Genomic DNA, 52,095 nt, shown 5'->3' with positions numbered 1-52,095 from the left:
GTGCCCTCAGCAAGTGGGAAAAAGCAGTGCGCTGGGTATCGTAATTAAAGACAGGCTCCTGAGGTACCAGGTGGGACTTTAGCGACAAAGCTGCATAATGGATCCTGCCTCATTCTACCTTGTTAACACTGTAACGGCAGAAGAAAGATTAAAAAACCCACAAGAAGAATCCAGGGAGGCATACAGGAATCATTCCCAAGGCAGGGAAGCCTCCCCAGCCGATGGAAGGGAGGAGGAAGAGAGGCTGGAAGAGTTCAAGGGGAGGCAAAGCTTTTACCTGCCCTTTTCTTACTCTCACCTAAGCACCTGCTGTCAGAAGTGGATGTTTGAGCACCACAGACCTTTGTTCTGATCCAGTATCGGCTCCTGTTCTCTCAGGGGATGGTTCTGGCCCTGGGGTACTCCAGGGAACTTCCAGAAAATGCCAAGATGCTTCTGATAGTGGTTTTGTAAAGAAAACAATTATACCCAGGACACAGGACGGAACCAGTCCTGTGGAAAGGTGCTGGGACAAAATCAGTGACCCTTGAGCAGCTTAGATCCACCCTGACTCATGCTGCAGCTGAACAGTGGGCAGGCCCCCACTACAGAAACAGAAACCGGGTGAAAATCTGGGTTGAATTCTTCCCTTTTGGCCAGGGAGAAATAGAAGAGCTTGTAGACATCTCAACTGACTCCAGGTTTGCAGAGGAGTTTAAGCAGCTGGACAGGATGGGAACATCGAGGAAGAAAGAGGGCTTCTGAAGTTCATGGCCTGCTGTGATGAGGCACCTTCCCACGTACTGGATAGTACCGAGGACCGCGCGTAACTCATGTCTCAGTGACAGCGTTTAGTCTGCTAATTAAATTCTCCTTCCCATGACGTTTCCTTCCATGGCAAAATTTAATCTGTGGGCAGTACGGCTACAGAGGAGAGGGTTTTTTTTTGTTGTTGTTGTTATTTTAAATAACTGCATCTTTTTTCCTCTCCACAGAAAGGGCAGTCAGGCTCCCGGAGCAGCTCTGCAGGGGCTGCCAGGATCCGCTGTTGCCCCAGTGCAGCCAGCCCAGCGGGGAAGCGGGACACAGGGGCCACCACCCTTGCTCACAGTCGCCCATCCTTTCCTCTGTCAGTCCCTCTGGGTCTCCAGCATCCATGGGACTCGGATCTGCAGAGCTTCCAAAGGCACTTCCAAAAGCTGCACAACCAGCCGGCCCAGCCTCTTCTCTGAGCAACCTGGTCTAGAGGGACGTGTCCCTGCCCAGGGCAGGGGGTTGGAACTGGATGATGTTTAAGGTCCCTTCCAACCCAAACCATTCTATGATTCTGTGATTCTCAGCAGGGACCTCTGTGATATTATCTTACACGTAATCACTCTGAGGTTTACTCTAAGAGGATAACCATTATGCTTAAGATAAAACTTGATCAAACTTATTTCGGTTGAACGCTACCACACAGGCAAATACCTATCAAGCAAACAGCGTGGCATTTTCCAGCCCCCACGTCCCAAAGTCACATAAGGGGCTGTTTTGGGGCTCTGCTTCCACCCCTTGCATTACACTCAGCGTAGCCAGTGGAAACCAGCTTCTAGCATCTCATTTAGACTGGCTGGTGGAAAGCAGGGGCCAGAAAGGAAGGGCCAGGTCTCCAGACAGCGCCTCTGAGCTGAAGGAGCGCTGCACCCACACATCTTCGTCTCAAAATAGACCCGACTGCAGCGCTGCAGCAAGTGCCAGAGACCACACAATGACACCGTGCAGCGTGGGTACGGCGGGGAGGAAAATAGGAAAAGTATATTTAGAAAACTATTTCCTGATACTCTTCCTCTCCTGTGAGAGCCAAGTATTTAAAACAAACACTGTGGGCAAATAAACTCTGCCCTTCAAAGCAGACAAGACATTTCACAGAAGCACAGAAACACGTAACTAGGAAGGACCAGTTGGAGGTCTACGATCCAGCCGCCTCCTCTCAAGCGCTTCCACTCACAGCAGGATGCTCTGTGGAATTTGGAGATCTGGCCTCTCTGCGCCCTCCTGCCTTTGACCACCCTCTTGGTAGAAATTTCTTTATCGTGAGTGAGAAGTTGCCATGTTCCAACATTGCCTCTCATCCCACCCCTGTGCACCTCTGAAGAGCCTGGCTCCACGTTCTCCACCCCATCCCGTTAGGCAGCAGCAGGACCTCTCCTTCACCTCTTCTCGAGCCTTAACAATCCCCCTTCTCCCAGCCTCCCCCTCCTAAACGCTCTGCTCCAGTTCCCAAAACCCACCAGCAGCAGGAGGTACAGAAACATCACCAAAAAAGTGAAACGAGCAAGAAGAGAGTTAGAAAAGTGAGTGAGGAAAGTGAACCATCCTGACACGGACTGTGTGACAGTCTTCCAGGGGTGACAGTGTAAGATTGGGTGTTGTCAAAGCCCTGTCCAACCTGGTCTTGAGAGGAAGGAAGAGCACCTTGAGGCCAAGCGATGGGCTGGAACTCGGAGGGGTTGCAGGCAGGCATCAGGATCAGGCCAGTCAGACCTGTAACGCTGGGCTGACAGCTCCAGCAGTCAGAAACAACTGCCGTTTCCCAGATGGCAAGGCAGGGGACTCCACAGCCAGAGTTTCGGCACCCAGGACTGACTGAACCCATGCTCTGCTCTGCACCACCCCCAGAGAAACAGCCTGGAAAGGCAGCATTTTGCATCTTCAGAGAACTTAGCAGCTCATCACACAATTTTACCAGGGAAAGCTCAGCTCGGGTGGCCTACATGGAGCAGGAAGAAAGCATGGGAGAGCAGAGCAACCTCCTTTACCAACATTGCACAACTGTCATTTTGTCCCTGGATTTGGTGCTCCCATGCTGCCTTCAGGACTCCTACTTGGGACACCAGAGAGGAGAAGCCCAGGGGACAACAGAAATTGTCCCAGTCACACCAGACTTTCTTGCTACCCAACCACACCAACTCCCTCCTGCCGGTGAGCCACAGAAAACATAACAACTGCCCCACAGAACTGAGCTCAGGGAATGGGCAGGCTGGGAAGCAGCTGACAGGGGAGTGCACAGAAGTACCCTGCAGCACCCAGTCCAGAGCTGGTGCCAGAAAACCAGCCCACGGAGCATCACAGGTCTCCTGTGTGACCCTGGGCATGTCACTTCACCGAGGCCTTAATCTCCCTCACTGGACACAGAAGCTGTCACCTTTAACTGTCACAAGGATTGATGTCTAAGGCACTTGGAGATCGTTGGATATGGAGAAAAAACATGGAAAGAACATATACTGTGGAAGGAATACCAACCAGAGAGAAGATCCAACACACACACATGCTCCCACACAGCACAGGAGGTCCGTGGTGTTTATAACACGTGTAGTACAGACAAGGTGATCTTTCTACTGATAGAGACAGAGAGGAGAAAGATACCAGAGATAAGTCTAATGGGGTATTTCTGAACAGTGTTCCCAAAGGATCTCAGGATGAACTTGCTTCCACTAGGAAGGATCAATTGTTTGCTCTCGGAAAGGCCACCCAAATACTGGGCAATACAGCTTTTAGGCCAGAAAAACCACAGATGGGACAGGCTGTGATTTGCAAAGCCACCTGATTTCAGCAGCTCTGTTTGTTGCAAGTTTGCATGCTCCTTTTTCTTACCCTGATTCAGGGATCTTAGTCCTTCTTGCCCAAGGCTGACCAGTGATGCAGAGGGACAAGAAATAACGGAGCCATTCTCTTCAGTGCCTTGTAGCCATTGGTGGCTTCCAAGCAATCAGTCCTCTGCCCAAGGACGGGAAGAAGTGGAGATGAAAGCCATTCTCTTCCATATCCATCCACCTTCCCACAAGAGCTTTGGTCTTTTTTACTGGGATAAATTTCAGCACCGAGTCTGACAGCCCCAGCAGCAGCCCTCAGCCACACGGTGGCTCTATGCCTTATCACTCCGTGGTTTGGATGTAAACAGGGACAGCCAACATGGTGCAGGGACCGTCCGAGGCACCCTGCAATTCTGCCAGCGCCAAATTGGACGCGATGCTGTTGGGCTGTCCGGGAACGACAAGGTCCGAGTCAGCACCTCCTGACCCACCAACCACGATGGATAGGACCGCATCCGACTCCTGGAACGGTTCTTTGTTAGGGCCACCTTCGGGTGGGCTTTCCCCAGCGGCACCGTCCTTCAGCTCTGCCAGAGCCAGCTGGTTGGGGAGGGAAAGGCCCGCTTTGCGACCCCGCGCCACCCGCTTCTTCTGAGGCTTCCTGAGCTGCAGGTCTTTGTCCTTGGGAGAGCCCAACCGGCATTTGTGGTCCTTCATGTACTTGTGGCGCGTGAAGCCTTTGCTGCAGGTGGGACAGCGGTATTTGTAGTTGCCGGTGTGCGAGCGCTGATGCTCTATCATGTGGGCTCGTCGGCTGAAGGACTTGTTACAGTACTGGCACTTGTGGATCTTCATCCCTGCAGAGCATTGGAGGAGAGAGAGCTCAGTTAGAGACCCTGCACCCTAACGAAGATCTTCAGGAAGATCTGCACCACACCAAGGGAGCGAATGATCCCTTCATCTCCTCTTCCAAGGAGATGTTCCCTGATAAAAGGGAGGAGACATCGTGGCAGGCAAATCATAGAATCATCTGGGCCGGAAGGGAACTTCAAAGGTCATCTAGTCTGACCCCCCCGCAGTCAGCAGGGACACCCCCAACTAGACCAGGCTGCCCAGGGCCTCATCGAGCCTTACCCTGAATGTCTCCAGGGAAGGGGCCTCAACCACCTCCCTTGGCAACCTATTCCAGTGCTCCACCACCCTCATGGTAAAGAACTTATTCCTAATGTCTAATCTAAATCTGCTTTTTTCCAGTTTAAAGCCATTACCCCTTGTTTTTGATCTGCAGTCAGAAAAGGGTGAGTGGCTACACCTCGAACGTCTGTGTTTACAAAGGGCTAAACCGATAGTTCTTGCCTCAAATAAAAGCATTAAAATATCACCAGAAAAAAATGTCAGGTAATTGTGATGAAAACGCAAAACAATCTTAAACTCTGATTTTTTTCAAGCATATTTGGTAAGTGAAAAATTGTCACTCTTCTTTTCCTCCCAAGTATGGGAATTTACAGTCTGACACAAACCATCCATTGTGCTGTCAGCACCATCTGATCGTGCTCTGCAGGGCTTTGGACATGACAGGCACCAGAAAAGCCTTTCACTCTTACCCCAAGAGACAAAAGTCAGAACGTTCCCTGGGGCATAAGAATAAATTATTTGTCTTTATTAGGAGTGGGAGCATCATTTTTGAACACAGAGAGAAGGGAATCAAATCCCAAGAGATCTCCTTTTGAGTGCAAGAGGGTAGCGAGGTGGGGTGGGCAGAGCACTCCGCAGAAGCACTTTCAGAGTTTGCTCCCTCTTGTTTCCCAGTCTCACTCCTTCTGTAACACGCTCCTGCAGCACCACCAGCAAATCCCAGCCTCTTCACTCCCAACCCCTAGCAGCGAAGGGCAGAGTCGCACTCACCCGAATGGGACAGTATGTGAGCCTTCAGCTTGTCAGGCCTGTTGAACTCTTTATTGCAGCCCGTGTGGTTTCTGTAACAACAACAAACGCTCGTGAGAGGCATGAATCAACTGAGGATCGATGTATAAACAGATCCTGGACCATAAATTGATCCACAACCCTTCGCAGCACCCAGATGGGTTCCTCGGTGCAGTCTCAGCCGGAGCTCGACTGTTTCGGCCCTTCTGGAGAGGGGCAAGAAATAAAGAGGTTGCTACAGGGACACAGGGCTTCTGCTGGACTACACGTGGTCTGTCTCTCGCTATGAATGCTCCTAAAAGCAACAGCATCAAGATCCCACCTGGGGACAGAAATACTTCAGAAAGAGCTACAAGGTGGCTGGAGCAGGGAGAAGCCAGTCGGCTTTGGCTACTTCAGAAGGCCCGTGGCTGTGCCATGGCTTTGGGAATGCACCTGATAAACCCGCATTTCTCTGGCTCGTACATTAGCTCCTGTGTTGCCAAGCACTTTTCGAGACGTGGCAGTCAGGGAGAGGCCATCATTTGGGCAACCCTGTGCTTTGTGGTCAAATAATACTCCTCTTCCCCAGTGCTCCCCAGGTGCAATCCCTCAAGCCTCCCACGAAGGCAGGCATTATTTTACGGGGCTTGATGAATTGAGGTAAAATGATGTGTCCCCACGGGACAAAGAACTGGGACTTCTGGGCTCCCAGTTCAACAGCACACAGCATTGTAGGCGGGTATCTACCTGCATCCCAGGCAGCAGTGGATTGGTAGATACCACACACGTACCCTAGGGGACCTGCAGGAGACATTCCTTCCATCCCAAACCCCATCCCAACCCCATGAAGACATGCCCCCACGATGGAGACGTGCTACGTACGAGAAGGGACATTTATATTTCTTAAAAGGCTCGTGGATTAGCATGTGTCGCTTGAGTTTGTCTTTCCGATTGAAAGCTGCATCGCACACTGAGCACTTAAAGGGCTTTTCACCTGGATAAAAAAAGACATCAAGAGTCAGGGTCAGCCCAGTCACACAGGGCTGTTCCAGTCACATACAGGATTCACTTTGGCAGCAGGGCCACTTTCGGCTTTTCTAGAAACTTCTGAAGCTTCCCTACCCTTCCTGATGGGTAAACCATAGAGTCATAGAATTGCCTGGGTTGGAAGGGACATTTCAGATCATCTAGTCCAACCACCAACCTAACTCCGACACAAACCACCACTAACCCATGTCCCTCAGCACCACGACTGCCTGGCTTTTAAGTACCTCCAGGGACGGTGACTCCACCACTTCCCTGGGCAGCCTGTTCCAATGCTTCATAACCTTTTTCACTGTAAAAATTTTTTCTAATATCCATCCTAAACCTCCCCTGGCACAACTTGAGGCTGTTTCTACTTGTCCTACCACTTGTTCCTTGAAAGAGACCAACCCCCCCCCCCCCAGCTACACCCTCCTTTCAGGGAGTTGTAGAGAGCGAGACGGTCTCCCCTCAGCCTCCTTTTCTCCAGGTTGAACACCCCCAGCTCCCTCAGCCGCTCCTCACAAGACTTGTGCTCCAGACCCCTTACCAGCTCCGTTGCCCTTCTCTGGACATGTTCCAGTACCTCAAGGTCTTTCCTGTCATGAGGGGCCCAAAACTGGACCCAGCCCTTGAGGTGGGGCCTCACCAGTGTCCAGTGCAGGGGGATGGTCACTGCCCCGGTCCTGCTGGCCACACTGTTTCTGATACAGGCCAGGATGCTGTTGGCCTTCTTGGTCACCTGGGCACTCTGCTGGCTCATATTCAGCCACTGTCGACCAACACCCCCAGGTCCTTTTCCACAGGGCAGCTCCAGCCACTCTGCCCGCAGCCTTGACCGTCCATGGGGTTGGTGTGACCCAAGTGCAAGTAAATGGGTGGATACAATCCACACTGCGCTGCTCCTAGTCTCCAGGGCCAGCTTCCCTACCTTCTGCAACCACGGGCAGTGGGGAAGCCACTTCTGTGTTCCACTTCTAACTGGTGCTGTACTGGGCACGAGGCTGAACCAAAACCATACACTTCCCCAAATCCACATTACTACAAATGACTCACAGTCCCCTCTGTTATTCTGGTTATCAGAAAAACAGCCAGGGTGCTACAGAGCGTGGTGGGGACTGTGACACGGAGCCAGCGAGTGCCGTGGTGCTGGGAGAGCCCATACCCGAGTGGATGTGGGCGTGCAGCTTGAGGTAGTGCTCCCGGCGAAAGAACTTCTTGCAGATCTGGCACTTGAACTTGCTGCCCCCACCGTGCGTGGGGATGTGGCGGCGCAGGTACCTCTCGCAGGGGAACACCTAGTGACACGCAAAAACAAGGCTAAGAGCCAGCAGCACACAAGGGACGTCACCGAGCCAGCACGGGACGTGTGGCCTGGACAGAAAGCACGAGAAGCTCACGGTGACTGCTGTCTTGGAAAGGATGCACCGAGGAAACCTTTAGTATGTGTAAGGAAAATACAGATAGAGCTTTAAAAAAACCCAAACAAACAAAAAAAACCCCCACAAATCGTTTTATCCTTAAGAAACACATAAGCTGAAATCTTGCTGCCAAATTTTGTAACACCCTATTGCTGAGGACCAGCACCCCAGAAGGACGCCCAGTAGTTACTACCTTCCAACAGCGTTAACTTCAGTTTGTGCTTCCTGATCATCTATTACCGAAGGGGCCCGTTCAAGCTCTTTATAAAGCCAGTATGAATGGCTCCTTTGGCTAATGGGGATACTGGAAATATCCAAGCTAAGTGAATTCCTAACGAGGATGCTGCCAGCACACAGCTGCTGGGAGCACTGGACATCCAGGAGTTCTGGTAACCAGGACTGTGCTCTCGCATCTCCAGAAAACAGCAATATTAGTAAGAATACAAACAAAAGTTAAAAATACTGCCGCAGATAACGGGCTTCCAGCCCCCTATGCTGCATGCTGAAAGTCCCAGCCAGGCTTAGAAAGGCATCTGTCACCTGGTGGGGGAAGGGGGGAGAAGACAGGTAGAGAAGGATGGGTTACTAACCATGGCAGGAGAACGTTTCCCCTTCCTGAGCTACCTCAGTACAAAGTGGTGACTCCTTTGAGATTGTCCCTGCCCCCACTGAGGGATTTTCATTTCCTTTGCTATAAACAGAGGAGCAAGGGTCAAAATTTTAGTCCGGATTTCAAAAAATAACTTATTAGAATTCAAATCCCACAAAATTCTGTTCCTCAAACCCCCTCAGGGTTTGTGCTGAAGAGAGTATTTCCAGCCAAAACCTACCCAGGCATCGTTCCAGTGCCAGTCACAACTCTGACTGGTGTTTCTCTTTGCCAAGGACACAGAGCACTCATGCAAAAGAGGGGAACGAGGGGAAACCCAGAGGCTTCTGTTGCGACAAGAGATGAGGATGGCAATGGAGGTGAAGGAGTTCCCTCAGAACCTTGGGTTTTTCCTGCCCAACGTTCCAGCCATAGGCATGGTGGGACAAAGGGACTGCCACCACTCTAAGACTTCCCAATACTAGCCTTGCTCCTCCTGATATGCTTGTTTTTAAGAAATAAGGACAGAAGCCCAGAGCGTAAGGGAGCTCTCCTGACAAATTCTGTTCAACAAACAGGGAGGAGGAACACACTCTGCATGAGGTCAGAGAGCTGGAGGCCAGCAGTGAGGTCACCTCTACCTCTCTGAAAAGCACCTCGTGAGCTGCCAGTCCATACTGAGGTAGGAAGGGAGAGGAAAGGGAGCCAAGGGTTCCTGTCCCCCTCAGAGCCACAGCTACGTGTCCAGGATGGCTCGGGCAGCGGTCACCAACCCACCTTCTGGCAGTGAGGACAGGGGAAGTTGTGCGTTGCCGTCTGCAGATGGTGCTCCAGGGCTTCTGGGGTGGAGTACTTATTTACACACTTCACACATCTGAATAAGGAGAGAAAAGGACAGAGCCTGTGAACGAGACCACGGCCAGCAAACCCCACAGGGCAGCAGGGCTGCCCAGTCCATCACCAGCCACCTTCCAGGTGGATTTCTGACAGGGTCAGTTTGGTACAGATGATAACGCCACTACCCAGGTGTTCTGAAACCTTAGAAACCCACATGGCCAGATCACACTCACACTGAGCATCCTTCACGAGCGGGAGATGCTGGAAAACCAGGTGGAAAAGCCTTTAAGTTCCTAGTGTTTTTCCACACAGACACCCATGGGAGCACCCAGGGACCTGAGCACATATTCCACATTGCTTCCTCGTGGAGACAAGCCCTAAGTAACGACTTCACCTTACTTAAAACACCTCCTTCCACCTTCATGGCACAAAGAGCAGCTCCCAGTGAGGGAGCCGAGAGTGGGGTGACAGCACAGGAGCAGCGTTACCCATGGCTGGGGTAGCCACAAGACGACATGCTCCCGTGTGGGGTCTCTGGCATCTAACAAAGCTTTGGCTCATGCCACCACCTCTCCCACACCTCCTGGGCCCTCTCCATCTGACTCTCCTGCTCTCACACAGCCTGGCAGTATTTTTGTCAGAGCCCTCTGCCAAAGCTGACTGATAATGGGCAACAGAGACATGCACCATCGACAATAAATACAGAGACACATCACGCATCTCCTGGGAAACCCCTTTTCCAGACTAAAACCTCCTCAAACATAAGCAGGGCTCTCATCTCAAGGATTCCCACCAGCAAGCTGTAGGACGACACTCCACAGTGCAAGGATAACTAGAAATTATGGTCTATGCAAGAAGTAGCAGCTTATTTATTCCATGAAGCTCCCAGGTGACTTCAGCATCCTCTGTGGGCTTCCTACTCTTCCTGAATGTTTCTACAGGCATTTCGAAAGCTCCAGAGAGCTCTTTGTGGAATCCCTCACTCTTTCCCTCTACACCAATAGAAAGGTTTTCCAGGTAATAAAGCCCTTCGCAGCAAAGGGATAGAAGAAATTCGTCACTTCACCCAGGCACAGCTTCTACAACCCACACTCCCTTTGCTGCAGGTGTTTAAGAATCACAGAAAACAGGCTGGGAAGGGGCTTCCGTGGGTCTCTTCCCCAGCCCAGTGCACGTTCAGCTGTGCCCATCTCATTCTGGAGTGGTGATAAGAGGATTTGAAGTGATGGGATCTTCCCACATAACTGATCCCAGCCTTTCACTGCCTTTCTGGAAGGTTCTTTGCATTCAAAGTGCTTTGCCCCAGCAGCCCGGTGGAAGGGCCCCCATTTACCACCTGGGTGCCCAAAAGCACCGTGGCTGCTGAAGATGCGTCCCCCTCTCCCCTCTAATGTCCCCACCACTCTCAGCCAAACACGCTCTGCACCCACTCACTCCTACAAGCCTTGTGAGCATCGATTGCTACTGTACTTGTACACGGCCACATCCTTCTTGGGGCTGTGCTGGGGCAGCAGGCTGTGGGAGTACTGGTGGACGCCCAGCTCGTACAGGGAAGGGAAGTCCTTGCTGCAGAGGTGGCAGCGATAACTCAGCTCCTCCTGGTGGCTCTTGATGTGCTCGAGGAAAGACTCCAGCTTCTGGAAGGTCTGAGCACAGGTCTTTACCACACACTTGTACACCTGGGTGAAGAAGGGAGAGTGACTGGGGTGGCACATCATGGAAACAAACAGGGAAAATCCTCTGCCAACAGACAGCGTGGCCTTTCTTTTTGGAAATAGTTGCCACTGGGTCATTTCCAGAAAGGGACCACTGCCCCTTGACACACTGTGCTGGAGAACAGCTGATGTTATAGAATCATAGAATGGTTTGGGTTGGAAGGGACCTCAAAGACCATCCAGTTCCAACCCCCCTTCCCTGGGCAGGGACACCTCCCACCAGACCAAGTCCCTCAAAGCCCCGTCCAAACTGGCCTTGAACCCCTCCAGGGATGGGGCAGCCACAGCTTCTCTGGGCAACCTGGGCCAGGGTCTCACCACCCTCACAGCAAAGAATTTCCTCCAGAGATCTCATCTCAATCTCCCCTCTTTCAGTTTAAAACTGTTCCCCTTTGTCCTATGACTCCCCTCCCTGATCAAGAGTCCCTCCCCAGCTTTCCTGGAGCCCCTTTAGGGACTGGAAGGGGCTCTAAGGTCTCCCCAGAGCCCTCTCTTCTCCAGGCTGAACCCCCCCAGCTCTCTCAGCCCGTCCTCATAGGAGAGGGGCTCCAGCCACCACAGTGTCTCCGTGGCCTCCTTTGGACCCGTTCCAACAGGTCCATGTCCTTATGAACACAGCAGCTCTGCAGTTCCCAGAGCATCCCATCATGCCCAGGGCCACGGGGCCAATAGCACTTAGCCAGGGCACAGCAGTGAAATCCTGCCCTGCGCTGCAGCATGACACAATGTGGTGATCAAACATCCCCTTCCTCCGCTGTCTTCCTCAGAGGAAGGGTCCTTAACAGTGAAGAGCAGCTCAGCATCAAAATGTAGCTGACAGCTCCAGGCGAAGACAATGGCAGAACCTGCTGGGATTTGAACATTCTGCAAATGCAGACTTGTCAGGGAAAAGTGTGAGAAAGGGGTGCTGGTGTCAGCCCCCGAAACCACTCGAGTGGATGAGACCACAACATCCCGACTGTCCCACGACCTGAGAGCTGCCACCTACAGTGAAAAACTGAAAAACTTTGGCCTTCACTTCTTTGTTTCTTCTCCAGCCACCCAAACCTGCTCAGCTGATTTCTCACTCAGCAGGGGGAGCTTTTCAAAGCCCCCCAGACCACCCAGCTGCAACCCAGCCTCACAGAGAGACAAGCTGCATGTGAAGCGCTGGCAACTTTACAGATCAAGACACCCAGGACAGACCCTGGGACCTATATGAAGCCCGTCCCTCCCTCACCACCGACCCAGGGCACCTTCTGTCCCCTACCTGCTCATTCTTGTGCTGCGTCATGTGCGATTTGAGCTGGAAATAAGTGTTGAATTTGCTGGGGCAGAACTGGCACTGGTAAGAGCTATCAATCAAGACAACCTGCTTGGCTTCCAGTTTGCCTGTCTCGCTCTCGTCCAAGGGGCTCATCTCTTGGGGCGGTTCTGCAGGATTCCTCGAGGGCTGAGTCAAACCTGGAGACAGGGAGAGGGAAAGTCACAGTCTGCCATGAGAGAGTTCTCAAAGCTGCTACGCAAGTGACACGCTGCCGAGACACACCAGGCCTGGCTCTCGGACCAGGCTCTTCCTTTCAAAGACAGATTCTTTAGATCAGATGAATCTCAGTCTCTAACAGGGTAGTTTTAAGTTTGTCTACAGATTATCAAGGGCTCTGACTACTCCATCTTCCTCTCCTTGACCCATTCTCTTTTTCCAGGGACCTAATTGTGCCCCGTAGAGCAGTCAGCATGGCAGGGAACCCTGCTGTCAGCAGTTCCCACCAGGGAACCAGAGCCAGATTTATTCCCATCTGTGGCAGGAGACGGGAGGTAAGATCCAGCCAGTAGCACACAGTCCATGACGTCTACATGGAGCAGCTCCAGTGGGGTCTTGTCCTAGCCATGACATTGTCACAGCGTTCCCTCCCCTCCCACCGGGACCGAAGCCACCAGCTGAAAGAGTATCCAGACACAGTGCCAGCACGGAGCTCTTCTCTGCATCAAGTATTTTCAGCTGGCCATCGGGGCCAGAGCGAGCCCAGGCACGACTTGCACGTTGCAAACAAGACAGAGCACTGGGCTATGTGAAACCACCAGCTCATCCAGCCACAAGCCCAGAGCTGCCAAGTGTGGCTCATGCGCTGCCAAAGCTTCACCTGCCAGAGAGGGAGAAGGGGGAAGACACCTCGCTCTGTCCCCGGGCACATGCTGACACAGCGTTTGGAGCCACTGTCTACTGAATCCACCATGGCTGGAGGTACCCAAGGATGGGCCCGCTGGCAGGAATCTAGCAAATGTGACTCACTTCTCTTGTGTGTGCTGCTAAACCCCACGGGAGGAACGCAAACAACACACACAGCTCCTGTCCCCCCCTCCCTCCCCGTGTGGAGGTGCAGGGACGCGCAGACTCCTCACACCACTGCTCTGCCCCCAGCACGTGCCATCCTTAGGCAGCAAACCTGTGTTCTCCTCCTCCTCCGCCTGGTTGGGGTTCAAGGCCATGACCTGCACCGTGATGGAGTTGCGGGAGATGGTGCACCCCAGCCCTGGAGGCCACACTTTGTGGGTTTGCATGTGCTTCTTCACATTGGACTTCTGGGCAAAGGCTCGGCCACAGACGATGCACTGGAAGGGCTTCTCGCCTGTGTGGCTGAAGGCAGAAGGCACCGTATCAGCAGCTGGCAGAGAGAGGAGGCAGCCCCCAGGCATGGGCCCTGGTGGGGTGGCTGCTGCAGGACTGCACTAGGCACCCTGCTTGGCAGATCAGCACCTGGACCAGCCAAAGAAGGACTTTGAGACCTGATTAACTAGAGAAAATGGATTGTGAGAGGTCTGGGGAAACAGGGCTGGTGCACAGACAAAGCACTCGGGGTCTGGGGATAACAAGGGATCAAAGGAAGAAGTGGGAGAGGAAAAGAGCTCTGCAGCAACATCAGGGCATTCATTGTCGGGGTTTCTACATAGACCTCGGGAACACCATCACTTTCCAAGGTGTACAACCCTTCTCTTCCCTGTCACCCCTCCCTCCCCTGCACACACAGCTCTTCTAGCTTGCAGCCCCATGATCCCCCTGAATTTGCTCTCCCCTGTTCACAGCAGAAAGGTCTTTCTACCCTGCCCTTCTGCTTCAGGAGAAAGGGCAGACTCTTAACATATGGAGGATGGGAAAGGGAGCAAAACCACCACTTGTTCCTTCTCATCTGTCCTGAATCCGGCAGATTCCACTGGGGGAATCTGAAGATTTCAACTGCTTCCTGCCAAAGAAGAGCTCTCTGTACAGACACTGAGCTTGGCTTACAGTTTGCTACCACCAGCAAACACAAAGGCTGCAGGTTCCTAAGGAGGGAGAGAAGAGGAAAGGGCAGAGGCAAGCAGTAGAGATGCTGCTGCTCCAGTGACAAGGTGACAAAAGGTTTGGCTTTCAAGGTCTCATCAGCAAGGAAAACAAGTCTCCAGTCCCAGCCCATAATCAGAAAGAAGATTACATCTATGATGCAACCTTCACCCCAGCCATGGGGGAGAAAAAGTCCCGGAGGAAGGGGGATGAAGGATCACCTCCCAGATTCTGGGACAGGACAAACACAACGTCTACTGGACTGCGCAGATGCCCTCAGCGGGGCTGTGGCCACCTCCCTGCCAGCCACATTGCCATGTTGGGACTAGCGGCACCATTACCTTCTGATGTGCTGCTGTAGGTCGAAGTTCTTGGTGAAGGCCTTGTCGCAGTAAGTGCATTTCAGCTTGGGGGACTTGGGTTTGCCTGAAAGAGTAAGAGCGCACACAGGAATGAGATCACGTGGCACAGCCCTGTGTCCCCCCCCTGAGCCACAGGGCCCTCACCCCAAGACATGTCTGCTCAGGACCAAGAATAAAGGGCTTATGAAAGGGTAAGATCTGCCTGGCCAGACTGGGGAGAGGTTACGGGCACAAATTTATTTAAGATAGCCTGAGCTAACTCTAGAAGTACTGAGGAGTAGTGGAGGCAGCAAGACATCCCCTCCAGGCATTAACCTCTCCAGAGACCCTTCCAGCTGGGCTATAAAGCACCTACAGAATCACAGAATGATATGGGGTTTGAAGGCACCTCTGGAGATCACCCAGTCCAACCCCCTGCCAGAGCAGGTCCACCCAGAGCAGGCTGCACAGGAACGTGTCCAGGCGGGGTTTGAATGTCTCCAGAGATGGAGACTCCACCACCTCTCTGGGCAGCCTCTTCCAGGGCTCTGACACCCTCACAGGAAAGAAATTCCTCCTCATGTTTAGATCGAACTTCTTATGTTCAAGTCTATGCCCGTTCCCTCTTGTCCTGTCACTGGGCACCACTGAAAAAAAACCAGCCCCATCCTCCTGACACCCACCCTTTCTGTATTGATAGGCATTGATCAGATCCCCCCTCAGTCTTCTCTTCTCCAGACTAAAAAGACCCAAGCTCCTCAGCCCTTCCATGTAGGAGAGATGCTCCAGGCCACTCATCTTTGTGGTCCTCTGCTGTACCCTCTCCAGCAGTTCCCTGTCCTTCTTGGAACTGGGGAGCCCAGAACTGGACACAGTGCTCCAGATGCAGCCTCACCAAGGCAGAGTAGAGGGGGAGGGTGACCTCCCTTGACCTGCTGGCCACACTACTTTAAAGGCATGTTGGGCACTGGGGAAATACACAGGATTAGTGAGAGGAAGGGCCCCAGTTCTGTCTGTCTCCTATGAACTCACCAAGGTCAGCCATCAGCCAGAGCACACGCATATTTCTCCCATCCAGAAGATCAGTCAGTCACATCTTCTATCTATTACGATGGGGCACAAACCAGTGGAAAACAGCAGAACCATGGGCTGCTCCAGGGAATTTTGGACTGAGAGCTGCAGCCTGCACGATCACTCACACCTCTGCAAATACCATTAAACCCTAGCATCTGTGTGGCTCTAATTCCAGAGCCCACGCCTTTCTGGGGAGGAAGGCCACATGGCTCTCCTCCACCTCACTCCTGGGACCTCCCTTATCACTCTTCTGGTGTGCTTGAATTACACCAGCGATGGGCAGGCTCGCCAGTGGGGGATCTGATGCTCCTCCAGCCTGTCATGGGGCACGTCCCTGTCCTGTGTCACCTGGGGACAGGCATGATTTCTTCATAGGCATTGAAAGACACAGCAGGGACAGGGCAGCTGCGCCCTCAAGAAGAGAGTCTTCGGCGCCAGGCCACATCAGGGCAGTCTTCCTTGGGTGAAAATGGACCAAGCTCTAACATCTTACTTTGTAGGATCTCCCTATTTCAGGTGTGATCCAAAAAGCACGTAGCTGCAGTAGATTTAGCTCGCCCACGCAACAGCACAGTGACAGTCCTTTCACATGCACTCAGAGGTGACAGACAAGAAGCACATCCACACTTCAACCTGCTCTTGGCAGCTTCGTGCAGGGCCTCGTGTTCCTCCTCGGGAGCTGCCTGCACAGCCAGAGCCACCCCACAGGGCTGGAGAGCCCATGGCTTGACCACTATGGGATAAGAACGCTGGCCCACAGGCTAGTGCAGGGCCCATGCTCTAAGGACACTTACCTTCCTGCAGCCCGCTCTCGTTTTTGCAGCGCCGATTTTTGGCAGTGGAGGTGGAATCAAAACCAACCACACCACCTCCTCCCACACTGGTCAAAGGGGTGGGAGTGCTGGTGCTCTTGGACTTGAAGCCCTGCTTGCCAGGGCTGTACACAGGAGGAGAAGGGTACACAGGACTTTCCACGCATTGGCTCGGTACCTGCAAGAGGGCAATTTATCAGAGGAAATAGGTTCACTGCGGTCATGCTGTGCCCTAACCTCCATCTCCAGGAACGCCCGCTGTACCAGGCTACTAATCTGGCTGAGTTTTCTGCCTCTGGCCAAACTAGATCAAATTTTTGGTTCTCCAGTCTGACAACGTGTCTCTAACTAAAACTAACACCCTGCACAGTGTGAAAGTCCCTCACTGAACATCACAAAGTATCCAGGAGTTATTGCAGCAGGAACAGGACAGCAAAGAAACACTATGAAAGAGCCATCTAATCCCTCATCCATGTCTTATACCTAGAAGAGTTTCTCACCCCTCTGCACAGGCTACCAGAATGATCACCGCTGACCTTGTGGGTTCACACCACCCCTGAAGGCAGGGATCTCCAGACCTTTCCTGCCCCAACAGGATTGCAGAAGGGAAGGAAAGCACAAGAAAATTCCAGGTGGCAAACACAGCTGTTTTAAGTATTAGAATATTCGAAAAGAATATTCTAATATTAGAATATTCTGGTGAATGAGAAGCTCAACATGAGCCGGCAACGTGCGCTGGCAGCCCAGAAAGCCAACCATATCCTGGGCTGCATCAAAAGAAGTGTGGCAGCAGGGTGAGGGGGGGGGATTCTGCCCCTCTACTCTGCTCTCATGAGACCCCACCTGGAGCACCGTGTCCGGCTCTGGAGTCCTCAGCACAGGAAGGACATGGACCTGTTGGAGCAGGGCCAGAGGAGGCCACAAAAATGCTGGGAGGGCTGGAACCCCTCTGCTGTGAGGACAGGCTGAGAGAGTTGGGGGGGTTCAGCCTGGAGAAGAGAAGGCTCCGGGGAGACCCTAGAGCCCCTTCCAGTCCCTAAAGGGACTCCAGGAAAGCTGGGGAGGGACTCTTGATCAGGGAGGGGAGCCATAGGACGAGGGGAGATTTAGATGAGATCTGGGGAAGAAATTCTTTGCTGTGAGGGTGGTGAGACCCTGGCCCAGGTTGCCCAGAGAAGCTGTGGCTGCCCCATCCCTGGAGGGGTTTAAGGCCAGGTTGGAGGGGGCTTTGAGAAACCTGGTCTGGTGGGCAGTGTCCCTGCCCATGGCAGGGGGTTGGAACTGGATGATCTTTAAGGTCCCTTCCAACTCTAACCATTCCATGATTCTATGAAAAGTACGCTTAGAGAAGACAGAGGCATCAGTCTGGGGTGACATGGTTTGAGGGCATTTCTGTTGCCCACCCTGATAAATTAACACAGAGCACTAAGTATCCAACATCCCCATCCATTTCTGACCACTGACACTTCCAGATGAGATGCCAGCTACAAAGATAAGACCAACAAACCTCTGTTACACCCAGTAGTTTCCATTGTCAATGGCAATGCTAACGTGGAGGCTGTGAACAGCTGACCCATGGGTACATCCACCCCTGCCTGTGCCTCTCTGGAGGAGAAGCTGCCATGTCAAGTTTGCTTATTGATACTCAGATTAAATTTTTCTCTCCACTTCAGCCTGCAGAGCACAGGCTGCTGCTCTGCACCCCTTTGGGACATAACCCCCTCCCCTCAGGCCCCTCTCACTCCCAACACCTGCAGGTACCCCTCAACCACAGCAGATATTCAGGTCTCCTAAACCTGTGCCAGCTACACCCTCCAATCCTCTTAACTGTTTTTCTTGTTCTCAGAATCCCTGTCATCTTTCCAACATCCTTCTGTTCAGTACCTTCTCCTATAGGAAATAATCATAATCAAATAACCTAACACATCTTCCCAGGCTCTTAATTCTGCATTTCTAATTTCAAATTTCGTGTTTCACTCCAAGCCTGGCTTGTTAGAGGAGGACAGAGCCCCCGCGGACAGCCCCTGGCCTTACCTCCATGGGGGGATAGGGCTGCATCCCCAGCGTCTGGATCTCCACTGTGCTGTTTGGTGCCATCGGAGCAGGAGCACTGTACACTTCCACCACCCCGCTGCCGCCGGCGCTGGGCTGCCCCGGAGCCCCCAGACTCCCAGGGGGAGGCGGGGGAGGCTGAGGAGGAGGTGGTGGAGGGGGAGGCGGAGGTGGGGGGGGCTGGGAGAGGTAGCCAGCCCCAGCGTGCATACTCAAGCTGCTCTAAAACCAGAACAGGGAGAGACAGACAGAGAAGAGGTTGAAAATGCAGCACTGCTCTAGCAGCTATGAGTTGGAGAGGCTGCTCCCTCAAACACGTTCCCAATCCCGATTCAACCTGTTCAATTGTCAGGTTGGACCAGACTGTGCTGGCTTGCAGAGGGTTGGCATGACCTGTCCGTAGACATCGTCTCCTCCAAAACCCCACTGCTTTTTTTACTTCATTTTTAAAGCTTTTAATCCTTCTGTTACAAAGAATATTTTCAGAGCATGGAGAACATATCCAGCTTGGCCGGCCCTGGGGACAGCCCAAAACAACCAGCCCAGGAGGAGAGGGATCCAGGGGACAAACTGACAAGGGCTCTGGAAGCCAACCATTATATGGGAGCTCAACAAAAAGCTGGAGAGACCACGTTACAAATATTTGGGCATCCAGCAACGAGGACACCAGGAGAGAGCAAGCCCTGGAGCTATCCCGTCATTTATCCATCCCTCCTTCCCGAGACTGGCTGTCACTTGGGGAAGGTGCCCAGGATTCAAAGGAGATCTCCAGAGTCTGATGGACCAACAGGACTCTCCTGCTGTGCAGGAGGCACAGCCCCATGCAGCGGGACCCCCCCAGGCCCACACATGCCCCTTACCTGCACCGGGGGCTGCACCGTGGGCATGGGCTGGTCCAAAGATGTAAAAGCAGACATGGCCGACATCAGCACCTCGTCACTCACTAAGATGTTGCCCTGCACCAGCGTCTGAATCAAAGGCGATGGGGGAACAGTGATGTACGTAGAAATTTGCTGAAAGGGAAAAAAGAAAAAAGGATGCATTGTTGACCAGCAACAGGACAAAAAATGATGACACTGCTTTTTACTGAACCTCAGAGTCTCTGCTTTCACATCCTCTGGTCAGCAGATGAGCCACAGTAATTATCTACAGCTTCCTGCTGAGTCCATGGTAGTTTCTAGCTGTAACATTAAGGCAGCTCCAGAAACCTTCTTCAGAAAAGGAGGTAAAAAATCCCACAGTGCCACGGAAAGTGGCCACTGCCTACAATTCAAATCAGGGGTTATTAAACGAGTTCCGCAGGACAAACTGGTCGCAGACAAGTTCGGGCCTTTCCTGGGTGCTTCCCCCAGCTAGGAAAGGTGAAGAACTCAGGGAGGCTGCTCTGGCTGCAGACTATGAACATCAGGCTCATCTCTTCAGACTGGAGTTGGATTCTAGGAGGGGAGGGACACTGTCCCATTTTCCGGGTGGAAACAACCAATGTTTGCAGCCCTGGGCAGCACCATCCACTGGCACTGTGTTAACTTGAAAAAAGCGGTTGGTTTGAAAGCACTTCAGAAACCACCATGAGTGCAGTCATGGTACGTCACACACAAGGGACTTGCTCCCAAGAAGTCTGTTGGGAAGGAGAGTTACTCCAGAGAGAATATTCCCTTAACGCTCATCACACCACATTACATGGGCTCATCTGCAGGAGACCGAGAGGAGGGATGCAGGGATGAAGCTGCCAGACACTGCCCTCCTTTTCGGCCCACATCGGACCACAGCCCGTGGAACAGCAAGAGCCATTCAACCCCAAGCACCGCACAGTGCGCACCCAGGCTGTGAGACCAGGGCTCTTCAGTAGAACCGTAAATATGATATGAAACCCCTCCTGTCCTGAAATAATAGCTCTCAGACACTCGTGCTGGAGGACACCTCACTGCAGGGGACCGGGCAGCTTTAACCATGAGGTCAAAACCCAACAGGACCACAACCGAGCCTCCTAGAAGAGAGGTCAGTCATGAGGCACCCCTGGATCTAAAAACATCATCTAGAGGTCCCCCCACTCCCAAAACCACAGTGACAGGGCAGTAGAGCCTGTGCCCGCAGCCCAGTACCTGCCGGCTGGCGCTTGGAGCCTGCTGCACTGACATGATGGAGGGGGTGTACACACTGTTGGTGGCCAGCGAGACCGTGGAGAGAGAAGGGGTGCTCCCCTGGCACTGTTCTCTCTTGTGGGTCATGAAGGCAGGCAGTGAGTTGAACTGCTTCTTACACTTCCCGCAGAGGAACACATCTTCATCATCTGCAAATAAAAGGACCAGATCACTGCTCCAGGCTTTCTTCTGCATCCCCCAGTGCTACTCCTAACAACCACAGCCACAGGGAAACAGCCACCTTTTGGATCTCAACACCTCAAGGACATCATCATCAGGAGAGGCTGCAAGAGCCAAACTGTCCCTCTTCCCCAATCCCATGCCCTCCTTAAAGCCAGCTGATGGGATTGAGCCCATCTCAGCCCTGCTCCCATATACAAAACCCCTTTCCCTGTGACAAACTGAATCCCGTTGTCACATCCGCATCCCAAAGACATGAACAATCAACCCAGCTTTGCTCCTGTAGCACCCTCTGCTTTTAGTCAGAACAGCCTCTTCCAAAGGACCTGCGTTATGCTGGCTGGGGCAGATTTTATTACTCAGGTTGCACAAAGGGAGAGAAGTAACTTGGATCAGGGCACAGACACAATGACAGCTTGTGTCCAAAAGCCACCCACCCACAAGACCGCTGGTTTCTGGCGCCTCCGCTTGGTGTTAGAAGCAGAAAGAAGACAACCCAGTTACCACGTCCTAAATTTGCAGCGTGAGCAAACCACACAAGTACACATCATTTTGCCCTCGATCCAGTTAGACTCAAAGGCTGCACCTCCTGTCTGACTCACAGCCTGAAGTAGAATGTTTTTGGGGACACAAAGACTATAACTTCTCCAGGGAATAACTCGGTGTCCACCCAGCGAGTCCCAGTCAAGCACTGTGAGTGTTCATGAATGACCAGTTCCCATATTCATCCCGTATACATCCCCAGAGGATGAGGAATGGCTCATTAAATTAAAAAGGTGAACTGTAACAAGCACTAGAGCCTGCTCCCTGCCTCCGTGCCTTTATTGGCAATGCACAGTTGAGTCTATTCTCATGACTATCTCCAAAAGCATCTCTGCTCGCTTGGGCACTTGTCTCACAGAATCCCAGAATCTCAGAATGCTATGGGGCTAGAAGGGACCTCTGGAGATCATCCAGTCCAACCCCCCCTTCCAGGCCAGGGCCACCCAGAGCAGGCTGCACAGGAACTTGTCCAGGCGGGGTTTGAATGTTCCAGAGACGGAGACTCCACCACCTCTCTGGGCAGCCTCTTCCAGGGCTCTGACACCCTCAAGGGAAAGAAGTTCCTCCTCATGTTTAGATCGAATTTCTTATGTTCAAGTCTGTGCCTGTTCCCTCTTGTCCTGTCACTGGGCACCACTGAAAAAAGACTGGCCCCATCCTCCTGACACCCACCCTTTCTGTATTGATAGGCATTGATCAGATCCCCCCTCAGTCTTCTCTTCTCCAGACTAAAAAGACGCAAGCCCCTCAGCCTTTCCTCATCAGAGAGATGCTCCAGGCCCCTCATCATCTTTGTAGTCCTCTGCTGTACCCTCTCCAGCAGTTCCCTGTCATTCTTGAACTGGGGAGCCCAGAAGTGGTCCCAGTGCTCCAGATGGGGCCTCACCAGGGCAGAGTAGAGGGGGAGCATGACCTCCTTCGACCTGCTGGCCACACTCTTCTTGATGCACTCCTCCTTCCTGCTCCTGCTGAGGGCTCACAACACCCACAGCAGTACCCTACACGTACAGCCCTACACGTACAGCTGCTCTGCCGGCTGTTCCAACAGTCACAAGTACACGCTGTAGGAAGAAATTCACAGTCCCTGCCACTCTTCCCTCTCTCCCGGTGCTACCAGGACTCACCCATCGGCTGGATGGCAGTGGAAGAGTTGACATTTTGAGCAGACGGATCCGTCACCCCTCCTTGACCATCCAGTAAGGACTGCACAGCCAGCACCGTCTGATTGTCCATTCCTGAAAGGAGACACAAGCTTGGGTAGGAAATCAAGCACAGCCTGAACAGACATGGGACTACAAACTACAGGTGGATTTAGATACAGCTTTAAGAAGGAAATATTAAGCGTGAGTTCCTGGCAGAGATGCTCTGGGGTGACCTGCTCAGCCACCAGCTGTCATCCCGGTACTGGGACATGTGGGAGAGCAGGACCATGGTCTCCCTCACTCCCAGAACTCTGCTCCTCCACGGACTCCTCTCAAGGAAGAGCTGCCAGTCACTCGCTCTCAGTTCTGTTTCCCTCAGGACTCCATGAGAGCACACACACCCAGCAGATCTGTTCTCAGAATCAGCTCACCTGCTATGGCACAAATATTTTTTGCTACAGCTAAAATGTTCTAAAATATTCCAGATAAATACAGGAGATGGGGACTGCTCCTCTAGGGAAACAACCTGGCCAGCAGCACACAACCGGCGGATCAAGCCCAACACACTCTTTCTTGTTAGAAACCAGATGTAAAGACACATAGAAGAATCAGATTATGGAAAAAAAATAACAAGAAGGGGTGATTTTTATGCACCACTCCTCCCCACCGTTCCTTTACGACAAGGAACCCTCGAATAAAACAAATGACATGCCAGGGTTGGATGTTTTACTTTGTGCATTAAGGGAGGAAAGAAAGTTGGGGGGTTCCTGGGTTGCTTTTCACTTTTTTTCAAGATCTGTGCAAAACAAAAGCATAAAAGTCTGAACTCAGAATTATGTGCCACAACAGAAAGAAAATCTATTGGTCTGATCATTTCCAAGCAGTGAGATCATAGAATCATAGAATGGTCTGGGTTGGAAGGGACCTTAAAGACCACCCAGTCCCACCCCCTGCCCTGGGCAGGGACACCTCCCACCAGACCAGATTGCTCAAAGCCCCGTCCAACCTGGCCTTGAACCCCTCCAGGGATGAGGACACTTCCTGAGGAGAGGTCGCTCAGCAAATGGCACCGGGAAGGACAGTGAAACGCTGTAACAGGAACAGCGCAGCAGAAACAACCACCTCATCTTCCCATTCCAAGCTCCTCTTGTCCTTTTAAAATTTCTCCTGGACAACCAGGACACTGCATTCCCAACAGGGAGAACCCATGTAACCTACAACACTTCAAAGATATTCTAAATATTCATTTCTCCTGCATCTCTAGCGTGAAGCAAACAACGCGATGACTCCATGAACCCAAGAAGAGGTTGCAAACGTGCCCCCAGGAGAGCTGGAGAGTGGAGGGCACAAGGAGCTACTGGAAAGCAGCAGATCACACCAATTCACACACTACCATGAAATTACCACCGTGCCTATGGGAAGCCTTTCACATAAATCACACGGAGGCACAGCAAAGCTGCAGGTCCTGTTCCACAAGCCTTCGATCGCATGGAGAGCTGCAACCAGCCCCGCAGGACGGCCCCGCCAGCAGAAACACTGCTCCTGGGTGGATCTGCTCCCACCAACCGAAGCCCCTGCTTTAAAATACACTTCCTCTTCTACAAACAACCTCCTGGTCAAGCGCAAAGGCAGCGCTGCAGGCTCTCGTTGGCTCATCTAAACCAGAGAGTGAAACAGAGCAGCTATTCTCCAGCAGAAGAAAGCCAGCAGGACACACACACACAAAGAAAGGAGATCAAAAATTCAGGTTTAGTATAGTATGGGGATAATTAAGAGCAGCTTGCATCAGGAATGCCACGCTCTGTGTGCCCAGCACTGGACAACTAGGTTTCCCACATCCAGATCTTCCAAGTAAAACAGCCAGATGATTGCCTTGATCCCAGCAGCAGGAAGAAGCTTGAGGAGAGGCCAGGACCCGGGGACAGGCGTCAACGATGAAGCAGCGATGTCGGTATGACATTCAGCCTTCTGCCAGAGAACAGCGGCCCGGGACAACAGAAACATGTGGCTCTTCATTCATTTGGTAAGCCCCTGCAGTTTCAGAAGGAAAATGTGTGACGCCACCCAGGGAAATGACCAAGTTCAAGGTTCAGTAAGCCATGGAGACAAGCAGTCAGAGTCACTTGGTTACACAGATGCCGTTCCTGACCATCCACAGGCTCCAGGAGAAAGCTTTGGATTGATCCTGCACAGATTACAGCCAGCAGGATGTCCTTCACAGTCATGAAACCTAAAAAAACCACCTCATCTCTTCTCTCCTGGTGGCAGGAGTTTTTCCCAGAACGTAACAAAAACAAGGCAATTTGGGGAAGCCAGGAAGAAAGTGCAAGACAACTGATTTGTGCTTTTTTTCCCCCCTTTCAAATTTCTCTCAGTTTAGAGAAAGAAACAAAACTGTCCCTTTCACCCAGGTGCTACTTTTCCCTGGTGCCCTGATTTTCACGCACTGAGTCTTTTTTCTGCCGACACAAGGTGCTTTAATGATGGGCAAAAATACACCTCTGCCCCACGGCACCCACTGAGGACACGGCTGTTCTCAGCACCACACACAAACCCCGAGTCCCCATCGACTTGTAATCAAATCAACAAGGCAAAACAAACAAACTTGGCTACCGAAAGCTGCCAATTATCGTGGGCTTAAAAAAACAAAAACAAACACCACGGGTTTTTTTTTCTTAATTTGCTAAAATGGTTTTGCTCTCCTGAATTCTGCGAGGAAACCCACACAATAGGAGCTGATTGCAAAGAGGAAACAGGGAACCTGATTATACACAGAGTGCTGTCAAATGCACCGAGTAACCTGACAAAATAGAGAGAAACATTTCTTCTTTGCTCTTCTTTCCGCCGCTGCAATCGCAGGTGCTGTTTGCGAAGCGACGAGCCTGATGCAAGTCCTTCCCCAGTCAGTGGTGTTCCCCCACAGAAAGGAAAATAGGTGTGTGATCCAACTGAGGAAAGAACTGCCTTGTGAAATTGTTTTTTCTCCAAAGGGGGTGACCCTGAGCTCAGTGTCAGACGTCCTAGAGTCTCCCTCACTGCCCTGGCTGTCCCAGAACACCCTGCTGGAGTCCCAAGGGACGTGCCACACAGAGCCCCCCCCACTAACAACATGCATACAGGGGCCAGCACCCACCCGGGGACCATTCCAGGTGGGGAGAGTGGCACATCGGTGGGGCCAGGGCTGGCAGCATGAACCCTGGGGTGTAGGGAGTATGGGGGGCACCCCAGCACACAAGGCATGAGGGTGTCCTGCTGAACGGTGGTGTCCCAGCGCGTTGGGCACAGGGACGGGGAGCGATGGGGCTGTCCTGGGGATCGGGGATCCCGTTTACTGAGCACAGAGATGATGGGAAGTCCCAATGTGCAGGGCACAATGGCAGGGAGACAATGGGATGCCCCAGGATGGGGGGCACAGGGGCAAGGAGGTGATGGGGTGCCACAGGGTAGGGAGCAAGGGTGCAGGGAGGCGATGAGGTGCCCCAGGGTGGGGGGCACAGGGCCAGGGAGGCGACGGGGTGCCCTGTGGGTGGGGGGCACAGGGGCAAGGAGGTGATGGGGTGCCACAGGGTGGGGAACAAGGGTGCAGGGAGCCGATGGGGTGCCCTGGGGTAGGTGTCACAGGGCCAGGGAGGCAACGGGGTGCCCTGTGGGTGGGGGACACAAGGGCAGGGAAGCGACGGGGTGCCCTGTGGGTGGGGGGCACAGGGGCAAGGAGGTGATAGGGTGCCACAGGGTGGGGGGCACAGGGGCAAGGAGGTAATGGGGTGCCCCAGGGTGGGGGGCACAAGGGTAGTGAGGCAACAGGGTGCCCCGGGGTGGGGAACAGGTGTGCAGGGAGCTGATGGGGTACCCCAGGGTGGGGGTGACAGGGGCAGGGAGGCGACGGGGTGCCCCGGGGTGGGGAACAAGGGTGCAGGGAGCCGATGGGGTGCCCTGGGGTGGGTGTCACAGGGCCAGGGAGGCAACGGGGTGTCCTGTGGGTGGGGGACACAAGGGCAGGGAAGCGATGGGGTGCCCTGTGGGTGGGGGGCACAGGGGCAAGGAGGTGATAGGGTGCCCCAGGGTGGGGGGCACAAGGGCACAGGGAACAAGGGTGCAGGGAGGCTATGGGGTGCCCCGGGGTGGGGAACAAGGGTGCAGGGAGGCGATGGGGTGCCCCGGGGTGGGTGTCACAGGGGCAGGGAGGCAACGGGGTGCCCCGGGGTGGTGGGCACTGGGCTAACAGGGGCTGCCCGGTGCACAGGGCACTGGGACGGGCGGTGCGGGGATGCCCGGTGGCACAGGGCAGGGGTGGCACGGGGCCGAGAGGTGACAGAGGTGCCTCAGGGAGGGCCAGGCGAGCCCCGGTCTGCCGGCGGGGGATGCCCGCTGCGGTCCCGCCCCGCCCCCGCCGGCCCCCGGGGACGCGCCGGTGCGCGCCGCCGCCGGTGGTGGGGGGAGGAGGGAGAGGAACGGAGGGAGTGCGGGACGCGGCCCCGCGCTGCCGGTAGCCGCCCCGCTCCGCACCGGGCCAGGCCTCGCGGGGCGGCCCCGCCGTGGCCCCTCGTCCCCCGCGGCGGCGGCAGCGCGGTGCGGCGACGCTGGGCGGGGAAGGGAACGAGGAGAGGCGCATCCCCGCTGTCGGCCCGACACGGCCCGCCCGGGCCCGGCGCGGCGGCCCCGTTACCTTCCAGCGCCTCGAAGATCGCCTGCGCCATCTTGGAGCCGGGGCGGCCGCGACCCGCCAGCCGGAGCGGGCACCGGGAGCGGCGCCGACGATCGCCGCCAGGGGGCGCCCTCCGACCGCGGCGGGGCCCGAGGAGGGCGGGAGGGACCGGGGGCGGGGGGAGCGGTCCCGGGGCCGGTTCGCTGCTCTAGGCCTAGCGGGTGTGTGTGTGTGTGTGTGTCTCACGTTTAACTCGGGCCGCGGCAGAGCGGCGCCGCCGCCGCCCCGGGGGTTCGTGAAGGGCGGGCCCCGCCGAGAAGGGCGAGAATGGCCCGGCGGCCGCACCTGCCCCGCTCAGGCTCTCGGTGCGGCGCCTGCGGGGGCCGGCGGAGCCCCCACCCCGCGCCAATGCCGCGGGAGGGCCCTGTCCTGCCTGCCGCCATGACCGGGCCGCCCCGCGGGGCCGGCAGCGGCGAGAGCGGCTCCGCCGCCGCCCTCAGCGGCAGAGGAGGGGCGGGACGCCCCGCTCGCCCCCCATTGGCTGCAGGACAGACGCTCCCTACCAATGAGCTGCTAAGGAGGTGCCGCCTATTGGTCAAGAGCGCCGATAGGCAGCCGGGATAGCCTATGCGCGCGGCGGGCGGGGCCCCGCCCCCGGAAGCGAGCGCAGTGACTGCGGTGGAGGCCAGTCCCGGTGCGCCATGGCCGGTGACGGTGGGAACGCGCTCCGTGCCCTGCTCCGCGCCGCCAACGCCCTTCTCCAGCAGCGCCGCTACCACGCCGCCCTCGCCGTCCTCAAGGGCTTCCGCAACGGGGCCGTGTGAGTGCGGTGGAAGCGGGAGGGGGGCGCCGGGCCCCAGGCGGGGAGGGGGGGGGAGGGGGGAATGTCTCTGTTCCTGTGGGGCCCAGTCGTCCCGAGGGCCGTGGGAAGGCCGGGGCTGTTGTGACAGAGGTTTGGCAGGGGTGCCTTCGTCTCCTTCACCGATAAGAGCGGGTTTAACCGGTTTGGGGGTCCTCTTTGAGCCTGGCTCGTTAGGGTGTGTGTTCTCTGAAGCCTGTGGCCGGGGCTCCTTCTGGTTTGCTGTGCTGCTGCTGGGCTGACTAACGAAGTAGCATCTTTTGGCTGTCAATAGAATCACAGAATGATACGGGGTTGGAAGGGACCTCTTGAGATCATCCAGTCCAATCCCCCTGCCAGACCAGGGCCACCCAGAGCAGGCTGCACAGGAACTTGTCCAGGCAGGGTTTGAATGTCTCCAGAGATGGAGACTCCACCACCTCTCTGGGCAGCCTCTTCCAGGGCTCTGACACCCTCAAAGGGAAGAAGTTCCTCCTCATGTTTAGATCGAACTTCTTATGTTCAAGTCTATGCCCGTTCCCTCTTGTCCTGTCACTGGGCACCACTGAAAAAAGACTGGCCCCATCCTCCTGACACCCACCCTTTAAGTATTTATAGGCGTTGATCAGATCCTCCCCCCAGTCTTCTCCAGACTAAAAAGACCCAAGTCCCTCAGCCTTTCCTCATCAGAGAGCTGCTCCAGGCCCCTCATCATCTTTGTAGCCCTCTGCTGTACCCTCTCCAGCAGTTCCCTGTCCTTCTGAACTGGGGAGCCCAGAAGTGGTCCCAGTGTTCCAGATGTGGCCTCACCAGGGCAGAGCAGAGGGTGAGGATAACCTCCCTCGACCTGCTGGTCACACTTTTCCTGATGCACGCCAGGATGCCATTGGCCTTCTTGGCCACAGTGGCCCATTGCTGGCTCATGGTCATCCTATTGGCCACCAGGACTCCCAGGCCTTTTTCCTCAGAGCTGCTCTCCAGTAAATCAGCCCCCAACCTATACTGGTGCAGGGGGTTATTCCTCCCCAGGTGCAGCATTCTACACTTGCCTTTAGTGAAGTACATCAGGTACTCTCTGCACAACTCTCCAGCCTGTCCAGCTCTCACTGTATGGCAGCACAGCCCTCTGACTTGTCAACAACCCCTCCCAGTTTTGTATCGTCAGCAAACTTGCTGAGGTACGCTCCATCCCCTCATCCAGGTCATTGATGAATATATTGAAGAGGACTGGACCCAGGACTGACCCCTGGGGGACTCCACTTGTTACAGACCTCCAACTAGATTCTGTGCCCCTAATAACCCTCTGAGCTCTGTCCTTCAGCCAGTTTTCAATCCACCTCACTGTCCATTCCTCTGATCCACACTTCCTAAGCTTACCTATGAGGATGCTGTGGGAGACTGTGTCAAAAGCCTTGCTGAAGTCAAGGTAGACAACATCCACCGCCCTCCCCTCATCTATCCAGTCATGCCATCATAGAAGGCTATCAGGTTAGTCAGGCGTGACTTCCCCTTGGTGAATCCATGTTGACTGCTTCTGATAGCTTTCTTTTCCTCCATATGCTTTGAGATGACACCCAGAATGAGTCATTCCATCATCTTATATGACTATAAATACAATCGTTTGATAGCGTAACATAAAAAGTCTGAAATATCTATTCACTCTTACAGTTATGGAGCAAAAATTCGAGCCCCACATGCCCTGGTGATGACTTTCTTGTTCAAGAGCGGAAGGTACGAACCCGAGTTCTGCACTTCTGTGTTACTGCTTGGAATGTTTTTCTTTGAACATTCAATCTTTTTCGTGTTGCCAGAGGGCATAAAAAGCAGAAAGATATGTGAGCCTTGGTCATAGCCCTGGTTCTGGTAGATACGCAGGTCAACACGTACACATATATACATACTCCTGGGGGTCAACCACTTGTGCGAGGGCTGATGAGAACCAGTGGGCAGAGGAGAAATTAGCAGTGGCAAACAGCAGCTTTCTGCTCTCTGTTCGAATGTGGGAAGCCAAGCTATAGCAGGGCATGTTGTGGCTTTCCTCACTTATGCCAGAGGTTTGCACTTAGGCAAAACGTATATTAAAAAAAGGCTGTTTGACTCATCTAAGCAGAGCTGTAATTCTGCCAGAGGTAAAGGGATACGTCCTCCCTCGCAAAACAGACGTTCCATGGGGTGCCCGAGCTGTCAGTCTGGATGGGGCAGGGCAGAGAGGTGTAGCATCCAGGGAGAGTAACTGCAGTGGTCCTGCCTTTTCGCTCTCCTAATTGTCTCTCTGTTTCTTTTCTTCAGTTTAAGAGAGAAACTGAAATCGATTGCTCAGGCTACGTACACTCATTCCCGGAACTTGGCCTATTTTGTGTTCACCTACAAGGGGCTGATGGCGTTGCAGTCCCGACTACAGGGGAAAAAAATTCCATTTCATTCTTTCTTTGCAGCCTGCATTGGAGGTTGGCTGGTGTTCGGTGAGAACAACCCCATCAACAGCCAGGTAAATGCATTTGTTGAAAGTTTCCTTGACAAAATACCCAACCGATGGATGATCATGTGCCAGGAAGTGGTCGGAATAGCCTGGCATGTTTCTGGCAGTTCTTACCATGTAGCATTACTCTTTTATTATATTTCTCTTTGCACAAGTTCTAGTTTTGGGTGCCCTGTGCTCAAATCCCAGAGGTGGTTGGGTGTCTCTGTGAACGGTGCATGCATTTTGAGGACTAAAAGACCAGATTTCCGTCCAGAGCTGCACTTAGAATCATAAAATCATACAATGGTTAGAGTTGAAAGGGACCTTAAAGACCATCCAGTCCCACTCCCTGCCCTGGGCCGGGACACCTCCCACCAGACCAGGTTGATCAAAGCCCCATTCAACCTGGCCTTGGACCCCTCCAGGGATGGGGCATCCACAGCTTCTCTGGGCAACCTGGGCCAGGGTCTCACCACCCTCACAGCAAAGAATTTCTTCTTGAGATCTCATCTCAATCTCCCCTCTTTCAGTTTAAAACCATTACCCCTCATTCTATTGCTACACTCCTTGATAAAGAGTCCCTCCCCATCTTTCCTGTAGCCCCCTTCAGGTACTGGAAGGCCGCTATAAGGTCTCCCCGGAACCTTCTCTTCTCCAGGCTGAGCAACCCCAACTCTCTCAGCCTGTCTTCATAGGAGAGGGGCTCCAGGCCTCTGATCATTTTCATGGCCCTCCTCTGGACCTGTTCCAACAGGTCCATGTCCTTCCTGGGTTGAGGACTCCAAAGCTGGACACAGTGCTCCAGGTGGGGTCTCATGAGAGCAGAGTAGAGGGGCAGAACCCACACCCGGCCCTGCTGGCCACACTGCTTTTGATGCAGCCCAGGATATGGTTGGCTTTCTGGGCTGCCAGCACACACTGCTGGCTCATGTTGAGCTTCTCCATGCAATCCAGAGCTGTTGGGTTGCCTCTCCTGTCATCAGGGCTGTGATAGCCCCCAGTCCGCCCACTCGAAGGGTTAAACCCTTTAGCTGGAACGTTGTGAGTGTAGAGCACAATCATTTACTGAGCTACGCTTAATTAAACTGGTTAAACTGACAAAAGCTACCCAGGGGATGTTTGGTTTAAAGCTAGTTGTTAACACACAGTCTTGGATTAATCAAGCAGTAAAACACAAAGATGGAGATTAATAAAAGGGTTTTACTTATGCAATACCCTGTAAGAGTCTAGTTTCAGGATGTGTCCAGACTGTTGGGTTTGTATCTGCGTGGCAGCTCATCAGGGCTGCTCCGTGACTGTTCTATCGCCAGCAGCCTCGGAGGTAGCATTAACTGAGCAAAGGCAAAAGTTGTGCAACTCTGCTCTGACATGCTCTAGGCAATCCTGCTTCAGCAGGGGAGTTGGACTAGATGATCTCTATGGTCCCTTCCAACTCTAAAAAATTCAGTGAAACTGCAAAGGTGTGTTGCATCAAGTGTAACTTGTTGGTTACTGTCCTGGGTTGAGAGACACAGGACTAACTTTTCTTCTAATGCTGGGGAAAATTGCACTTTTAGAAGACTCTAGTGTCTGAATTTGTGAAAATATTTACTTTGTAGCCAGCCAGGCTCTGTGGGATTCAAGGTTAGTGTTTCCCAGCCTTCCCGGGGACAAGGAGGAGCAAGGCCTGGGCATTTGACCCAGGCTGGCCAACAGGATTATTTCATACCATGAACATCACATTCAATATAAATTAGAAAAGTTTGCTGCATAGCTGGCTCTCTCCCTGATGGCGGCGGGTCCAGACAACTCCTTGCCCCGGTGCTGGAGCCCTGAGGCCTTCCCTTCCTCCTGAAGCCATTGCGCTCCCAGTGTCTGACATTTGCTGCCTCTGCTGGGAGTGCACAGCTTCCTACTGATATAGTTGGCTGAGTATAATTCCTGTATATCTTATATCAGTATCGGCATTAATACTGGTTCTTTAGTATTATTGCTAATTATTTAGTCTTAGTCTATTAAATCTATTTATACTTCAACCCTTGTGTTTCTTTGTGTTCCCCGATTTCCCTTTCTGGGTGGGGAGGGGTCATCGGGTGATAGAATAATTGTCTAATGACAATAGATTGTTATGGGTTCTCAAACCATAACAGTTACCAAACGAGAGCACCAGCAGAGGAGTAGGACCTTTGAGGACACAGGGAAAACACAAACATCTCCAGTCGTAAAGACTACGTGATACGTGAACCTGCAGCCTCTTTGCTGTGAAGTTGGGTACATTATTTCCACCCCTTTTGCCTGGCTTATCGGTTCTAAATGACTTGACTTGGCTGGTATATCTGGTCAGGCTGTTTCCCTAATGTTCTTGGGCTTTTTTTTTCTCCATGCAGATCATTATGTACCTGCTGTCTCGGGTCCTCTTTGGCCTGTCCCGGCTGGCAGTGGAAAAGGGCTACGTCCCACAGCCAAAACAGGATCCCTTCCCGCTTGTCGCCGCTCTGATTTGGGGGATGGTTCTCTGGCTCTTTGAATATCACCGGCAAACCCTGCAGCCTTCTCTCCAGTCCTCCATGACCTACCTGTATGACGACAGTAACGTATGGCACGACGTTTCTGACTTTCTCATTTATAACAAAAGGACAGACAGCAAGTAGGTGGTTGGTTGTCAAACACCTTTGAACGGGACGGTACCTTCCAGCAGCTACTAAGGGAAAAGGTTATTCTGTTGCTCTTGACTGGTGATTTTTTTTTAAGTTAATGACTATCAGGCACAGTTGCTTTTTGCGTTGTGGCCAAAACATTCTGATTAGGCTTCTCTTGGCTCTGTTTAGAGCAAGTAAATACCCCACGGAAACTTGTTGCAGTCCTCAGTGAGAGTAAAATACCTTGGGAACCTTGAGTTAAAATAAGTCTTTTTTTTAAAAGAGGCCTTATTTTCCCTACAAGTATGTGTTTTTATTTTGTAAAGACACTAAATGTACGTTATAAAGTGACAGCCTGACAGTAAGTCATCTAATGGTGATCATGTCTAATCAGGAAAAAAATGCTCTAGGGATTGTCCGAATGCTCCGGAGACAGAAGTGGTTTTCTGTGCTCCCCGTGGTGTGATGGGAGCAGGAGACCTGCTCAGGTCTGAGAGCAGGAACAGAATTTCTTGATTTCTGTGACTGGAAAACTTGTTTAAACTATGACAAGATGAGTTGTGTGTTCCTTAAGAGTGTTTCTCTGCAGTTTTCCCTCAGGGAGGCAATAAGATGTTTGAGAATAAAACTGTTAAGATTGTCTGGTACAAGTCTGTTGAATCAGGCTCAGAAGGGCTGTTTTTGCTCAGTTTCTTTCATGCGCTTGAGCTGAATCTGTCCCTTTACGGAGTGCACTGATTAATACCCTGTAATTACTTTAAACTTATTTGTAAAGTTCTTAAAAGCTGCTTGAACTAAATACCGAAAACAGTTACGCAACGTAGACGCCTCTGAAAACATGCCGAGGCGCGTCGCACACCCCCGGATATCACACCGGGCCCTTTATACGCAGAAGCAAGCGACACTTTTACCAAGCACTTTTATTTTGGTGGAAGATAAGCACGTGGGGATTCTCTTAGGTCCAGAATCTCCCCTCCGCAGCAGTGGCATATGTTAGCTGTAATCAAACTTGGAACGTACCTCTAGTTTGTTGCTGAGCCAGGTCGAGTCCGCAATTGAATATAGGAGTGAATTTGCCTCTTAAAAAATACACTACTGAGCCCCGGGAATAGCGCAGCACACAGTGGGCTTTGCCAGAAGGTTGACTAGGTAGCCGGGAGAGAAGAAAAACTGTTTAAAAATTAATAAAATCAAGCTGTTAATAGTGCAAAGCTCTTACACTGTCATATATAACACTGTACCATTCGCTTAGTGAGGTACATTAAAGTAATTCCTGACGCACTGGTTTTAGGGGGTGACATTCGCAAGGGAATCATTAAGTTCCCTGTGGTAACCATTCGCTTTTGGCTCAGTGGGGCTGGTTTTGGTCACTCTCCCTGTACCCATCTGCTTCTCCATCCTGACCTGACCGTGTCATTTTGTAATCCCGCTGATGCTGTTCTTCATCGTCACTTGTAGACTCTTTACTCCAGGCTCTAGCAATTTGTCGTATTCAATGGTGTGACCGAAACAGTATGTTTAAGTTGAGGTAGCTTCTGAGTAGAAAAAATTTCTCGATTTCTTCTTAAGTAATTTTCTTTGTCCTCCTAAACTCTTTTATTACTATTACACATATTCTGAGTGCTGCTTTGCTCTTTATTTTCCCACTCCCTGGGTCAGCAAGAGGGAGAGTGCGATGTTCTTCTCCCCATAGTCTACCAGGTGCCGTGATGTTTGCGACTGAATTGCATCCTGGGAGGCTCAGGTCGAGTAGGAATAGAGTCTTCTGGCTCTTGAAGTGAACCTAGTGCGAAGTCTACCTACTGTGAGATCTTACTGTGCAAAGAGAGCAGCTTGTTTGGGCTCATCCCGTGCAAATCCGTGTCCTACTCATCTTTGGTGCCCCAAAGACAAGATGCTGCTTTGCCATAATAACTGTCTGTGGTACCCTCAGCTTTTAACTTCACACAGAACCACAGAATGATATGGGGTTGGAAGGGACCTCTGGAGATCATCCAGTCCAACCCCCCTTCAAAAGCAGGTCCACCCAGAGCAGGTTGCACAGGAATGTGTCCAGGTGGGTTTTGAACATCTCCACCACCTCTCTGGGCAGCCTCTTCCAGGGCTCTGCCACCCTCAAGGGAAAGAAGTTCCTCCTCATGTTTAGATGGAACTTCTTATGTTCAAGTTTGTGCCCGTTCCCTCTTGTCCTGTCACTGGGCACCACTGAAGAAAGACTGGCCCCATCCTCCTGACACCCACCCTTTAAGTATTTATAGGTGTTGATCAGATCCCCCTCAGTCTTCTCTTCTCCAGACTAAAAAGACGCAAGTCCCTCAACCTTTCCTCATCAGAGAGATGCTCCAGGCCCCTCACCATCTTTGTAGTCCTCTGCTGTACCCTCTCCAGCAGTTCCCTGTCCTTCTTGGACTGGCGAGCCCAGAAGTGGTCCCAGTGCTCCAGATGTGGCCTCACCAGGGCACAGTAGAGGGGGAGGATGACCTCCTTCGACCTGCTGGCCACGCTCTTCTTGATGCACCCCAGGATGCCATTGGCCGCCTTGGCCGCAAGGGCACATTGCTGGCTCATGGTCATCCTGTTGTCCACCAGGACTCCCAGGTCTTTTTCCTCAGAGCTGCTCTTACAGTCTGTATGGGATACCTGAATTTGAACATCCATCAGTATTTCATCAGATAGACCCCAGGAAAACTAGAGAAGTTAGGAACCGGTTTTGTTTGTTTGTAAGTAAATGCTTTGTTTAGTGTAGATAAGCTTGAAGGTTCAAGTACAGAAAAAATACTGTGTGAGGTCTGGTTTCTTTATAAACGTCGCATCTTCATTTGCGCCGCTGGAGGGGTCTCTGAAGCAGCGCGAGTGTCTCACCCTGTGGGAAGCCTCAATATTGTTCCAATTAAGAATTTTAGCATTCTGCTAATATTGCTGAATTCCTACAAGCTTTGATGGGATTTCAGAAAACCCTTCCACAATCTGACAGCTTGAGAATTTCTCCCTAAAACTATTAGACTCCACAAATCCTTGTCAGTGTATAATTACTGCAGGAGCGCAGGCTGGTTATGTGAGCCGCGTGTCTATAAGAAGTTTTTAACCTTTTTAATTTAGGGCTGGTGATCTTTTCTCTGAGAAAGGCTTGCGAGTCCCTTAGAGGTGACATCTTTTTTCTTCTGCTGGTAGTTCTGCTGCAACCGTGTGCCTGCTTGTGAGGCTCTTCTTTGCCCATGTAGTGGTCCAGTTACCTGTCCTGTCCTTTTTATGGGATCTCCGTCCTCTCTGGATGGCAAACCCAAGCCAATAGCAAGTTTCTAATACCTTGGCAGCAGCGGCCGTCGGTCATCCCTGGTTCCAAATGCCTTTTTCTCCTCTTGGGAATCCATCACCGACCTCACTTTCAAAGGAAATTGTGCCTGAGCCTCCCACCATCTGTACTTCTGATCTGGGAACCAGCTGCCCTCCCTGGAAGACACAGCTCATCCCGGGAGCGGGATCCCGGCCGGCAGCAGCCATCAGCCGGGAGGCGTTTGCCGACGGTTGGTTTTCCTGCTGCGTCGGGGCAGGATGTTAAGCTGCAAAGTCACTTCTTTCCCCCAGGGAAGTAATTGGGACAGTTCTTTAACGGCATTAGCCCCACGTCTCTGTTCCTGGGACCAGATAACGGGATGAACCCCTTCTGCCACCGAGGTGTGGGAACAATGCGGGCGTGTAGTAGGGAAGTGAACTAGAAGTAATTTGTCTGAGTCAGACTTTTCGGATACATAAGTTACACTCCCTGCCCTCCCCCAGTGCATTGTGTGGGGAATTGAGTCCCCTTGTTTGTATTCCTTTTTTATTAGCATTAAAACTCAAAGACATAAAGAGACAGTTGGGAAGCCACCTGCGAATCGGCCAAATGCTTAAGGATCACAAAGAAGTGCCGTTTTCTCTCCCCAGCCCTGATGGGTTTTGAATTTTAAGACGAACGGGGGTTGGTTTGTCTACATCAACTTTATTTTTCCCTTGTTATTTCTTCCTTGACACCTGACCGTGAGACGCCGAGTGCCTCTGTAGAGGAGCAGAGCACCTCAGTGCTTAGCTGCATTTGCCAAAAATGAGGATAAAATTGCAGTGTTCATTTTAAAACGGTGCTTCTCCTCCAGATTTTAAGCCACTCTTAGAGGCAGTTTTAAAGGTTAATGAATCAAACTGATCAAAAGTTTTCAGCAAGCCTGGAATAGCAGCTATACTGAGCTATTAATCATTTATTTTATGAAGGAAGAAAGCAAGCTGAGGGTTATTTACCGCCGCTGCCTGCTGCCCTGGGATACCCACTGTGCTTCCCTCCCCTTTGGAGGCCAGCTTGTGTGCTGGTGCTGGCAGCATCGCCGCAGAATGGTTTCCGGGACAATTACATTATTTAACAAAGGGGAAAATGAAATGGCTGCATGACATTTTGGTTCAGCTGAGGTTTTCTGTGCTGCTTTTGATCCTTTTCAGTGAAGGGGAGGATGTTTCTGAAAGAAAAAAAGGTACCCTGTGCTTGTCCAATTGGTGCCACCAAGAAGTGCCCGCGGAGGTGGCGGCTGCTGTAAGGTGTGAATCTGAGTTCACAGGGTGACACTGTGCTTTGTCCCTGTGTCTGGGCAATAACCAGCCCTGCCCTGAGCAGCTGGGTCAGGGGGCAGAGGCTGCAGAAGAGCTTTGATACTGGTGCTGTGAGGCTTTCTTGCCCTGGAGAAGTAGTTCGAGCTCTTCTTTAAACTGAGCCAGGTCGTGGGGATAAGCTCTGGCTGCAGCTGAGCAAAGCCAGGCGTCCACGGGGACTCCCAGTGACTGCAGAGGGTCCACCCTGAGATCTGCAGCCATTTGGGAGCCGTCGTGGGTGGCTGGTGCTGGTGGAAGTAACCAGAACCCAGGCTGGATGGGGCTTTGAGCAACCTGGTCTGGTGGGAGGTGTCCCTGCCCATGGCGGGGGGTTGGAACTGGATGGTCTTTGAGGTCCCTTCCAACCCAAACCATTCTGGGGTTCTATAACCCCGTGCAGATACCCTCACGCAGGAGAAACTGGTGTGTCTCAAACTCATTTTCACTGCATCAGCGCAAATGCGACCTTTGGATAATACCCCGAGCCGTGAGCTGTTTCCAGGTTGTGTTTGTCTTCCTGGATCGTGCCAACCTGAGCAGAACGCGTTCGGTTTTCTGATGCTGGTTTGGAAATCCAGCAGATAAGGGAGGAGAGAAAATGAGGCATAATGGCTATCCAGCGTGATGTCTGGCTGCCACTGTTAATAATTTTGGGGTGCTAATCTTAAATTTCCAACCTGTGTGTTCATACCAGATTGTTGGGGGAGGTAACTTTTTTTTCTTAGAAGAATTTTCATTTGTCTCATTCCCTTGAGAGACTGGTGATGAGGAAGGGGAAAACAAATTAAATGCTCTGTAGTACAAGTATTTTTACCTCTGCTTTTGATACGTATTTTGTGTTCATTAATTGCTGTGTAATCCAGGTCCTGATTTTCTGACGGCATAGCATAAAGTGAAGAACATAAACTCAGGTAACTCTTAATCACGCTGATCAGAATGCTCGTAGGAATCCCTGGGTTTTTTTGGTTTTAAACCGTGTGAAGGAGGGGGCAGTGGGTTGTTGAAGTAGCTCTGTCCACTATGAATTGATTTCTTGTGCAGCGGGAGGCGTACATCCATCCAGTGTAAGACTTTCTGCCAAACATATTTGCAGTTTATTTCTGTATAATCGCTCTTTGAATATTATAACCCTGTGCTTTCTATAATAATAATAAAAAACTAATTTATTGGTCTTTTTTTATTGTCATCATTATTAAGCTAAAATATATAAAGTAATGCTTAATTATTGCATGTTACTAGTCCTGAATGTAGAGAAGTCCTGCACGGAGTGCATTTTTGGCATCAGTTGTGCCCTCGTGTTACCAGTTTGGAGGCAGGAGCCAGTGGGACTTTGACCACGCCGTCAGATCTAGCTGTTGCCGCACTGGCTGACTCAGGTAAGGATCCCCCCTGCAAAGATAACTGCCATATTTTGGGGGTTTTGAGTGGTTTTTTTTAAGCATGAGCTTTCCTGTGCAGTAGCTGATGGATTGCTTAGCGTGGCCGTATCTTCAGAGCAAGTGAGTCCATCTGGGCCTAGGCTGGGGGTTCATGGCACGTACAAACCGGACACACTCAAATGCAGTGTAAATGGGAAAGAATGTGACTGGCTCTTCCATTGCAGTGAGAAAAGAGTCCATCTGTCCTGTTGGGCATTCCTGGGGTGACATGGTTGCAGGGCAGGCTGCTCCTTGGTGCCTTGCAGTCGTCGAATCATAGAATCATCCAGGTTGGAAGGGACCTTTCAGACCATGGAGTCCAAGCATCAACCCAACACTGCCAAAACCACCACTAACCCATGTCCCTCAGCACTACATCTGCCCAGCTTTTAAATACCTCCAGGGATGGTGACTCCACCACTTCCCTGGGCAGCCTGTTCTAATGCTTCATAACCCTTTTGGTGAAGAAATTCTTAGAATCATAGAATGGTTAGAGTTGGAAGGGACCTTAAAGATCATTGAGTTCCAACCCCCCTGCCGTGGGCAGGGACACCTCCCACTAGACCAGGTTGCTCAAAGCCCCATCCAGTCTGGCCTTATTCTTCCTAATATCCATCCTAAACCTCCCCTGGTGTAACAACACCAGGAACCCACACGAGTGGTTGCATGCGACCGCTCAAAGAGCAGTCAGCTGGAGGAACCTTTGTCGGTGACTGCCCCATGTGCATGCGGAGTCCTGGCTTCAGCCAGTGTGCCTGGTCCTTGCCCAGACCATAGAATCATAAAATTGTCTAGGTGGGAAGGGACCTTTCAGATCATGGAGTCCAACCATCAGCTCCTCTTCAGGACAGACAGCCTGCGGCAATGCCGTCTGCCAGCACAGGGCGTGGGTACAAGGCACCGGACACGAGTCTGAACCTGCCTCACTCATGAGCTACACAAAACAAGGACATAACACTAACAGACAAAATAAGGACGTACATAGATGATTTTGGTGCCTATTCCAAGATGAGAGCTTGGAGTGTGCTGCAGAGGTAGTGGAGATAAAGCAGTCCCTGGTTGAGCAGCTCCCTATGGCAGGGGCAGGTAAGGGAGGTCCTGATCCCAAGCAGAAGGTCCCTCTGCGAGGAGAGCACTGGGAAGCTGTGAGATAAAACCTCCTGTGTCCTGGTTTGTAGGTTTGACACTCCTGCTTTGTAGCTGCTGTAATACTGGAGGCTCATAGAATCATAGAGTGGTTTGGGTTGGAAGGGACCTTAAAGACTATCCAGTGCCACCCCCTACCCTGGGCAGGGACACCTCCCACCAGACCAGGTTGCTCAAAGCCCCATCCAACCTGGCTTTGAACCCCTCCAGGGATGGGGCAGCCACAGCTTCTCTGGGCAACCTGGGCCAGGCTCTCACCACCCTCACAGCAAAGAATTTCTTCCTGAGATTTCAATCTCCCCTCTTTCAGTGTTAAACCCTTCCCCCTCTTCCTATGGCTCCCCTCCCTGATCAAGAGTCCCTCTTCAGCCCATAAGAAGCCAAATTAACACCTCTAAACTGATGTCAGTCCTATCTTAAAGTGTTTTTAAAGTTTTCCCTTCTCAAAGCATCATATTCTACCTGAGCTCTTCTTCTGGTCCAAGTGAAGCTCTGAGTGAGCTACAGGTTTTGCTCTGATGCCTTACCTACCTTTTGGGCTCACAGCGCTAACGACCGTGCTCTGAACCTTCTGGGAAGGGAACTTGCCCTGGCAAAGAGTTACTCACTCCAGGTAAAAGCTAAAGCACAGACGGCAACATCAAGGAGCTTATTCCCAAATGACTTGATGACTTCTTGATGACTCCCACTGAAACACAAGGGCTCTGTGTCCCTGTGGCTTCTACCGAAAGACTCTACAGGTTGATGTTGAGCTTTAATAATGTCATAGGAGAGAAGGAAATGACCTGATGTCTTGGGAGAAGAAGTGACGGTGTAGTCTTCTGTAACAAGATGCAAGGAAATGGGCAATTCCCATCTTTTGGGGACCAGGATCCAGGAGAAGACACCTAAACCAGTGATACTCTCCTTGTATCTCAAGTAAGCTTTAGTTATTCCATTTGTGCTATCAGGAAATCACATCAGTTCCCGTGGAAAAAAGGCGATGGAGGCAGAGAGTGGGTGAAGTCAGGGCAGTGCTGGCAGCAGGACGATGGTGTGGGGCTCTGGGCTGTCCCCTCCTGCAGCGAGAGTGTGCCACGCTGTCAGCTCGCCGTCACCCGAACCGAAGCGCTGGGGACAGGAGCATCAGCAGGAGACCCCGGGGGGAGGTCATGCTTCCCTTAACACAAGACAGCCGTTCCAGGGCCACGGCTCAGCCCGGTCCCATGGGAACTGCTGAAAGCGGGACCACGCTCGGGACGACAAGGACACTAAATGTACTTCTGGGACACCTACATGCTAAGGTTACCTGAGCAGTGGGGTGCAGGTTTTCATCCTGCCAGCTCTCCTCCCGCCTGCCCCCACCGCCAGGAGATGATTTTGCAGCGTAGATACAGCTCCGGGTCTGTCTGCATCCCCTGTGCTTTTCCACGGGCGCAGGGACCTGAGTGTCCCCCTGTGAGGCAGCCAACACCCATCCCAAGTGGGTGACTGCTGTGGGGTAAATCCAGCTGGGGTACGAAATAGCCTTCCTCATCCTCGCCGTGACCGAGCGGGGCCATGGAGACAGGGCTTTTTATCTTTGTGCAGCACCCACCAGACAGCTAACCTAGGGAGCACGTCCCCGTTCCTTAGCGGGGCTGGCGAGGCTGGGGGTGTGTGTATCGGGGGCGGGGGGGGGGGAGGCTGCAGCTGTGCGGGAGATGGGGATTCATCTGCCTTCCCTCCTATTTATCACGGAATCAGGGAATTGTCAGAGTTGGAAGGGACCTCTAGAGATCATCTAGTCCAACTCCCCTGCTAAAGCAGGGTTGCCCAGAGAACATCACTCAGGACTGCATCCAGGTGGGTCTTGAAGATCTCCAGAGAAGGGGACTCTTCCTCCCTGGGCAGCCTGTTCCAGGGCTCTGGCACCCCGACCCGAAAGAAGTTTCTCCTCATATTTGAATGGAACTTCCTATGTTCCAGCTTGTGCCCATTGCCCCTTGTCCTATCGCTGGGAACCACTGAAAAGAGTCTAGCTCCATCCTCCCTCAACCCACCCTTCAGGTACTTGTAAACATAGATAAGGTCTCCCCTCAGCCTTCTCCAGGCTAAAGAGTCCCAGCTCTCTCAGCCTTTCCTCATCAGGGAGATGCTCCAATCCTTGAATCATCTTAGTTGCCCTACGCTGGACTCTCTCCAGCAGTTCCCTCTCTCTCTTGAACTGGGGAGCCCAGAACTGGATGCAGTATTCCAGCTGTGGCCTCACCGGTGCAGAGTAGAGGGGGAGAATGACCTCCCTACACCTACTGGCCACTCTTCCCTATGGAGCCCAGGATCCCAGGACTACGGGAGAAAAGCCCCTGCCCTTCCTTCTCCCACCAGTATTTGCCTTTCATTTGTCTTCCCAACCACCCTTTGTCAGCGCCAAAAGCCTCGGAGAAGTTGCCGCCCGGCCAGGGGTGTGGAAGAGAGCAGCCGGATCCTCCCCTCCCCCGAATCATGAACTTGGGGAGGGTTGAAGGGTGGGGGGGGGCTGGGGGGGGCGACCCAGCCTTTGTGAGCGGAACGGGAGCAGCTGGTGCGGCAGCTGTGCCCCCAACCCCGCATCACCCCAGGAAGCGGCTGGCCCAGGCTCCCCGGGGGGAGGAGAAGAGCACTGCCAGCCCCCCCCGGGTCCCTACAGCCGGCCGTTGGGGTTGCCTTTTTTCCATCCCCCCATTCCCCCCCCCCCCCAACCTCTTTCCTCTCCCCCCGGATGGAAGAAACATTAACTGTGTGCAAACATCTGGCCTAACTGTTGCTTGTGCTTCAGTCACGATGATAATCACAGCACGAGGGCTCCGGAGAGCGCCAATTAGAACAGCCGAGCATTAATTAAGTGTATTAATTTCTACTCGCCCTTCCCCGAGGAAGAAAGGACGCAGGTAACGAAAGATGTTCCCGGTGTATTTAAGGATGTAAGAGGGACCGGGGCAGGGGGGAGGAAAAATCACGGCGCTGGGGGGTCCTGCAGCCCAATGGCAGCCAGTGCCAAACCACCCAGCCTTAAAAAAATATAATATTAATAATAATAATCAAATAAATAAATAAATAATCCTTGAAAACCTTGAAACCTGTTCGGCTGGGGATACGTTAAAACCAGACCTGTTGTAAGAGAGGAGTTCCGAACTTCTCGCTGCCAAAACCTCCTGCATCCCACGCGCTGTTTGGGGGGAGGGGTTTGGGGCAGGGGGGGAACACCTCTCCCCACACCCCCCCCCATCTCCAGCATCCCAGGAAAAGGGGGGGGGGGTGGGGTGGTAGCAGAGCCCCCTCTTTAAATGCGAGGGTGTTTTTTTTTTTAAATTAGAAGGGGGTTAGAAAGGGGGTGTGTGTGTGTGTATATATATATATTTTTTTTTTTTTTAATGGGGTTTTTATCCCAATTTTGCCTTCTGACGTAGCCCGGAGGGTTATCAGCGCCCCGCAGGCTCCACGGGTGGGTAAAGTCACGACAATCGCGGAGGGGGGGGGGAACGGCGGCGGCCGCCGCCGTTCCCCCCCCCTCCTCCGCCACCGCCCCCACCCCGCGACCAATCAGCGAGCGGCACCGCCCGTCGCTGACCAATAGGAAGGCGCCCCCGCGGCGCCCGCCGGACGGCGCGGCCAATGAACGCGGGGCGGGGAGGCCGGCGCCGCTTTCGCGGCAAAAAAGGATTTGGCGCGCAAAGGCGGGCGGGCGCGCGCGCGCGCCGCGGCTTTTCCCCCACCCCACCCCAACCCCCCCGCCTTCTCCCTCCCTCCCCATCCTCTCCGGTCGCCCCATTACTCCCGAACAATAACGGCGGCGGGAACGGCAACGGAACGCAACGCCCGGCTCCCCCCGCCATGGGCCGTACCCCTGCCCGCCCCCTGCCCGCCGCGCCGCCCGCCGCCCCGGCGGCCATGTGAGCCATGGCGGCGGCGGCGGCGGGCGGCTCGGCGGGGTTGGCGGCGCTGCTGGGCAGCGCTTCCCCCCACCTCCTCATCGTCTCCGCCGCCGAAGAGCCCGCCGGGGTTGGCGGCGGTCACCCGGATACCGACCTCCTCCTCTTCGCCACGCCGCAGCCCGCCCGTCCCGGCGCCGCGCCCAGACGGCCAGCCTTGGGCCGCCCGCCGGTAACCCACCCCACCCCCCCTCCCCGGGAACGGGACGGGACGGGGAGGGGGCGGCGCGGGGGCGGGGGCTGCGGAACCTGGGACCCTGCGGGCACCGGCGGGGTCGGGCGATGGAGCGGGCCGTGCTATACCTGGGGTCGGGCCACACAGGGCCGCGCCGAGCCCGGTTATACACCGGGCAGGGCTGTGTACCGGAGCGGGGTATATACCGGGCAGGGCTCTATACGGCACCGGCCTTTATACTGGTCTGGACTGGTCTATATGCTGGGCTATACTGCACCGTGTTGTTCCTATGCCGTGACCTGCTGTACCCTATTAGGCTGTAAATATATAGGGTATAGTGTATGCCATGCTCTATACCATCCCGTACCATACGGTGCCACCTGCCGAGCGCGGCCCGTCCCCAAGCGCCCTTCTTGAAGCCACGGACCAGGGCGCCGGGCTCTGCTTTGCCTCCCGCTCCTGCCGCCCACGCCTGCTTTGGAGCGCTCCCCCCGGCAGGGCCAGCCCCCCGTGTCCCCGCTGGCGGGGGTGGCGGGGGTGACAGGCTTCCGTCAACAGGTCCCTGCTGGAAACAGGAGCTTCTGTCCGCTGTCCCTGGCCGGGGGGGGAGGGGGATTGGAATCCCTCGTGGGGTCCCTCGTGGTGGCCGTGTCCAGCACCTCGGTGGCTGCCCCTCTGATGAGACCCATCCCTTGCAGGTGAAGAGGAAGCTGAACTTGGAGACTGATCACCAGTACATAGCAGAGAGCCTGCCGGTGGGCCGGGGCAAGGCCAGGAACCCCATTAGAGGTACCAGCTCCGTTCCCCGCCCCGACCCCTCCTGAGCCAGCCCAGCCTGGAGCAGGGGGTCCGGCAGCCCTGCTCTGCTGCCCACGGGCTGGGCTGAGCCTCCGGCCTTGTCCCTGGCAGCTTCTCCCCATCCCTTTGCGTTGGTTTGGAGAGGCTGTTCCTGGGGCTGGGCTGTTTCTGGTGGTACGATTGTCCTGCCTATCTGCTGGGCACCACACCGGCTCCATCCCTCCCTGTGGGATGGAGCTGTGGCCGCCAGCATGGTGTGGGTGCAGCATCCCAGGTGGATCCTCCATCATCTGCCCCCTGAGCCCTGGCTGGCACCTTGGTGTCACAACTGAGGTTACAGTCACAACTGAGCACGGGTGTCAGAGCCCACCCAGGTCCTGCAGCATCTTTCCCAGGGAGTGTGTGGGGAGCTCACCCCATTGCTCTGAGGAAGCAGATGGGTTTCAGGGCACCAGTCCTGGTCCATGAGCCACCTGCCAGCATGGGGGGTGTGTTTTGGGACCTCTCAGCTCTGCGCTGGGTTTCCCTTGTGGCTAACTCACGCTTGTCCTCGGTGGGTGGCAGGGGCCAAGTCTCCTGGGGAGAAGTCCCGCTATGAAACCTCGCTGAACCTCACGACCAAGCGCTTCCTGGAGCTGCTGAGCCAGTCCCCTGATGGCGTGGTGGACCTCAACTGGGCAGCCGAGGTCCTGAAGGTGCAGAAGAGGCGCATCTACGACATCACTAATGTCCTGGAGGGCATCCAACTCATCACCAAGAAGTCCAAGAACAACATCCAGTGGCTGTACGTCCTTGGGCCGGGCTCATGGGGCTGTGGCTGGCTGTCCCTTGGTATGGGGATCTGCCTGGGCCAGGTTTGGGGTGGAGCAGGGTCGTGCTGGGAAAGTAGTGTCACTGGAGCATCTGCTCAGGGGTCGAGTGGTGGCTCCACCTTCACACGGGCCTCGGGCGAGGGCTGTGTTGAGCATGGTGGCTCCCAAGCATGGGTATCCCTGGGTCAGCTGCAAGTCCCCCTTGGGCTCCTGAAGCCAGGATAGCATCCAGGCTTGGGGATGGGACCCCAGGGCTGTGCCCTACTGGGAAACCCCCGCAAGGTTGGTTCCCTGGGTATGGGGTGGGATTTAGCCTGGCCGAGGTGAGGACAGTGCATGGGGACAGTCACGGTGTGGGGCAGAGTGAGATGTGGGGTTTGGCTCCTGATGGCCATGGTGCTCCCCAGGGGCAACCAGGCCACGGTGGGGGCCCCTGGCCGGCACCGGCTGCTGGAGAAGGAGCTGCGGGAGCTGCAAGCGGCCGAGCGGCAGCTGGATGACTTCATCCAGATGTGCACGGTGCAGCTGCGCCTGCTCACCGAGGACCCCGACAACCAGCAATATCCTTTGGTGCGGGGCCGGGATGGGGCTGGCTGGGTGGGGGGGGACGCGGTCGTGCCCTGAGGTGAGCCCAGACACGTTGCAGACGGGGCATTTCACAGCCCACCCCGCTGTCACACGAAAGCGTCCCCGTGTCTGCTCCTTGACCCACCACACCGCAGCCTACGTGACCTGCCAGGATCTCCGCAGCGTTGTGGACCCCTCGGAGCAAATGGTGATGGTTATCAAAGCCCCCCCGGAGACCCAGCTGCAGGTCTCGGACCCTGCGGAGGTGAGTTTGGGCCACCTTCTGCTTCCCATGTCTGCAGAGCCCTCGGTGAAGCCCAGCCCAGGTTCCTTGGGCATCTTTGTGCCTCCTCATCTCACTCTTCTCCCCTTTCCCCAGGCTTTCCAGGTCTCCGTGCGAAGCACTCAGGGCCCTATCGACGTCTTCCTCTGCCCCGAGGACAGCTCGGGGGTCTGTAGCCCCGTCAAGAGCCCCTTCAAAGCCTCCCCAGAGGAATCCTCTCCAAGCCATTCGCAGTCCAGAGCCTCCCCGCTCCTTCATCCCGCCCAGGACGTGAACATGCCACTGCTGCCCGGAGAGCAAGGTGGGCTGGGGACAGGGGTGATGGCACAGGGGCTCTTGCTGTGTTAGCAAGTGCCCTTGGCACAAGCAAGGAGCTGGGGTGATGAATAAGTCTTATGAGGAGCAGCTGAGGGAGCTGGGGTGTTCAGCCTGGAGAGAAGGAGGCTGAGGGGAGACCTTCTCGCTCTCTACAACTCCCTGAAAGGAGGGTGTAGCCAGGGGGGGTCGGTCTCTTCTCCCAAGGAACAGGACAAGAGGAAACAGCCTCAAGTTGTGCCAGGGGAGGTTCAGATTGGGTATTAGGAAACACCAGATTGGATATTAGTAAACATGGAAGGACATGGACCTGTTGGAACAGGTCCAGTGAAGGGCCACGAAGATGATCAGAGGGATGGAGCACCTCCCCTGTGAAGACAGGCTGAGAGAGCTGGGGTTGTTCAGCCTGGAGAAGAGAAGGCTCCGGGGAGACCTCACAGCAGCCTTCCAATATCTGAAGGGAGCCTCCAGGAGAGCCGGAGAGGGACTCTTTGTCAGGAAATGTAGTGACAGCACAAGGGGTAATGGTTTTAAATTGGAAGAGAGGAGATTTAGATTAGATATTAGGAAGAAATTCTTTATTGTGGGGGTGGTGAAGCACTGGAACAGGTTGCCCAGGGAAGTTGTGGATGCCCCATCCCTGGAAGTGTTTAAGGGGCTGGATGGGGCTTTGAGCAACCTGCTCTAGTGGGAGGTGTCCCTGCCCATGGCAGGGGGGTTGGAACTCAATGATCTTTAAGGTCCCTTCCAACTCTAACCATTCTATGATTGTATGACTTTTGCACAGAAAAGGTTATGAAGCCTTGGAATGCCCTGCCCAGGGAAGGGGTTGAGGCACCATCCCTGGAGGTATTTAAAAGACAGGTTGACCTAGTGCTTAGAGACATGTTTTAGTGATGGTTTTTATCAGTTAGGTTGATGGTTGGACTCGATGATCTTAAAGGTCCCTTCCAACCTGGACAATCCTATGATTCTATGCTCAGGCACCTCAGCAAGGCAGGGAGGTGGGAAGAGGGGTTTTTCATAGCCAAAACCTGCTTTGGGAGTTTTTTTGGTGAGTATTTTGGGATTTATAGCTGCTTCCCATCTCCGCAGAGACGCTGCTGCCGGGGCCGAGCGTGGTGCCCGGCAAGTGCCCGGCAGAGGAGGTGAGCCTCTCGCCGCTGGCCTCCATGGACGCCCTCCTGGAACACAGCAGGGAGGATTTTTCGGGATTCTTGGCGGACGAGTTCATCAACCTGTCGCCGCCGCAGGCGCAGGACTATCACTTCGGCCTGGAGGAGGGCGAGGGCATCAGTGAGCTCTTTGACTGTGACTTTGGGGACTTCACGCCCTTGGACTTCTGAGGCTCTGCCCGGATGCTTGGGGGGGTGGGGGAAAAAAGTGCCAGGTGGGGGAGGCCACCCCTGGGCCCCTGCCCTCACAGGCAGGGTGGGCAGGACAGGCAGCCCCCCCGGCTGCAGCATCCGCAGCTCCTCTCCCTGTCCATTTTTTTGCAATATTTTCTTCTTACCCCTCCAGCCCGGTGGGGGCCGGCAGCGTCCCTGGCTCCAGCCCCTCGAGGGGGATGCCTGGGTGGGGGTCCCATCTCAGGGGACCCCCCCCTGCAGGGCCCTGATCACAGGGAGGGGGCTGCCCAGGGCAGAGCCGCTGCCCCCCCCTCAGGTGCCCGTTACAGAGCTTTAAGCAGTCCTGTGTATAGATTTGATTAATTTATTATTGTCCCCTGGGGACAGCGTTTAATTTCCCGGGTGGGTTGGGGGGGGGAAGGGGCCGTGCAGCAGAATGGGGGTGTTGAGAGGTTTCGTCACGCTGGGAAAGGGGTGGCGGAGATGCAGGGCATGCTGGGTTGGGGCTGTCCCCCCACCTCTGTGGGGGATGCTGCCCACAGCCCGGCTGAGTGTGGGGTATTTATTTATTATTTATGGTGTGTGGGAACTCTCCTGGGACACGGGGGGGCAGAAGAGAGTAGGGGGGACAGTGCTGGCTGGTGGGGGGGCGACATGGAGGGTCCCTCTGGGGACTCGCTGGCATGTCCCAGCTTTGCTGGTGGCCAAAATGGGGCTGCTGGCAAGGCCACCGTGGTGGCAGGGGGCTGCAGGAAGGGGGACGGGGCTGGATGGGGCTGGCGGCCCTGGGACTGTGTGCGTGTCCCCTTGGGGGGGGACTCAGGGGTGTCCCGGGGGGGGGTACATCTCTGCGGGCGAGGACCCAACGCTGTCTCCTGGCTTTTTTTCCCCTCTCTGCGCAGCTGTTCAGCCTTTGGGCTCTGTCCCCCCCCCTCCTCCATCCCACTGGGGTTGGGAGAGGTGATGGGGAGGAAAGGGGGGGTCCCGAGCTCCCCCCTCCCCGGGGGCCAAGCTGGAGACGCACTTTCACTTTTACTGCCTTTTAACAAGCTTGTGTTCCTCTGAGCTTCGTGTTTAATAAAGGTTTCTACTGACTGGCCTTCGGCGCAGAGCTGTGCTCAGGCGGCGGGGGGCACTGGGGGTGGTGGGAACCCCAACCTGAGAAAACAAGGGGGTTTTAGGGGTTATTTTTGGGTGGTTTTTTTCCTTTTTGAACTTGAAACGCGGGAGCAGGTGTGTCACTGCCTGGGCTTGCAGGAAGTGCTTTGGGTTGGGTTTTTTTTCCTCCCCTGCAATGCGAGGGATGGGAGCGGGGGCTGATCCCGCCGCCCTCTGCTCCTCCAAAAGACCCTGCCCCAGGGGGACAGGGCTATGGCTCTGGACGGGGATGGCATCTCCTTTTGGCAGCCCCTGTCCTCCCTCGGCTCCTGTGTGGGGAGGAGGAAGGCAGCGTGGGGCCAATGTGAAACCAGTCTGTGCATCCACCCCACCAGCAGCCTCCCAGTGGCTTCCCAGCTCCCCCCCAGCATCTCCTGGTCCTGCCTGAACTTCAAGGTCCCCGTGTCCCTGCTCACTAGGGACAAGCTGGCTGCAAGTGACAGCCCTCACCCTGAGTGTCCCTCCCCTCTCTGCAGCACACCGTCCCCTTCCCAGGGAGCAAGGGAAATCGGGGACCCCCAGGGAGGGATGCTTGGAGGCTCCAGGCACCCCCTGGCAGCCTGACGCGGGTTCCAGGAGAGGGCATGGCCACCGCCCCAGTGACAGGCAGGGACGTGCCACTTCCTTCCCGTGTTTGTACACTCTTTGTGCCTGGCCTCCTGCCTCTTTCTCCTTTAAACAGATAAATATTTCACCCCAGACCACTTTGCTTAAGCTCCCTCTGCTCCAGCGTTGGCAGGGACTGGGAGCCCGGGTTCAGGTTGGGCTGGGGTGACATGGTGAGCCCATCACTGCTGCCTCGCCTCCCGCCACCATCCCTGTGATGTGCTGTAAGAAGGTAGAATGTACTTTTAAAAAGGTAAAACGTATTTTGGAAGGTAGAATCTCTCGCTAGGTAAGAATAAAGAGCAGTCCCCGGCTCGTTGTGCTGCCACGGGGGCTGTTCTCACCGCAGGACGTGTGTGGATGGCACCGTGCCGGTGTGAGGTGGCAAACCCCACGGCTTGGCCACCTCCGTGGTGGCATCTCCTCACACTGTCCCTGCTCCCAGACCTCCTCCCTGCAGCCCCCTGGGACAGGCCAGGGCTCCAGAGCCAATGTCCTGAGCTCTGCAGGGTCCCTCCTAACCCCCAGGGGCAGCACAGATGTTCCCTTTTCTCCTGAGCAAAGGCAAACCTCTCTGATGGAGTTCGCCATCGCATTGCCCTAATAGGGAACCTCATGGGTTGGTGGGCCCTGGGGACTCCCGGTCCCCAGGAAAGCACCCCTCTGGCAGGGACAGGATCGTGTCCCCCGCTGCAGCAGTGCAGCCCATCTCAGGGTGGGGGGATACGTTGGCAGCTCCACGCCAGCCAGAGCACCCTAAAAATAACCGCTCTGCCTCCCCGAGGATGATTCACGATGCGGCTGAAGGGCTTCCCTCCTGCTATTTTGAGTCACTGGAGAAAGCTCACGATGGCTTGATGAGGAGCTCTTGTTTCTGAAGAGCATGTGGCGGTTTTGGGCAGTGGCCCCGGGTGCTGATTTATGACCTGTCTGCCCCGCCGATGCTTGTCTTCGTCGGGTGAAGCTGATATGGTGTGGGAGGTGGGCACCCTGCACCCATCCTGCCTGCCCCGCAGGTGCTCGGCTCCTGTTCGCTCCCATTCCCTAGCCGTAGCCCTGCAGGGATGTGCCCCCCCCAGCTCTGGGGGTGCCCTGGGCCATTGGCCTGCCCAATTGGCACCGGCAAACGCTGCTGCGGGTGGGTGGCATCCACAGGCTGAGCTGTGCTGAGCCCAGGGAGCCCTGGTGTCCCCTGTCCCCATCCTGCGATGCTCAGACTCTCAGGAGATCCCAGCCGTGGGACGAGCTCTGGGACAGGCTGGCAGAGGCTGGCGGGGGGCAGCTTTAGACACAGCATAGGGTTTGCCAGAATTTTATACCTTTAATTTAATCCCCCTTGGAGGATGTGGGCAGGTTTGGGTGCCACCCTAGACCCCTGTGGTACCTCTGCCCCGGGATGCCATGCCCCTGCCAGCCTGGCTTCTGCATCCTGCCCCACACTGGGTATTTCCACTGCCCCAAACCACTCACATTTTTCCCAAAAGGAAGGAACTCGGGGAGGTGAAGCGCAGCATCGTTTATTAATGAGATGCCGGTAAGCGGGTGCTTCGTTTAATTCCTGCCTGGTTATAGCCCTGTGCCCCCCACACCTGGGGAGCAGAGAAGAGCCCTGGTGTCCCCCCAGCTGGGGCCAAGACCCCCTTCCCGGCTGGTGGCTTTTGGGGCGCACTTTGGAAGTGCCCGTGGAAGGAGCCGGGGGCACTCATTGCCTCCTGCCACCAGCAGAGGTTTTGCCC

At 54.1% G+C, this 52,095-nt stretch overlaps 3 protein-coding genes across 5 annotated transcripts; 2 read left to right on the top strand and 1 right to left on the bottom strand.

Moving 5' to 3' along the window:
- Positions 1 to 3,288: 3,288 nt before the first annotated feature.
- Positions 3,289 to 27,324, bottom strand: ZNF341 (zinc finger protein 341). Of its 3 annotated transcripts, none has more exons than XM_074157396.1 (15): positions 27,294 to 27,324; positions 22,610 to 22,720; positions 20,724 to 20,911; positions 19,482 to 19,634; positions 18,604 to 18,843; positions 16,546 to 16,747; positions 14,684 to 14,768; positions 13,468 to 13,658; positions 12,291 to 12,484; positions 10,797 to 11,005; positions 9,267 to 9,363; positions 7,645 to 7,777; positions 6,339 to 6,450; positions 5,457 to 5,527; positions 3,289 to 4,408 (listed from the first exon to the last, which is right to left on the bottom strand). In XM_074157396.1, exons 1-15 carry the CDS (start codon positions 27,322 to 27,324, stop codon positions 3,894 to 3,896), a joined length of 2,532 nt encoding a protein of 843 aa, XP_074013497.1. In that variant the 3' UTR covers positions 3,289 to 3,893. The 3 variants fall into 3 exon arrangements, with proteins under 3 accessions (XP_074013497.1, XP_074013498.1, XP_074013499.1); XM_074157397.1 differs by having other exon boundaries at positions 16,552 to 16,747; XM_074157398.1 differs by having other exon boundaries at positions 16,567 to 16,747.
- A 575-nt stretch (positions 27,325 to 27,899) lies between these two features.
- Positions 27,900 to 38,969, top strand: PXMP4 (peroxisomal membrane protein 4). Its single transcript, XM_074157444.1, is given in 5 exon segments — positions 27,900 to 27,966; positions 27,969 to 28,092; positions 29,779 to 29,841; positions 30,400 to 30,598; positions 32,938 to 38,969. Coding segments are annotated over 5 exon segments (717 nt in total). The 3' UTR covers positions 33,202 to 38,969.
- Positions 38,970 to 44,264: 5,295 nt separating this feature from the next.
- E2F1 (E2F transcription factor 1) lies at positions 44,265 to 48,592 on the top strand. Its single transcript, XM_074157599.1, has 7 exons — positions 44,265 to 44,468; positions 45,170 to 45,260; positions 45,834 to 46,053; positions 46,489 to 46,641; positions 46,799 to 46,913; positions 47,028 to 47,232; positions 48,342 to 48,592. The coding sequence occupies exons 1-7, from the start codon at positions 44,265 to 44,267 to the stop codon at positions 48,590 to 48,592; spliced, it is 1,239 nt and encodes a 412-aa protein (XP_074013700.1).
- The last annotated feature ends 3,503 nt before the right edge of the window (positions 48,593 to 52,095 follow it).

The sequence above is a fragment of the Numenius arquata genome, chromosome 12, assembly GCF_964106895.1.
Source record: "Numenius arquata chromosome 12, bNumArq3.hap1.1, whole genome shotgun sequence".
NCBI classification, from domain to species: Eukaryota; Metazoa; Chordata; class Aves; order Charadriiformes; family Scolopacidae; genus Numenius; species Numenius arquata.
The sequence above is the reverse complement of the archived record's forward strand: the minus strand, read 5'-3'. Positions and strand labels throughout refer to the sequence as shown.

What these genes read in the sequence shown, in the direction of transcription:
- ZNF341 (XM_074157396.1), bottom strand. Translation starts at nt 27,324, where the DNA reads ATGGCGCAGGCGATCTTCGAGGCGCTGGAAG. An exon ending in AAATATAAATGTCCCTTCTC is followed by an intron (nt 5,528 to 6,338) that starts GTACGTAGCACG and finishes TTGTTGTTACAG; the next exon opens with AAACCACACGGGCTGCAATA. An exon ending in TCACATACTGTCCCATTCGG is followed by an intron (nt 4,409 to 5,456) that starts GTGAGTGCGACT and finishes AATGCTCTGCAG; the next exon opens with GGATGAAGATCCACAAGTGC.
- E2F1 (XM_074157599.1), top strand. Translation starts at nt 44,265, where the DNA reads ATGGCGGCGGCGGCGGCGGGCGGCTCGGCGGGGTTGGCGGCGCTGCTG. An exon ending in GGCCAGGAACCCCATTAGAG is followed by an intron (nt 45,261 to 45,833) that starts GTACCAGCTCCG and finishes GGTGGGTGGCAG; the next exon opens with GGGCCAAGTCTCCTGGGGAG. An exon ending in AGGTCTCGGACCCTGCGGAG is followed by an intron (nt 46,914 to 47,027) that starts GTGAGTTTGGGC and finishes CCCTTTCCCCAG; the next exon opens with GCTTTCCAGGTCTCCGTGCG.